At 37.1% G+C, this 72,089-nt stretch overlaps 1 protein-coding gene across 2 annotated transcripts; it reads right to left on the minus strand.

Annotated features, from left to right (window-relative positions):
* Positions 1-15,960: 15,960 nt before the first annotated feature.
* On the minus strand, positions 15,961-50,514 carry LOC149804120 (carbohydrate sulfotransferase 1-like). Of its 2 annotated transcripts, none has more exons than XM_089954087.1 (4): positions 50,383-50,514; positions 45,459-45,549; positions 41,398-41,938; positions 15,961-17,114 (listed from the first exon to the last, which is right to left on the minus strand). In XM_089954087.1, exons 1-4 carry the CDS (start codon positions 50,395-50,397, stop codon positions 16,295-16,297), a joined length of 1,467 nt encoding a protein of 488 aa, XP_089810213.1. In that variant the 5' UTR covers positions 50,398-50,514; the 3' UTR covers positions 15,961-16,294. The 2 variants fall into 2 exon arrangements, with proteins under 2 accessions (XP_089810213.1, XP_089810212.1); XM_089954086.1 differs by having other exon boundaries at positions 41,398-41,941.
* Between the last annotated feature and the right edge of the window lie 21,575 nt (positions 50,515-72,089).

A 72,089-nucleotide genomic window follows, 5' to 3' on the forward strand; every position in this document is an offset into this window, starting at 1 on the left:
TATATGTACCCAATTAAGTCATTTTATGTTTCCCATCGTGATTCGCAACAACGATATTGTAAAGGATGACACCTTTTGTAAAATCAACTTTCATTGAGCATTTAAAAACTAAATTTATAATTCCGTTATAATATAATTGATATGGCATCACGTGTAACTTAATCGCATCGTAGTACTCCGAACTATGGGAAAGACTGAACATAAAATCATGTGGTTGGGAGTTCTGTTTCATTCAAAACCAATATAAATAATTATGCAATTTTTAATTGCAATGAATATATTGGAAAAGAAATTGATGAAGGCATGGAAAATTGCACGATAAGCTAAGAATTCTTTTTTTTTTATTCAAGATTCCTCAAAATCTGTAGCGCAAGATTTCTGTTTTTGAAAACCGACACAATTTTAGTAACGGTAGTATGCTAACAATATAAATTTCAAAAACATACAATATCTTTGTCTTTTAATAAGACGAGAAAATAAACTTCAACCGATGCAAACTTGATTAAGATTAAATACTATGTGATATGCCATTTTATGTGCCATTGGTGATAGGGTTATGCCGCCTCATTCCTTTATATGAAAAGACCATTCCTTGGTGATGAACATCCCGCTTGGAATAACGGAAGAATATTCACATCAACCTTTATAGTTTGAAGTGATTTTGAGTTGCTTGGACTTTATCGTCATTTATCAATATTTAAGTTTTTAAACGTTAAATATTTCATCATTGACAGGACATCTTATGTAACACAGTTCCCCTTTACCTAGTGTTATATAATTTTCAAGCTTTATGATCGTATATTTATAAAGGATCTTAACATTGACTCAGTATCACGGAACATGTACAAACGGAAAAAGAAATAAAATATAAAGGGAGCAAATCGAAAAAATCCATTTGTATTTTGAACATGTTAAGAGGACGTAATTCAGCTCAATGTTTTGACATATTCACTGGACACTGTTGCACCAGGTCACTACTTACTCGAGTTTCAGTAACTGTTCACGATTTGTGTTGTAAATAATATAATTATGCGATTTTATAAAATTTCAATGTGACTAAATAGGAATAAAATCAAAAATATATATTAAGGCAACATGACATATTCGCTAAACAAAGGTTTGAAGAACAATGATGATCACGGTCAGCACGCTGCGTTTTCAATTATTAATGGTATTTGAAAGGTGTTACTGAAGACAATATACCCGCATTCTGACTTTGTAACAGACCGCATCGCTGACAACCTGTAGACTGGATGATGATGGCTACAATTGTATTCATTTTGCTGTTTTTGTAACTTGTCATTTTTTTCATTTCTGCCCTTAATTCAGCAGACAGACTGTATAATGACCTACTTCTAAACTACACTAAGGGAGTTCGTCCGGGGATGGATTCTAATCATTCAGTAAATGTAGAGATCCTTCTGACGGCCAGTACATTGTTTAAAAAAATGCTGTCGAAAACGTCATGTCTGTCAATTGATTCCTCAATGCGTTTCGTAGAGACGAATGTTAGGTATGGAATAAGACTGAATACGATGGACATTCATCCACTCGGAGAGATCAAAGTCTACTTTGGACACCAATAATTATGTTGGTCAGTCATGCGAAACGATATCAAGTGTTTGGTACTTATTCGTCTGAGGTACGGGTGCATTTTGACGATCTGTGTTTTTGGAACACAGGAGACTTGATTGAAACATATTGTAATATTGATATCCGACACTACGCGTTTGACTTTCAAACTTGCGACATACGTATTGCATCACTGGGGTACCTAAAGGCTGAAGTGAATCAGAGCGCGTCCTTCTCTACGCAGTTTGAGAACTTTCTTCATGGAAATGGCGAATGAGATCTTGTACAAACTTACACTTCTTACTGGTCTTTACAAAAGAAAGTATCAATTTGTGGTGACTAACAACATTGTACCTATTTTTATCTTGAAAGTAATTAGCTTAGTATTTTTTTGTTTGTTGTTGTATTCCACCTAATTGTGGTGAGCTGATTTCATTCGCCGTTACAGTGTTTCTTTCATATAACGTATTATTTACAATTATTACTGATACTATTCTCAAACCATTGAGTCCAATGTCACTTCTGAGCTTCTATCTCATCGTCAAAGTCTCCGTGAGCGCGTGTATCAGTCAAAAATCACTACGTACTCCTGTTCCAGAAAGTATTGTCTACTTCATGGCCATGTCTATAATGCTGAATCTGAAGGGTAGACACGATTGCAAAATACACTGGATAATACAACAAAAACGAGGACAAAATCAGCAGGTTCATAAATAATGACAGGATAAGAGGGAGAAACGGGGTCTTCTTTAAGTACTGAATGTAGTAACTTTGGGTCAAAAAAGCCTATCTGGGAAGAAGTTGCCCGTTTCTTTGATAGACTTATGTTCTTTTTCTTTCTCTTCCTGATGTTTCTTTTCAAAGTGTCATTATTCATTTTCATATGTGGCAATATAGGACCTGGAAAGCAATAAAATTATTTTGGATCCCATGGCAGATGACCATTCCTCGCATAGGTACATGAAATAAACGTTTTAGGATTAGACTACAATGTATGGAATGAAGGAAGTTTTCTAATGAATAAGAATAACTGGTCTAGTTTATTTGTTATTTGAATTACCAGCCATGAAATTTGCATAAATATGGTAAACATAGATTTAATTTAAAACACCTGCTGTGATTAAATGCTTAAAATCTTCACTTGGTATTAATTTATTACGGGATTAATTTCATTGAAACTACTCAACCTCATTATCTTTCAACGTATGATGAAGCACTTCTAGTTTTCTGACCTTTCCTCTTTCCGTTGTAATTGTAAAACATGGGATATAACTGAGGTTTTTATATGTGGTTGTAACAGTACAATATGTTTCTATATGCTTTCGATGTCGTTTGAGCATTAAGATTTCAGGTTATCATAGGTTTAGTTTATTTTGTTATTTTTGCGTCTTATGAAAGGTGACGGTCATAGTCAGGATTATAATATGACTGCAAAGACACGAACAAGACTTGCGACAGGACAAACTCGTAGGATCAGTGAAAAATCCGCAGAATTGTAGAATCATTCTACATCATGCAGTTGAGATAGTTGAGCACATGCATCGTGATATTTGTAATTTGGTAGATGCAAGAAAATATGATTCAACTAAACTAGATATTAATTGTCCACCTTGACTAAACTCGATTTACTATTGTTATTAGCTTTGATTAACAATAGTCTGCGTCTGAACACACTCTAATCAATGTATGTTATGATTCTTTGCTGATGGTAAACTGATATTGGGTTTTCAAATGATGATCTTCTCTACGTAAGAGTCAATACCATAGACGAATTCTGTACTCATGCATATAACTAAAATATGAATCCTTAAGTAGTTTTGATATAGTTTTCTGTTAAAATCCATCCATTGATGTGTTTTAATTGTTTTGTTGTTTTGATAAGGTATCAAAGGGAGTTGAATGTTTTTTCTAACTTGCTTTCATTTTGAGTCAAAGAGCGATGAATTCTTTCTCTCTCTCTCTCTCTCTCTCTCTCTCTCTCTCTCTCTCTCTCAATGGGTCCGAGAGTAAGGCACTTAGCTCCCTTTTCTTGGCATGACATTACCAATAGTGTTACAGAGGCTGTTGGAACCAACCAAATTCATTGACATTCAATTAGCAGAAACATTTCTTACGGATGATCTATAAAAGTCACACATTACAAGAGTAAATAGTAAATAAGTACTACGTAATTTTATCTTGCGGATGAGTATTCTCATTCAAATGTTAGACCGAAACATGCTTAGGCAAATTTTAAGATAGTATTAACAGCCTTGTGAAAAGAAGTAATACAAGACATAAATGTACAATCAGACACTGGGAAATCTATTCTGGTTTACAACCTGTTATAATTCGACCGTGGAACAACAAAATCATTCTCATAAACAATGATATACAAAATTAATAGCTAAAACAATACTCTTATCTGACTATTTCATATAACAAGAATAAAATCTTCAACATATGCAAATTTGATAAACTTTACATATTCAATAAGCTATTATTCTAAGGGTAATTATTGAAAGAGTAGTTTTTTCCATACTTTTCTTTCGAATCCCCACAACCACCAAAATATTTCTAGGTGAATATGGATTGATTAGACGCTTATCTATGCAAACATAATCGATTTTTCAAAATAATTTTCCAACAGTTGACATGCGAACATCATGAAACATAATTTCATTTATCGCTCGTTGTTTGCTATTGCAAAATCAAAAACGTTAACATTCAACTTACTTTTCACATTGAAAAGTATTTCAGTATTCACAAATATCACTCAAACCTTCAATTCAAAAGAATGTAAAAATATTTTTAACATCATCGAAACCCATTACCATATTTTAACACTTAAAAATGAAACTATTAAGGATAATGGTACAATATGTTGACATATACACTTGACGCTTTTGCAGGAAGTCAGAGGCCATTCTATTTTCGTCAATTCTTTGTAATCACAATTATGTACGTGTATTTTCGAAAACAATACAGTAGAGAGAAATTAAACAATATTTCTAAAGCTCAAATGTACCTGAACAGGAACGGATTCAAAACGATATGTTAATGTTTCATGAACGATTTGTCCCGAAAAGGATTAAAGAACAATATAGATTGCAGTAAACTCTTCCCAACCCATCTTGCTCGTCCAATCAAAAACGTAAAATAAAATATAACACGTTCGTCGCACACATTAATAAAATAAGAATTACATTGGCTCCTTGAATTATACTGCAAACGACTGCATATTGTGACCCAGACAGATGAACACTCAGTAAGCACATGGGTCGAATGATGACGGGTCAAAGAGTATTCGCATTTGCTGTTATTGTAACTTGTCATTTCTTCGTTTCCGCGCATAATTCAGCAGAACGACTATACAATGACCTACTCCTAAACTACACAAAGGGAGTTCGTCCTGGGATGGACTCTAATCATTCACTAAATGTAGAGATTTTTCTGACGGTCAGTACATTGTTAGAAATAAATGCTGTCGATGAAGTCATGTCTGTAAATGGATTCTTCAATATGCTTTGGAAAGACGAACGTTTGGTATGGAATAAGACTGAATACGATGGTCATTCATCAATTCTGATAGATCAAAGTCTTCTTTGGACACCGAGAATTCTGTTGGTAAACCCTTCTAGGCGATTTCAGGTGTTTGGTACATATTCGTCTGAGGTACGTGTGCAATTTGATGGTTCTATGTTTTGGATTGCTGGAGACTTGATTGAAACAAATTGTAATATTAATATCCGCAACTACCCATTTGACATTCAAACATGCGACGTGAGTATTGCACCATTCGGATATCTAGAGGCTGAAGTGAATCAGAGTGCGTCTTTCTTTACGCAATTCACAGACTTTCCCCTTGGAAGTGGTGAATGGGACCTTGTACAAACTAGCACTTCTGACTGGTCTTTTTCGGGTATTAAGGTTTCAAATTTTACATTGCAATATAAAAGAAAGTATCAATTTGTCTTGATGCATATCATTGCACCTATTGTTATCCTCAATGTAATTAGCTTAGTGGTGTTTTGTATTCCTCCAAATTGTGGAGAGCGAATTTCATTTGCCGTAGCAGTGTTTCTTTCATATATCGTATTTCTTACAATTATTACTGATAATATTCCCAAAACATCGAGCCCAATGTCACTTCTGAGCTTATATCTCATCGCCAAAGTCTCCGTGAGCGCGTGTATAACTGTGGCAACTGTTTTTGTTGTGCAGATCAGCCATAAATCACCAAGTACCTCAGTTCCAGGAGGAATTATCTACCTTGTGGCAAAGTCTAACAAAATTCATAACGCTGAACCTAAATGGGCTGACATGGTTGGAAATACACTAGATAATACAACAAGAACGAGGACAAAGTCAGCAGATGCAGATATAGTTACTAGAGAAGGTGGAGGAAGGAGATCTTCTTTAAGTACTCATTGTAGTAATGTTGGGTCCAAACCACCTACGTGGGAAGAGGTTGCAATTTACTTTGATAGAGTTCTGTTCTTTTTCTTTCTCTTTGTGATGCTTCTTTTCACAGTATTATTATTCACTTTCGTATGTGCCAATTTAGGACCTGGACAGATATAAGATCTGTTAGGATTCCGCAACATATTGTCATTCCACACATAGCTACTTGAAGTATGTACATGAAGTATACATTGTCTGTGAAGTATATACATGAAGTATACTTAGAAATATACGTAAATGAGATTGCAAGGGAATATATCATTGAATGTATTTGTTATTGTAATTTCAAGCTATAAAATCTGCTTCAGTATGGTGCATATACATTTAATTAATGGCAATTCATCTGATTACCTGCTTAAAACCTTAACTTAGATTTGTTGCTAATTTATTAAGGCAATAGTGGTATTTGTAACGATTCAAGATCACTATCACTTTACGAACAAGGGATATTAGCCGATTCACAATTCGTTGCACTTTGAACGCGATGTTCGACACCACAATATACGTGTTCAGCTGCCCCTGGATGTGTTGGTAATATAAAATATTTCCAGGGTGAAACAAGGTGTGATGCAGATCGTACACTTGTATACTTTGCTTACTTTTCCTCTCCACATTATAAAATTAAATACAGGGGATACGATTGGGCTTTTTGTAAGTGTTGAAAAAGTAAACCACTGTGCTATATGCTTTTAAAGTCTACTGAGCATTAAGATTTCGGTTAATGCATAGACTTTGTTTATTTTATGTTTGCGTCTTAGAAAATATTATGGTCATTGAATTCTGCCATGACTGCAAAACAACGTCATTTTGCAATAGGACAAACTCATTGGACTCGTGACAAATCTGTAGAATGTTTTATTCATTCTACACCATGCTGTTGTGTTGAATGAAGTAAATGTTTTATGAAAATTGTCATTTGGTCATGTTGGCTTTAGATTATGCACATGTCAATGTTGAAAATGGAGCATAATGCAAAATATCTGAAAATTAATAGGATATCGTAAATTATTGAAACTTGTGTTCAGTTAATGCTTTATATATATGTATCCCGATGCAACAAAATATGATTCGCCTAAACTATATGTTGATCGTTCACTTTGTATAAATTCGCGTTATTATTGATGCTAACACTTGATTAAGAATATTTGTTTGCTGAAGAAAAAATATCTTGATATTGGATTTGTGTTTACTCTTAGGAGTAAAATAACGAAATCTTTCTAGGATAATTTGGTTATATGAAGGAGTAATAATTTGATTCGTCATGTTATACATGTAGCAACACCTTCGTTCAGTCAGACTTATGTCCTGCTGGCAGTTGTAGATATAACATATCCTTAAAGCAAACATAGTCGAATACCATATTGTCTGCCTCCTTCCAGTCCTTTTTGTCAGCTTAAATTATGTAACTCTTTTCTCAAATTTCGTAACTAATTTAAAGTTTAACATTGATGGATTTTGGAGGATTTGGGTCATTTCTCGTGTGGTTTAATGACATTCCAAAATTGTTCTTTCTCCTTTTATGTAAACACATTTTAACATTAATAGTATTTATATAGGTCAGTGTGCTTTAGGTGGGAGGGGGTACTAATGAATTATGTAAATAATGATATACCATTCTGAATCTAATGGTCTAAAGTCAATTAAAATATACTGCATGGTAGAAAAATATTTGATCCATAGAGTCTAAAGTATGTCATTTTGGTTTTTAATCACTGATAGATAAATATTTCACGCGTGTCCATCTAACTTTAACTCTGACGTAACATTCATTTGGTTTATATAGACATTTCCGTCAATTTGTAAATGACACAGTTTTATTGCCAGAGTAATATAATGATTAAAATATCAAAGTTGGTACATATTAGTTCCTCTACACATTCATAAGTTTTAACGAGTTTTATTCATATTACAGTTTTTCCACATATGCGTTGCTGGTCAGAATTTGTTTAGTTTTATTTTGCTTTCCATCGCATACAGAGAAGCATACAAGATACATACTTCAATATGTGTTTGTTTCTATAGCGAGACAGTACTTTTATCTACTGTATGCAATTTCTCAGGATTATTGGTTTATTGCGATGATATAAGTATTAAAAGATAATCAAAATACCAAAACTGATTTTCCTTCTGTCTCAAGATAAAGGTAGTTCTTCCTAATCGACCTGCATTTGTTGCGGAATGAATTTTTAACAAGTTATCCTAATAAAATTTAGTTTGAGATATTTTTAACAGAACAAGGAAAGCAAAGCTTTATTGCAAAACAAAACTCGTAGGTCATGGTTGCGAAATATATTACGATGTGTCAGATACAATAATTTGATCTTGAGATGAAGATTGCGAGGCATTTGTTTCTTCTGATTGATATATAATACGTTCCTTACAAAATGCGTTGCAAATTGAACTAATTTGCGTCTTACAGACAATAACCGTGTTAGCTCGTGCGCTATTTTGCATATGAAAGCATTCTCTGAACATTGCATGTTATTCCTATGCTGTAAAGAAAGAATTTTAACTATTTGTGTGTACTCTGTGTATATTTAGTTATGTTTTGCATGAATATATTGACAAGCATCAGTGCATTGATGATTTATCAATTATTTGTTTAGACATTTAGTGGTGTTAACTCCATTGTCAGATTAACTGAGACAGACTGTTAACTGACGGAATTTACAACTGCACTTTTAGTCATATTGTTGAATCTGATGCCTAATATTTTTATGGAGAAATTGAGAAAACCGAACATGCCGTTCGTCTGAAGTTAAGATAAACTTAAAATGACAATCAATTTTATTTCATTTCCAAGATGTACGTTAATACGTGCCATGATTCGATACATGTCCCGTAAGTGTTGTCAAATTAGTTTGAAATAAAATGCTTAAGAAATAGTTCAGCCTCCTTTCATAAAAGCGGATAAAAGAAGGATAAAGAGATAGGGGGAGAGACAGTTTGACGTCAATTGCTTTTTAATACAGTATTCCTAATATATATAAAGATGGGAGAATAACTACTTGAATTTTATTTCATCGTCATTATTTTCTTTACAGATAAGTAGACTTCACTAACATATATATCTGCAAACTTTGCCGGTAAAGAATCAACATCAAAAAGGCCAACATTCTTGTATTCATATAACGATATATAACATTTTTATGGTACATATGTGTGGATGATATAAAAGAAATCACAGAGACTAATGCTATTTAGAAGGCACGTAAAGAGATCTAGCACAAAAGGAACGCCCGTCGAATTTTAAATATCCAAAACACATAACATTTTTCCTGACAAGCTCGTACGGTTTGGGCGATCGCCTGTTCATTGAAAAATAGTAGTCTAAATTATACCAAAAATGTTGAAGCCAACAACATTTCATTTAGCAAGAATGTTTAATCCTGATAGGTTCGTGAAGGAAACAAACATGGCAGTTAAATAACAATCCGATTTGCAAACAACTACAGATTTATATAACATACTGTAGGAAAACCTGCTACAAATTCAAATGATGAAAACTACACAGAATACAAAAACATTTGAAAGACAATATACCGAAAGGTTTGAAAAATACGTTTACCCAAATCAATATCTCGATGACATTTATAGGTTTACTAACCGGCTATGCCACCAATATTCAGGATGTCATACAACATTTCAACTTTGAAACATTTTTGGGGATCCCTAAGAATACATTGATGCTGTGTCCCATACTTAAACAGGTTTGCAATGTCTGTATTAGCAATCAAAAACTAAAACATGTACACCATTATAGCCCACCAGGGTTTGGTTTAGATGGTAATAAAAAGACAAAACGTTATGAATTTAAACTACCGACAGACTATAACATATTTCTAATCATAGAGAGACAAATAAGACTATGAAATGTTTCTGATCATAGAGAGACAAAAGAGAGGTGGATACAGCATGATATTACATTGATACCCCACAGCAAATCATATAAACTACTTTAACAAAGATGGTAAAATGGTAAGACATGTACTGGGCAGATGATCAACAAGTTTAACGAGTAGAGTAGAGTAAAACGTACCCGAATGAACGGAACGTGTCTTTCTTTGCATTGGCGATTTAGGTATTATATAATATCCGTACACCATCTGGAATAAGATGAAGTGGTTCCAAGCAAACCTGATTTAGGTTCATAAAAATAAAAATACAGAAAAACAGTATCAAACCATTTAAGGTACATTGAAGAATACAAAGAATAAGTAATTCACTAAGGCACTTAGAGACTAAAATACTATTGGGTTTAATCTGAAAAGGATACGTACGATTGGATTGTTTAACTAAGAACCTTGCTTCAAATGTGACACAGATTGGTTGATGTATTAATTCAATTACAAGTCGAAAACAAATACCGTGATAAAAGCAATTTTATATGGCAATTATTAAGAACCATTCATTACTGGTTTTATCAAAATTGACCCTGTCGTTTTTTAAAAGGAATCAAAAACTGGTTTTCCAGATACATGCTAATTGATCCACTCAAGTGCTAGGAAAGCCTCCCAATCACATTTTTCATAGACCATCTTCTAAGAAATATTCCTACAAGGTTTAAATTATGCTCAGCCCTTCTAGACGGAAAATAGACTTGGAATATGATAATAAAGCCTCACCATTACTAGGACAACCACAGCAGATTACAAACTTTAAAAACAACATATTATTGGAAATAATCGTATACATTTTGACGAAAATTGCATCATCTGTTCTAGATAAATGAACAATAAACTATTACGTTTACGAAGGAAATCAAGCCATTGCTGTGCAAGATAGCCAAGATAACATTCTGTGAATTTTGAAAAAGTATTTCCTAAGGGACATTTCATCCATGCTACCAGGTTTGATAAAGACCGGCTGATCCATGTTTGAGAAGATATTGTAAACATTATGTTCACTTGGTTGCTATGAAAAGTACACCATTGCCAGAAGAGCCAGAGCAAAGAAGATTCTGACAGCATTTCTTATTAAACATTCTACCATTATGCTTAAGTCAGTTATGGTCTCCTGTTTGCGAAGGAATCTACAACGTTGCTCACCAAGTAATAACGCACAAACTGGGGGTGTGGTGGGGGACAAAACTAACTCAAATACACAATACATATCCTTTGATATTATGCAACTTTACTTTATCGTGTGGAAAAACCTTATCCGTTCGATGTGGATAGATCCCCCAGAGTGGATAATTGTCAATAACATGCTCTTGCTCAGAACAGTCATTATTGTCATATTTGACGATAAGGCTAGGATATCAGAACAGGGGGTATATAAGAGGACTTTCGGCAATAGTGACTGGTAAGTATCGCATAATTAAAATTAATTATCAGAGTTACCCCCTCAAAACACACACACACACATACACACACACACGCACACATACAAGCAAAGAGGAAAAGGGTAACACTATATTATCCATCGCTTTTTGCGTAGCTGAATTTATCAGTTAGGCGGGGAGACTTACATGTTACCTGATAAAAACAGAACAAAATAAGAGAGATCATCAGAATATTGTAGTCCTTATGGCCAAATGTTGTGCCGCAATGAATGGTCCCATAGAAGAAATGCCTGATTCGTTGTGCTTACTATCGGAGGTAGAAAAAGGCAAAGGTAGTATTGGATCTTAGTTGCATAAAAAAAATTATATTGGGACTGATAAGCTCTTTTGACTGTTGAGACAATCCAAAGTATCAACGGAACCCTTAAGAGGAAGGAAAAGACGTTTCCTATCATTCGTTTTCCTTTTAGAGGCACGAAGATAGAACATGTATGCCCTAACTATGCATAAAAGCCTATCCTGAACATCAAAGCACAGATTCGACTTAGGATGGGGATGTATGTTTGTAGTGTAGCTATCAGAGGTAACTAGGTTTTTGCTTGAAATCTCGGTTCACAAAGGAGGGACACGGAATAGTAATTTCCATTAAGCCTTTGACAGCCGAAGTCGACGGACAATTCATGAAACTTGCTCCGTCCTCACGCAGACACCAAAACAGGTAAACCACAGTCTTGGGTGTGAGGTTCTGAATGGAAAGCCGCATTCAATGGGGATTTTGGCTAAAGACCATAAAACACAAAATAGATTCCGTCTGGGGGTAAGATAGCGGAAAAAAGGTCTCTGCAGCTAAGAATACTTTAAGAGATCAGCAAGGCGAGAAACTGAACCAACTGCCATGCCTTTAGATAATTTAAATTTAGTTGAAAACAGAAGTTCTGTATCTCTTGATTGTCTATTCTGAGCATCTGTTTTGTCAAAAAGGAACAGATGCAGATTAGAACGGACGGTACAGAGCGACCGCTTGGATAAACGTGTACCCAACTTCACCAATCACATATGATTCTTCGAATGGAATAGAAGACTTTGGATGTAGAAGTTGTCTTGGCTTGTTTGATGGAACTTGCAGCACAGCCTCAAGATATGTTCTGGCGAATATATTACTTGAGATGAGGCAAGGGCAAAGGTTGGAGAATGTATGGGCTGCTGTGCAGGAGAAAGTCTCCATGTTGCGACAAAAGATGCCTTCTGTGACTAAGAGACCCGGGTTGATCTAAGTGGTATAGTAGATTGTTGAACCACGATCGTTCGGACAACAGTTGGGATGTGAATATGATATGAGGAGTGAAAGGTATGACTTTTTTATAACTTGTGATATCAGTCGTAATGGTGGGAAGGCGTCGCGAGTAAAAGATCTCACTTGAAGCTGAATGAGTCCACTGCCCATGATCCCTGGTCCAGGACTGGAGAAACGTAAACGGAGAGTCTATTAGTGAGCATGGTCGCACAGAACACCACTACAAAGGGTTCCCCATGGAGACAAAATGGTTTCTGGTATGAAGTGGTGAAGACACGATTTCATGAGGAATGTTTTGCTTTACCTGCAAACAATGTCCGCTACAACATTTCTCTTCCTCGCGAACTCAGAGTTGATGTTCTCTGATCAATTACCAGAAGAGGATTTTCCAGACTTGATCGCAAAGTAGGGGCGTGGGTGCCTCCTTGATGTTGGAGATACGCTAAATCAGACGTGTTGTTTGAAGAGAATATGCCACCTCGACCTCTTCCTATGTCGATGCAGCACGAAAAATACGGCATTGATTTCAAAGTTGTTGATGCTGAGGGATGATTTGTCCTGAGTTTAATGACCCTGGAGAATTATGCCTTCCAACTCTAAATGACCGCCCAAACGGAATCTGGCGTATCGACCCTCATATAGCAGATGAGCTCTATTGCAAGCATGGAGACTCCAATCAGGAATCTGTCCCGATTAACGCATCAGTGCTAACTGAGATGAACAATCTGATCCAAGAGGACTTAAAGCTGATAGAGAATCACTTTGGAGTTGAGTTTCTACATTGCGAGAAGAGGGACTTTAGAGAGCAAATATGGAGCAGTCCTAAGTGAACCATATCCGCAGCAACGTTCAAGATTCCAAATATTGACAGGTAAAGGCTAGCGGACGAAGATGGTTTTACTGTTAGCGAGTGCCAGGATTAGATCTATCCGATCCAGTGTGACCCGGACTAAGTTCTGTTTCGTGATGAAGTTCATCCCAACATAAATGAAGTCCTGCGATGGAATGACCTCCAACTAGTCGAGCTTGGATACATACCTCAACCAAATTGCTGTTGCCCGAAACGGAGCAGACCCTGCTGAAGATACTAAATATGAAGATTGAGGATCAGCCAGTCGTCGAAATACAAGAGAATCAGAGTTCAGAGCAATTCTAAGTATTTATATACTGCTCCCATAACTTGAGCAAAGACTCTGCTGAATATGATAGATATTTCGAATGGCTAAAACCTTAATTGAAGCCCCTGGTCCAATAAGCAAAATCTAAGTTATTGGTCATACAGTAAAAATATTTCTGGATGTGTCAATACGCATCCGAAACAATGATGGAGACCGACATTCTGACGGATGATGTGCATTCTGAATTGTGGAGGTGGTCTACGTTTTGAAAAGTTTCAGAAGACATCAGTTTAAATAGATAGATCGATCATGATATGAACCATCCTGCTTTTCTTGGTGACCAGGAAAATTCGGGAATATAACGCGAGAGACTGCTCGTTCAGAATTATCTCGACTGCCTCTTTCTACAACAGAACGTGAACCGCTTCCCTTTGTTTCATCAGATTAGAGTAACCAAATTGAATTGGGTTTTAGACACAGGAGATTGTTTCCAAAACTGACGATAGTAACCCTCGCTCGTAATAGAAAAGACCCAGTCATAGTCCATTATGTTTGACCATGTCCCACAAAAGAGGCCTAAAAGAGCATCTACGATGAAATTTGGAAGATATATGCAAGGGAGGAAAAGAGGAAATGCCTTAAGACTGTTCTCAGCCCCATCCTTCCTTATGGTAGGAAGGCAAGTTAGAGAATTTCATTCCTTGCAGTTCGTTGGCGACCGCACGTTGAACCTAGCTGTCGAGGATGAGGTCTCGTATGAGGCTACGAATTGGACTTAGGCAGTGTCTGTTTAAAGAACTTTGCGGATCGCCTCTGCGAGCGATTTGCTTTAGTACGCTTTCCAGACGAATGCAGTAGGCCGTGAGCAGGTGTGAACGATCTATTTTGATGATTCTTTAGATCTTGTGATGACAATCTCGTGATGGTACCTTTCATGATGGTATCGGGTTCCAAAGCAGAAACCCTTATAAGATCTTTACTGTTTTTAAGCAAGTCTGACACAATGTCACGCCGGATGTGTTCAAGTTCTACCGATTACCATATTGGTAACAGAAAACGCACGCCGAGACGTATTGGTTAAAGTTTCCACATACGTCTTGTAATACGGTTGGGTTCAATACGACCTCTTTCAATGTACTAAATGAAGTAACCAAGAATAGGTCAGCGTGAGAAGCTTAGATGATTAGAAGCCGGACTTCTCTTGGAGCAATGTAGACATACATAAGAACAATGCAAAGCTTACAATTATGAATATACAATGGTGAAAAGCAAAAACAAAAATACCGAATAGATGTTCATCAATTATTTAAAAGAAAGGAATACCAATAATACCGAATCCTACTAAAAGTGATAGGGCCTCTGTTGCGTAATTTCTTAACACACAATACTTGCACGTAACCAGTTATACCGATAAGAAGGATGCAGCCTAACCCCTAAAGTATCGAATACAACGTCGTAACCAAAGAGGTCCCTTCCAAAACAAATTTTTAATAGGGGCATGAGTTACGCCATCTTTACTGGATAAGGAACAGATGAATGTAACACTGAGATATAGCAGTGTTCAATGTAATACTGCAATAACAACAAACAATTTTAATTTTAATTGGTCACGATCTGCGACACATCTAGTAACGTGGCCTGCTTAAAAAAGTTGACACATCGGTGCATGGACAAAGTGAGGTGCACGAGTGGACATTGTCTTATGGACAATTCTGCACGCTTTGGGAGGATGATTCACGTCGCGTTTCTCTACAAGAAAAAGTAAAATCAACGCAATAGCGACATGTAGGATATTGCTCATAATAGGATGGTTCAACTTTTCATAAGAAACATTACTGCCAATTGTAATCAAAACTGGCTCAGCAATTCTAAACAAGATGAGAACAGTTTGCTATAAAAGTGACAATCTTGCTGGGGGAGCCACACAAGAAACAGTTTTCAAGAGTATGTCCTAGTAAACATTCCTGCAAGTTTTATGGAAGTTGACTCAGCTGTTATGAGAATAAGTATAAATATTTTCTCCATATAGTTGCTATGGAAGCCACATCATTACTAAAAGATCCACCTGGACCACAAACTTAAGCAATATGCTTACTTAGGGGTAATTGAAACTGGCCCAGTGGTTTTGAGAAGTAGTTTTAAATAGCAATAGTACTGAACGTTGAACACGGATCAGTAGCTTAAATCTTGAACATTGAACATCAACACTCCTTACCCCATATATATGAACACAACATTGTACAAGGCAGTATATTCGCACAAACTCGTGTTTTATTGATAATTTTGCTGAACGTATTTGAACATATTGGCAAGTCATAATTTTGTTTCAAAACACGATTCAATACCGTGCCATTAACAATAGTTGACACAACAAAATATCGACCAATAGCCCTAGTTCCAGGCTAGTTGTGGGGATCTGGTATAAATCTGATATATAAGTAGGACAGAAGACTAACGCAATTCGGACTGATAGTTTAAACCTCAATTTCGAGAGATAATGGTAAATAGAAAAGGTTGAATGTCGCCAAATATATGAGTGTTACATTAATGCCATGAACAACAGAAGTTCAGATACATGTGGACTTATTTTAGGATATAGTCTCTCTCCTCATTACTAGGGAGAGACAGGTTTAATAAATCCGCTTTTCTTTTGAACTCCAGGTATCCTGCTGCTTCGTAAAATTTCTCACAAGCGTGGTCAATAAGTTTCATGTACCTCTGATCAATTTTAGTGCGCCACTTCGATGCAGTCTCTGAAGAGTTTGCTTTCTGGGTGCATAACATACAGTTTTTTTCTTTTCCTCCGGAAGTCTTTTCTCTGATATGTTCCTCAACAGCCTTTGGCATAGGGATTCCAGCGAATTTATACAGCTTACTGGCGATCGGAACTGGGTTTTCAGCTAGATCCTCGTACCGAAGTATGGTGACCCTTCCAGGGAATATGTTCTGGAGCTGAACGCTCGCTTTCAAATCGCTTAGCATAGTCTCACAGTACCTGATTGGCCATTCAATCTTATGCTCCTTCCGACGTTGTGACATGAGCATTCCTCTTGGGTCCCGAAGTAGGTGAATAACCTTGAGGTTGGAATCGCCTGTAAGTAAGCGACCAGCAACAGTCATAGGGAGGCGGATGAACTTAAACAGTCGAAGTTTAGATCGTAAACAGGAGTCACGTACCATATTATTGCACTTACGATGAGAACTTTTGGGCTTCACTACTAAAGGCATCAACCTTTTCACTCCATTACACAGGAGAAATTTCTTCCCAATTTCACTGCCAAACCGCCATGTAAGAGCATCAGTCAAACTTGAAGTGTCCAGTTCATCAAATCGGCAGTACAACCACTTCTTGGCCTCATTGTGAAGAAAATTCATATTCGACATATTTGCAGCGTGGTTCAACCTAGTACAAAAAAATGATAATAAAGTTAATTATTCAGTTACCGTTTATTAAATTACTTTACTCACTTGAACTAATAATAAGGAAGTGTAAATTCAGGTGCTGTCTTGCTGTAGTGTTTAATGTTTTCAGCGCGATATATTCAACTTGTGGACAAGGAATGCGAGAAACTATTTGGAGTGATATATGAGTTATACAGAACAGATGAACAGAACAGTGTTTGCCTCATCTGGGGGTGAGTCAGTCTGTTTGGGGGCAGGCTGGGCTCTGGTGACCGAAGACAGGGTGTTTCAGATTGTGAGGATGGTTTGCCTCATGCGATTGGGTCAGCAGGTGTGGTGGTTGGTACATCGGTAGGAACAAATGTTAACCGGCTGAAAGGACGGCTGACCCCCCTCCACTTGAGAATGCAGTTTTTCAAATCACTTTAGGTTGAAATGGAGGAAAGACTGCAAACGCATGTTACAAATGCATCCCTACTTTCATTTAGATATTTTATTGCAATTTGCATTATTGTATAGCTCAAGGTTTGCATACGAGTGGAAACAATGTTTGATGCAAACAATAAGTGCTTGGCCATTATGCTGACGCCCGCTTGTTGAAAAGGTTTGCGATAAAAATGCCACAGCCTTATGGATAAGCAGTATGTCGGTTTTGGTGGGTTGAGTGCAGGATCAGGCCTCTATGCACTCCATATGGAAGAATGGCTCTAGCAATACACATGGAAACAAGAGAGAGGAAGTTGTTGTTGTGGTAGTGGTGTTTAACGTCATTTTTCAGCACACGATAGGCTATACGTGGCGGCCAGTATTAATGGTGGAGGAAGAACCCTGGAAAACCCCAGAAAGAACCACCGCCCCACTAGAAGCTACTGGCAAGCTTTCTCACATACCCACATTGGCTGAATCTGAGACTCGAACCCACGCAGACAGAGGTGAGATGGCAGTAATCCATAACATAGAGCGCTTTAGACCAGTCGGCCGCGCGGGGCCCCAGGGAGAGGATGCAATTTTAGCGAGTGATAATAATGCTAAAAGGAATTAATTTTCAATATAGACATTGATAAAACCTTACGATTGGTAGATCACGAATAAGGCAGTACATGAACTTACACTATAACTACATCCACAGACCTATGCAAAGGGGCTTGCTGCTCTTCAGTTACAAGTCCCACGACTTGGTCTAGCCTATCGTCCTATTTCGGCACCAAATCCTAATACTAATAATGTGGTCTTGGTACAGCGACTAATGTTTAGAAGCTCTAAGCGCTTCACAATATTAGATAACACATACGGACATACACAACGACAATATCATACAAACACCATGAAATTACAAGACAAGAACATACTGACAATAATTAAGAAAATAAATATAAAGTCTTTAAGTCTGTTCTTTTACTCGAAACTGGTGAGCTTTAAGGGCAATCTTGAATGGGATCACACTATCCTTGTGTCTGAGATCAATGGGCTATTCATTCCACGTAGCTGGGCCCTGTTACGCAAAAGAACGTTATCCGTATGAATTCATTTTAACAGTAGGAACAACGAGAATACGAGTGTAGGAAATGATGCTTAAGTTTCTCGATGGAGTAAACACATGGATGAGGTTATCTAGGTATATTGGATGGGAACCAGTCAGCGAAATGTAGCATAGTGGAGGATTTTATGTTTGATTCTGGATCGAATTGGTGCTAGTACCCAATGGAGGTTACAGAGCTAGGGAAAGGTGTGTTCATTTCTTCGTACTCTACAGATAATCCGAACACCAGTCTTTGTAAACCTCGTAAAACAAGAAAATGAGATTGTAAAAGACTATTGCTTCACACTGCCGACAAAAATACAGGCTAGAATTCGACGCGCAAAGTTTTATGGCGCTTAGGGCACATGATATCCTATCCTAGGACCGAATGGCTATAAATTTATTATCGTGTTGATGGTACTTCTAGAGAAAGCAGAGCAAAGACAGCAAAACAGCTACGACAAAGATACTAATGCAGTAGACACCCTTAAAATGATGGTCTGCTCCTGGAACGCTGACATCGCCGCACTGTCCATTGAGGAGGTCGATCAACTAGTTGTCGAAGCTACTACCATTCTTCTAACATTGAAGAATATATCTGCAAGGAATCCGGATAGATATTTATTCACTGTCAAGTGCATGATCTCGTTATGTCGCAGTACCCCCTGTATTGCAACTACATCATTCCAGTATCAAAGTATATACCATCATCGTCTGCTGTTAAAGTGAACAAGGACAACCGCAGCTTTGAATATGCCATTATGTAGGCACTTTACACGGGGGACGATAGAAATGCTGATCGGCAAGGCACGAACAGCCAGCAAATGGGCAAGCTCGACTTTGCTGGCATATACATTTCTATAAAGGTTAGTAAAACTGACAAGTTCGAGCGGCACAACCAAACAAATACAGTTAGTGTCTTTGGAAGAAAATATGGCCTATACCAATTACGGATTAGCGAAAAAGTAAGGAAACATTCGATAGACCAGTTATTACTCTCTTGTGAAATGCCTGGCTAAAAAATACACTATATCTGAATAAAGAACAGTTTTAAGAATATAAGCACATAAAACGCAAGAAGAAAAGCACGTTTGCATTTATGTCAACGTACTGGAAGTCCTCACTAAAGATTTCCAAGGTATAAGCGAAAATCGACTAAAGGTGTCCTTACCGGAGTCAGGCAAAAATATCAATGCCTTTCAGAACCACCACCGCATGATGTTCGTCCCGTACGTTATCTATCTAAACGTGCTAGTGTAAGGTCATACTGGCAGTCCGGATAACAGATGCACACAGAAAATAGCTGTCCAGGTTCCATGTACTTTCCGCTATATAGTCTCTTGCAGCGGCGGCGTTTCCAGAGAACCGTTGTTATACCGTGGCAAGAGTGCAGATAAACGTGAGCAGGAGAAAATGTTAGCTGGTCGCGTTATTCAGCTGAGCGTTAATAGATGGAGAGGAAAAAGTGGCTTTTCAAGAAGACACAAATTGCCACAGAGCACTCCTTTTCGGAACGACATAAGAGAAGGATAGGGAATCAACTGCCATATTACCAGCAGGCCGCGCGACACCATCCACAAAGTATGTAACCGGAAGCAGAAGATTTATAAAAAAAAACATACAGGTGACAGGTGTTTTTCATAGCCTGTCACGCTAAGGAGTAGTATAGTGAAATAGCGGTTCTGGCTCACTAATGAAAACCAAACGGGGAAAAAAATAAGCAAACTGTCAGATTGAGAAACCGAGGAATTCGATTTTAAAAAATAACTTGATCCGGAAATGGGATTCTGGGGCCAAGATGAAGAAATGTGATCGGAATTGTGATCAGAAATGGAATCTGAGATCTGGAAATGAGATGAAAAATGACTTTGAAAACAAGATCGGGGAAAAATGTAAGCAAAGGTGTTAGAAATATGACAGAATAAAGTTCTATCCTGGCTCAGTATACCAACGAAAGTGACTGAAAAACCGGGCTGAAAAGCAACTATAGAAACTTCAGATTGTGATTCTGTGAGATATGATGTGAGCGAGATCCTGAACCGGAGTGCAGGAATCCGGGTTTGGAAAGGGGATGATTCTGGAATTGATGAGGAATCGTGCAATGAAGAGAAATGATGGGACTTCACAATGACGAGATGACAAAAAGACATTTTGATGGATCGGGAAAGTGGCAAAATTCTATATAATTATATGATTTGTGCCACTTTCCCGGAAGGCTTATTTTAACAAACTGAGGGGTCCTTATGGATTGATTTTAGTATTTCAGAAAAGACACAATGATATTGCCATATAAGATATTAGAGATATGACGCCACTAAATATAATATAATAATGATGCATCAATTGGAAATGAAGATGCGCGAAAATCCGCCGCGCACTAAATTTTACAAGATATACAAAACAAAACAAGAAGCCATCGATGATAACACCGTGAATGGAATTTATCGAGCAAGACCATTTATCCAATGTTTGAAAAAAGTTGATACTGAATTTCATTACTGGGACGTGGAATTTACTGATACGATCAAAGAAATATTCAATAAATACTATGCTGGGCGAACTAGCGTTAATGAAATTCTTTCAAAGTTTGTCAGGAGAAAGTTCACGGTTGATATTGATTCCAAGGAAGATCAACGTGAGATCAGGAATTATTTCGAAAAGTTATACAAGGAAATCCGGTTATCAGAAACAACTAAAGGACATCATGTAACCGCGGTTAACAAGATTGTAACGCTTGCTGAACATAAACAATTATTGTTGAAGACTGCACTGGATAATCCATGTTGGGACGTTGATGATGGAGCTTGTCTTCACGGGTTGAAGTTGCAGGGAACAAAATCAAATAAACAAGGAAGTGTGATAAAAACTTCATTAGATGGAATTTCTGTATATGATTCGCTGATGACTGTTTTCGAAGACGTTAAAGTTAATGAACAGAACGACTTCAATTTTGAGACTTCCTGGGATTTCCAAACACAAAGTGTTTCTGACAAGGATATCGCAGCGATATCTACTGCGGTGACTGGAAAACCTGATCAGATTGTTAGACAAATTTGTGCTTCTGGACGCATGATGACCTTTGAAATGAGACCCGGACACGATTGTGTCATCTGCCAACGACGACATGGTTGTGATGAAGCGCGGTGTATCATTGATAGTAAATGCGAAAATCTTCTTGTTGTTGATTATTCCGGTCACTACAAAATTATTTGTCCAAGAGGTCGTAGGTACGGAAAACGTATCTTTGTCGACAAAGATAGTTTGAAATCTCGCATAGAATATTATTTATCAGGTGGATTTGATTCTGCTATTGATGCGGTTGCAAGAAATCTACCACTGGAACAAAGAAAACCTGATTACATAAAACATTTATTATCGTTACGGCGTAATAATTATTCTGGTGATTTTTCAACGAGAACTCCTGGACTTGTCTATACTGAACCACCTGCTCACGTTAAAAACACCAACGGAATTTCAGGATGTGGTTGCCGTCGAGATGAATTACGTTTCCAAGATTATCTTGACGGGTCATATTGTGGTATGGGTAAATCAGAAGCAGCATGGGAATCAGTTCCTGAGGGTTTATCAGTGCTGTACATCAGTTACAGGAAAACATTATCTTCGAAGACTTCCGCGGATTACAAAACTAAACTGTACTCGCAGATTCCTGGAAAGATTGTTTCCAAACCCGGTGACGGACAACGAGTAGTTGTTCAGTTTGATTCACTGGAGAGAGTTAGAGGAGAACCTGATGTTGTTATCGTTGATGAGTTTCACGGAATTCTCAGGCAATGCTTCAGAAATAAACGAAGTAGACAATTATGGGAAGCTTTTGAAGGACTTATATCGGCAGCGGAATATATTAAAGTGTTAGATGCTGACGCTAACGATGATGATTTAAGATTATTCAAGATGATGAATAGAGATATAATCTTTATTGTCAATGATTACAAACCTGATACTGGAAAAGTCCTTATCATGGAAAACAGCCACCAGGACAATTATGAGAAAATGTGGAAGTATCTTAAAGATCATCCAACAGCTAAAATAGCTGTGTTTACACATTTCAAAAGACGCGGCAAGTTCTCCGTGGAAGAACTAGCAAAAGAAGCACAACGAAGAGGAATATCTGTGAAGTGGTATCACGCTGACACAAACGCGGTTAATAAACACAATGATTTCTCTAATCCAGCTGAGGCTTTCAAAGATGTTCAGATTGTGATTTATAATCTCACGTTGGAAGCTGGAGTTAGTATCGTTGATGAGAGTTTCACTGCGATGTTTGTGTTTTCACAGGAATTAGGATCAGTTGAAGGAACAAAACAAGCTCTTCAGAGATTCAGAAATATTCTTGAGTTTCATTAGTCAGTACAACGAAGTTCTAATCCAGAATGTAACTTGGAAGTAACACGTGATAGTCTGATAAAGGAAGATAATCAACGACGAGAGAAACTTTACTAACACTGAAAGGGAAAAAATGTTACCGGGTATTGCTTGATCTAAATTCGGCCTTCGGTCAAGCTTATATCAGTTATACCATTGAAAACAATCTTTCCAGGAAGCATTTCACTGCAAGGTTAATTGCGTCTTTGAAAAAAACTGGGTTTTCTATAGATGAAATTCCTCCTGACAGTTACGAGACTTTCAAAGATAAAAAAAAGAAGCTAGCATAACTAAGATAATTGGGAACTACGTTGATAATTCCAATGTTGATTTGGAACTGTTATTAACGCTGGGTGAACGAATGAAAGAAGCTGCTGAACCTTGTCAAGATGAAACCGTAGCGAACTTGAAACGGTCAAGAAAAGATCCTGATTGGGAAAACAGAGATATATGGGATGATTTGGAAAATCCAGATGATCCTGTGAAACCAGAGTTAATTCACTACAAATATAATTCCGAAGACGTTTCTGATCCATATCAGAAAAAGGTAAGTTACTTAAATAGCATTTATCAATGTGATATTAGCAAACTAATCCCTGATGAGATTGAATCCGCATACAAAGAAAGGAAAACAGCAAAACGTGAATATCGAGAAAAGATAGCTGATTACGCCGGCGACCAAATATATCAACAAAAAGAATTTAACAGTGATACAATCTCACCGAGACAACGCCGTGAATACACACAAGAAATAATTGCACAAGGAAATCTTCCATCGTATGTTTCCTACGATCAAAATACTCCAATAGACCTTAACGCGGCTGCAGAAATAATATTGAAATCCCCAGCGAATTATCAAAAACTAGTCGAACACAGAATAATCCAATCAAGAACAAGAAATCCAACACTAAGAATAATTAAAGAAGGCATCAAACAAATTTACCGATATTACGGAGCTAAAATAAAATCCAACGAAAACAAACATACCAAAGTGAGTGATTATACGTTATATTATCCGTGGCGACCAAAACCTGACTGTTTCTACAACGAAGACTGGCGAAAAACAATAGTAACAGAAAATATTGGAGTTGGCGGCAAAGATATTCTTGCAACCGACGATGCCAGTTCATGGTTGAAGTTTTATATTTGGAAAGCTAATAACTGGTTTAACCGGTATGATAAATCTTAGAACGACTACAACCTTCAGATTGTTAAATAGACCAATCGGGAAAGTGGCAAAATTCTATATAATTATATGATTTGTGCCACTTTCCCGTAAGGCTTCTTTTGATCATTGGATGGCTTCTTCTGGGTCGATTTTGTATCGCCTGAGAACATAGAAAAGTATTAGAAACACGGCAAATAACATAAATGACTCATTTTGATGCTAATGGTGTTGTCGCCGCGATACAACACCATAATACTATTCAACCTGGAACGACGTTGAAGATGAAATGTGATTCCAACGGGTTAGTTAGCGCTTTTGCTAAGTCCCCGGATGGATCAGATTAATTGGTTGTTTTCTGATATCTGTTCTCGCTAGAATTACTTGCAATTCCAGAAACGCTAGTGTCCTTCGGATTTCTCAGGTCGATAGTTCGCAATGCTGCGTTCTCATCAGTTAATCGTTGTAGTTCTTCGAAGAGATCATCGACGGATTTTAACACTTGCTCGTTGGCTTCGATTTCTTCAAGTTGTTCTTGTATTATTTTAAGAAGAGTTTCACATTTTTTACACTCATCGTTATTTTCTTTGTTAGTTCCAGAAATGCTAGCATTTCCCTTCCATATTTGATAGATTCTGTCAAAACTGATCTTGTACTTCCTGGCTATTTCAGCGACTGGAATTTTGTTTCTGCTTTCTATTATGTCTTGAATGTCATCTTCGTTAAGTAGAATCTTGCGTGGCATTGTTACAATTGTTATAACAATTGCAATTACAACAATTGCAATTATAGTAATAATTAACTGTTATCTGTGATATTTTCTGGTGATTTCAGCTTTTCTTTGATCAACTCGATTAAATCCTGAATAATAAACTCTAAGCTCTCGGTTCTGTTGGTTAAATCTTGAATATCTGCCTCAATCCTACATTGAACTGTTTCAGTCTCGCCACGGAATTCTTCGATGTCCATTTTAAAAATGTTTCACATTTTCCAATTAACTTTATTGTTGGTTTTGTTCCGCGTATATTTCATCAAGTTCAGCTTGTAGCCGCTTAATAATACCATCTTTAAATGTAATCTCTCGCTGAAGTTTCTCTACGGTATCATCGCTGATATTTATTTGATCCGTCATTCGATTGATGAGAGCCAGACGTTCTTGAGAAATACTTTTTAATTCCTCATTTGATTCCTGTAACTCTGCAAGTTGTGAACTTTGTTCTTCAAACTTCTTTTGAAGATCCATCATTGACAATGCTCCGCCAATCTTTTTTTGTCGTTCTGAAATCGCTGCTTCAAGTTCAGCTTCGTGATTCTAAACCTTCTTTTGCTCGCTTACAAGTTCTAGAAGTTTTCTATGTTGGAGTATGTTTTCTTCGTGTATCTTCTTGTTCATCGCGGTAACTTCAGCAAGTCGATCTCGTTCTTTGTCAACTTTTAGTTGTTCTCGGCGGGTCTTTTCTTTTATGTTTTCGATGTATTTTGTGAGCCTCTTTTCGCGTTCAGTTCCAGCATAACCGCCAATAAACTTCTCGTTGGGATATGCTGCTTTCCATATTTTGTATAGTCCTGGTAGTCCAATGTGATACTCTGCGGAGATCTTCGCTGGTGATTGTTTTCCTCGGAGATTTATAATGTTAAGTTATTCAGCTGCTGTTAAATATCTGGCCTTCGCGGGCATATATTAAACGTGTAAAAAATTAAGACAGAAAATAATATCAGAAAAATCCTTTAGTTAGCAAAAATAACATTTGATAATCACGCGTGAGAAAAAAATATCAAAAATAATATTCACTGAAATATTTACAAATACTAGTATTTATACTGGGTTTTTTGACCGGTTATTTTGTTATTTTTTGTCGCTGTATTTTCTGATATGATGTTTTTCGAACAATATTATCGTTGTTAGATTCTCTATCTGAGAATTGCATCGAGGATGCAAGTAAATAATAATATCGTTGTAACAATATCAATAATCATGCAGCGAGAAATATCGTCGGAAATAATATTCACTGAAATATTTTGAAATACCAGTATTTTTACTGGGTTTTTTGACTGGTTATTTTGCTATTTTTATTGTTGTAATATCTGATATGATGTTTTTTGAACAATATTTATCATTGTAAATTCTCTATCTGAGGTTTCCAGATGGATAACAATATCATTGTAGCAACATCAACAATCACGTGAAGAGAAATAATATCAATAAAATAACACAGGACATCGCCACGGAAAACCTGAAAATTACAGTTTTCACTGTTGAATACTCAGCGTTATTTGATTGTATTTTTTTCTGTCATGATTTCCCGGACATGATTATTCGTGTCAGATGATCCATTGGAAGGTTAATTTGTTGAAATTAATGTCCGGAAATAATATCAGGAAAATCGATTTACGCGATAAAGATGTCTCAGAAATCCCTGCAGAAATTGCAAATCACAGGTTTCACTTGATTCACAATTGATATTATTTGATTGTATCCTTTCCCGATATTATTTTCCTGCACGTGATTATCGATGATATTTTCTCTGGTATTTTTATTTTTTTACTGGATCAAAAAAGAATTTCAAACTATCGAAGCCAACCAGCAAATGTTAGAGACGGTCGATTGTCTGAAGAAAACGCAAATAAATCTGAAACCTAAAAATTCAATGGATCAATTAAAAATGCGAAACTTTTCAAATTTATATATTTATATTTGCATGTTACTGTTGATTGAAAACATAACAATCTGGAAAACCCTTAAACCGGAAACACTACGGATATTTCTAAGGTATCATCGAAATTCTGGGATTTCAAAATCAAATCGATACTCGGAGACTTCCATTTTACTCTGATGATGTTCTTCCTCCAGCACTCATAGAAGCTTGAATCGTCAAACAGAATTCTGAATTCTGGAAACGCTTGCAATTCTAAAGTGACCAAGAGCAAGCATGTAAATACCATCTCGAGAATATCTTTTATCGTCGAAGTTGCTTAATCCAGTCTTGCGAATCTCATCAGTAAATACTTCATGTCGGTATCATCTAAATCCTCTAGTTGTTACAGTTTGTAGTTTACAACCTGGTGTTCTGTATAACGCAGCGAGATAATCATCAAATGTTAGTTTGTTCTTCACGTAATTGTTATTAACGCCTTTGGCTTTCTTGACAGTTACATCATCTTCAGTGACCAGCGAATACATCTTAGATCGGAGTCCAACAAACTCACGTACTGGTCTGAACGCGAACTCGTCTTTGAACTTTCCAATGACTTTCTTGTTGGTGTTGTCGTGGAAAACGCTAGCGTTTTTGCCTCCAACATCTGACAGATCAAACAATTCTCGGTGATCATAAATATCTTGGTAAAAATCATCACATGGGACCTCATGAACCAGCGAATCAGTATCTGACATTAATAATTCAGCTGTTGGAAACTGTTTCTTGAAGAAACCGTAGTGAAAGTCATACATGATAGTCTTTGACAGATCCAGCACTGCAGCGCCAACATAAATAGGTTTATTCAGCTTCAACGTTGTTTGTTTCCTGGTTATCAGTACAAGGTTATCATTGATTCGTTTCTCGTTCTTGAAACAGTTTCCACGGACTAATCTATTTCTGCGACCAACATTATTTACGATGTCAACGTGAACGCGTTCACGTACGTTCTCCATGGTCTTGCCAAATACTGAATTATTCATCAACTTGAAGAAGTCCTTCTGGAAGTCTGATTTTGCTGCGGTTCTTCTTGTTGTATTCGCGCTAATATAAGTTTTCAACCAACAGCTGTGATTGAATTTCAATACTCGATGAACTTTTCTCAGTATAAGACCAGCATCAAGAGCTTGTTTGAGTAACGCGTAATGACAAATATAACCGCGTTTGTTAAATAAGTTCGGAACGAGTTTATGAAACGGACAAGGATTATTTGTTCTCAGCGATAACTGTTCCCGTGATATCATATTATCAGTTATTACGATATGTTCTGGTAGATACGGATAATCGTTATGAGAATCATGTAACTGCGCTGGATAATCAACGTCAACTTCAACAAAGTAACTAACTTCTGGATGAACTTCTCCGGTTACATTTGATGTTTCAGCGAGAAATTCTTCTGCGGAGATCCATTTGAAACCACCGTATGGCATTGGCATTGACATTGCAGCATCATAAAGATTATTAGCATCTATGTAACAGATATATTTACTGAGTTCTTCAGGATTATAATCATGAAGATATTTGTTGTTTGCTTGTGAATATTTCTTTGTTATAACGCTGATTCCACCACGGGTCCCTTTCTCGATAAACAGATACATATCAGCGTCGGTCAACAATTCCAATTTGATCTGAGAGTGTTTCAACGCTGCGTCCCAAGAAAGTCCAGGAGCACTGAAGTAATGAGCTGGATCAAGACCATATTCTGCCAACGAGGTTGTTCTGAATTCTTCGAAAACATCAGATAACATCAACACATCTAACCGTAAGTAATGATCGTGATAATCACCAAAGTTCTCACAACGAAGTGTATTCCAGTTATTGATTGCTTGCTGATATTGTTTCGCAGTGATGTCACTGTCATACAACGTTGAGTAGAATGCTTCTTTTGGTGGTAACGATGGTTCATCGAAAACTTCTGGTCCAGTGAAATACTCATAAGGAAATATTCCTTTGGAAATCTGAAAATTCATTGGATAGTATATTTTTGTCATTCGAAGATCGCTACAGTTCTTTACAAGACTGTCCAGCGAAGCACTCAGAAACTGTATGCTATCAATGAATCTCAACCGTCCGATAGTCAACGATAACAGGTTTTCTGAGTTGCTGGGAATACAATTAATATTAATTCTGTTGTCGCTGCAGTATTTGACAATTTCAGGATGACCTAACGCCTGAAGTACAAAATGACCATCATATCCTCGTAGGTTGTGAAATACAACTGGAATAAACTTCTGAAATTGTCTACAGTTTTCGTGGACTGCTCCAATATATTTATTTGCAATTGGATCGGCAAATGGAACCTTTCGAAATGCACGTCGTGATTCCGCATTGAAAATCTTCTTGCAAACATAACATTTGATAGCTGATTTATACGATGGCAAATTTGTAAACAATCTTCCATAATCTTCCAATATTTGTTGAATACGCTCTTGTTCAGCAAATAAATATTTCAACATATGAACTTCTGGCGGCAGAAACGCTAGCGTTTCCATCGAAGATGTTTGCGATTGAAAATCGCTACGATAAACCGGTGACAATTTCGAATATCTGTCGTCGACGCAGACAGTATTAAGACAATAACTAGCAGGAACATGTTTTTGAACTTTTGTTGTTTTTGAAAATCCTGAAGGATTTCTACCGCGGAAATATGATTTCACTGGGACGAAGAATGATTCAAAATCACCGTAGATGATAAATGGCATTTTACTGCTTCTTTCGTGTTTACTGAAACATAAAATATTCTTTTCAGGTGTTATCATTGCAGTGTTCTCGTAACAGTATTTGTTTTGTTCAATTTCTGCTGAGTAGTAAAACCAGTCAGACAACTGTAACAGAAGTACATTTTATGCTCATGTGCGGTTACTGATGATCTTGCAAAAGGGCTGAAATCTTTTATCCAGCAATAATGATTGTTGTACCACAACAAATTAATAACTGAATCATCTGCACAATGCTTAGACTCCGGTGAAATATGCATTGGAAAAGGTTTTAGTGAATCGTCTAACGAAAACACATTAATCCCGTTTGGAAACAATGTTGGATTTTGCTGGACAATCTGAGATATTTGCTTGACAGGAGTTGGAAATTTATTTCCAGTCAAATTCAGATATTTCTGATACTTCTCGTATTTACTGACTCGGTCAGCGTTTTTACCGGCTGGAAACAACGCAGACAATAACGCCCACATCACACATCTGTTATCGCTGTTCTTCACGTTTATACAGGATTTAGTTGCTATAACAAAGCCAGGAAGTACAACATAAGATCCACCAGAAGTCATTGTAAAGTCATGTGTGGTGATTTTAATGTGATTAATGCTTGATATTACCCAACCGGATCGAGCTGATGTGAATTTGTCAACCGCGGCAGCAATATCTTGATAAGCGCTATCAGCGACGGAATTAAGATCAGTAGTTGAATAAACAACTTTAGTCTTCGAGTTAATATCTGTTAATTGTTTCTTTGCTGGATCCGTTGCCAATTGCATATTAATGCTATAAGTGATAACTAACTTCAGTGCTGGCTGTATTCGAAGAATCGGAACAAGAACAACGTTGATTATCGATCGTAAATCTTCAGCAAGGAATCGATTATTCTTCAAATTATTTGGAGTGAATGTGATGAATTTATCACGACCAGAAAATGCTTGTTTCATTGTGAACTTACTTAAACGAGTTTCCCATCGATGTTGCAGTTGTTGCATTACTTGACGATTCTTCTTGAGAAAGTAAATCTTTGCTAACATTTCAGCGAGTTCAACATTTGATCGGGGCCATTTAGGCTTTCCAGGGATTAGTTTAGATAATTCATCAACAGCTTCACGACGTCGTTGTTGTGATGTCTTTGACAGGGACATTCTAGTATATATATTATACTATTCTTCAAATACGTTTACATCAAATTAGAAAATATTTCATATTTCCATGTAGATCGACGAACGGAGGTTTCTATCAATAACAGCACAAAGTCATCGATATGACAGTATTCAATCGGAAATGCTGTGCATTTCTAAGACTTCCACGGGGTTATTTCCACAACCAGCACTACAATATTATCTGAAGCTTTTGCCTGAGTTTTATACGATGTATTTTTTATACCATATTTCTTATTAAATATATGTAACACTTATTATAAATGATACTCTCAAACGAGTGCAATTGGTTGTTTGTGGGAACAAAAGTCACATGTGAAAAACCTTGTGTTGGAGAATACTGCGCGGTACACGCATATGCGATGAGACATCGTCCTGGAGCAGGCGCTAAACCATGTCTGCAATGTGGAATTGGAATACGCGGTAAAATACCGATTTGTAAAGATTGTGGAGGTCGTGCTTATCGAGCAATGCTTACTTATTACAATAACAGAAAAATAAGATCCCTTGGCTGGTCTACAAGAACACCAACCATCGAGGAGTTTATGGCCAATTACCAACCAAAAATAAAATAAGAAAGATTCCGTGCAATCTGAAAATTTACAAGTAAATTTGCAAACAGAGATTCAATCACAGTAAAGTAAATTCAGATATTCCAACAATTTCTCTGTCGGAGTTATTATAAAACTTTTTTTCAGACTACAAACTGTACTTCTGGTTTCTTCGGGAGCATCAACAGTGGTCAAAAATCGATCAAGAAATATAAAACATTCAGTCTCCCACGTTTCACGTAGCGACCGAGGATACCACTGCGGGTAACGATAAAGCGCGAAACGAATTGTTCCGTCGTCGAGTTCATTAACATCAAATCGGAAAAATGTCATTAACTTCTTCACGGGAAAATTGTTTCTATAATCGCTAGCGTTTCCAGCGCTGCTAGCATTTCTAAGATTTTTCACATAATTTTTCCAGGCCAGGATTTCTCTGGCTGCAGTGTTTCTGTCAGGTTGCATTGCAAATTTAAACTTGGATCCATCCGGGGACTTAGCAAAAGCGCTAACTAACCCGTTGGAATCACATTTCATCTTCAACGTCGTTCCAGGTTGAATAGTATTATGGTGTTGTATCGCGGCGACAACACCATTAGCATCAAAATGAGTCATTTATGTTATTTGCCGTGTTTCTAATACTTTTCTATGTTCTCAGGCGATACAAAATCGACCCAGAAGAAGCCATCCAATGATCAAAAGAAGCCTTACGGGAAAGTGGCACAAATCATATAATTATATAGAATTTTGCCACTTTCCCGATTGGTCTATTTAACAATCTGAAGGTTGTAGTCGTTCTAAGATTTATCATACCGGTTAAACCAGTTATTAGCTTTCCAAATATAAAACTTCAACCATGAACTGGCATCGTCGGTTGCAAGAATATCTTTGCCGCCAACTCCAATATTTTCTGTTACTATTGTTTTTCGCCAGTCTTCGTTGTAGAAACAGTCAGGTTTTGGTCGCCACGGATAATATAACGTATAATCACTCACTTTGGTATGTTTGTTTTCGTTGGATTTTATTTTAGCTCCGTAATATCGGTAAATTTGTTTGATGCCTTCTTTAATTATTCTTAGTGTTGGATTTCTTGTTCTTGATCGGATTATTCTGTGTTCGACTAGTTTTTGATAATTCGCTGGGGATTTCAATATTATTTCTGCAGCCGCGTTAAGGTCTGTTGGAGTATTTTGATCGTAGGAAACATACGATGGAAGATTTCCTTGTGCAATTATTTCTTGTGTGTATTCACGGCGTTGTCTCGGTGAGATTGTATCACTGTTAAATTCGTTTTGTTGATATATTTGGTCGCCGGCGTAATCAGCTATCTTTTCTCGATATTCACGTTTCGCTGTTTTCCTTTCTTTGCATGCGGATTCAATCTCATCAGGGGTTAGTTTGCTAATATCACATTGATAAATGCTATTTAAGTAACTTACCTTTTTCTGATATGGATCAGAAACGTCTTCGGAATTATATTTGTAGTGAATTAACTCTGGTTTCACAGGATCATCTGGATTTTCCAAATCATCCCATATATCTCTGTTTTCCCAATCAGGATCTTTTCTTGACCGTTCCAAGTTCGCTACGGTTTCATCTTGACAAGGTTCAGCAGCTTCTTTCATTCGTTCACCCAGCGTTAATAACAGTTCCAAATCAACATTGGAATTATCAACGTAGTTCCCAATTATCTTAGTTATGCTAGCTTCTTTTTTTTATCTTTGAAAGTCTCGTAACTGTCAGGAGGAATTTCATCTATAGAAAACCCAGTTTTTTTCAAAGACGCAATTAACCTTGCAGTGAAATACTTCCTGGAAAGATTGTTTTCAATGGTATAACTGATATAAGCTTGACCGAAGGCCGAATTTTGATCAGCAATACTCGGTAACATTTTTTCCCTTTCAGTGTTAGTAAAGTTTCTCTCGCTGTTGATTATCTTCCTGGTCAGACTATCACGTGTTACTTCAAAGTTACTTTCTGGATTAGAACTTCGTTGTACTGAATAATGAAACTCACGAATATTTCTGAATCTCTGAAGAGCTTGTTTTGTTGCTTCAACTGATCCTAATTCCTGTGAAAACACAAACATCGCAGTGAAACTCTCATCAACGATACTAACTCCAGCTTCCAACGTGAGATTATAAATCACAATCTGAACATCTTTGAAAGCTTCAGATGGATTAGAGAAATCATTGTGTTTATTAGCCGCGTTTGTGTCAGCGTGATACCACTTCACAGATATTCCTCTTCGTTGTGCTTCTTTTGCTAGTTCTTCCACGGAGAACTTGCCGCGTCTTTTGAAATGTGTAAACACAGCTATTTTAGCTGTTGGATGATCTTTAAGATACTTCCACATTTTCTCATAATTGTCCTGGTGGCTGTTTTCCATGATAAGGACTTTTCCAGTATCAGGTTTGTAATCATTGACAATAAAGATTATATCTCTATTCATCATCTTGAATAATCTTAAATCATCATCGTTAGCGTCAGCATCTAACACTTTAATATATTCCGCTGCCGATATAAGTCCTTCAAAAGCTTCCCATAATTGTCTACTTCGTTTATTTCTGAAGCATTGCCTGAGAATTCCGTGAAACTCATCAACGATAACAACATCAGGTTCTCCTCTAACTCTCTCCAGTGAATCAAACTGAACAACTACTCGTTGTCCGTCACCGGGTTTGAAAACAATCTTTCCAGGAATCTGCGAGTACAGTTTAGTTTTGTAATCCGCGGAAGTCTTCGAAGATAATGTTTCCCTGTAACTGATGTACAGCACTGATAAACCCTCAGGAACTGATTCCCATGCTGCTTCTGATTTACCCATACCACAATATGACCCGTCAAGATAATCTTGGAAACGTAATTCATCTCGACGGCAACCACATCCTGAAATTCCGTTGGTGTTTTTAACGTGAGCAGGTGGTTCAGTATAGACAAGTCCAGGAGTTCTCGTTGAAAAAACACCAGAATAATTATTACGCCGTAACGATAATAAATGTTTTATGTAATCAGGTTTTCTTTGTTCCAGTGGTAGATTTCTTGCAACCGCATCAATAGCAGAATCAAATCCACCTGATAAATATTATTCTATGCGAGATTTCAAACTATCTTTGTCGACAAAGATACGTTTTCCGTACCTACGACCTCTTGGACAAATAATTTTGTAGTGACCGGAATAATCAACAACAAGAAGATTTTCGCATTTACTATCAATGATACACCGCGCTTCACCACAACCATGTCGTCGTTGGCAGATGACACAATCGTGTCCGGGTCTCATTTCAAAGGTCATCATGCGTCCAGAAGCACAAATTTGTCTAACAATCTGATCAGGTTTTCCAGTCACCGCAGTAGATATCGCTGCGATATCCTTGTCAGAAATACTTTGTGTTTGGAAATCCCAGGAAGTCTCAAAATTGAAGTCGTTCTGTTCATTAACTTTGACGTCTTCGAAAACAGTCATCAGCGAATCATATACAGAAATTCCATCTAATGAAGTTTTTATCACACTTCCTTGTTTATTTGATTTTGTTCCCTGCAACTTCAACCCGTGAAGACAAGCTCCATCATCAACGTCCCAACATGGATTATCCAGTGCAGTCTTCAACAATAATTGTTTATGTTCAGCAAGCGTTACAATCTTGTTAACCGCGGTTACATGAAGTCCTTTAGTTGTTTCTGATAACCGGATTTCCTTGTTTAACTTTTCGAAATAATTCCTGATCTCACGTTGATCTTCCTTGGAATCAATATCAACCGTGAACTTTCTCCTGACAAACTTTGGAAGAATTTCATTAACGCTAGTTCGCCCAGCATAGTATTTATTGAATATTTCTTTGATCGTATCAGTAGATTCCACGTCCCAGTAGTGAAATTCAGTATCAACATTTTTCAAACATTGGATAAATGGTCTTGCTCGACAAATTCCATTCACGGTGTTATCATCGATGGCTTCTTGTTTTGTTTTGTATATCTTGTAAAATTTAGTGCGCGGCGGATTTTCACGCATCTTCATTTCCGATTGATGCATCATTCTTATATTATATTTAGTGGCGTCATATCTCTAATATCTTATATGGTAATATCATTGTGTCTTTTCTGAAATACTAAAATCAATCCATAAGGACCCCTCAGTTTGTTAAAATAAGCCTTCCGGGAAAGTGGCACAAATCATATAATTATATAGAATTTTGCCACTTTCCCGATCCATCAAAATGTCTTTTTGTCATCTCGTCATTGTGAAGTCCCATCATTTCTCTTCATTGCACGATTCCTCATCAATTCCAGAATCATCCCCTTTCCAAACCCCGATTCCTGCACTCCGGTTCAGGATCTCGCTCACATCATATCTCACAGAATCACAATCTGAAGTTTTTATAGTTGCTTTTCAGCCCGGTTTTTCAGTCACTTTCGTTGGTATACTGAGCCAGGATAGAACTTTCTTCTGTCATATTTCTAACACCTTTGCTTACATTTTTCCCCGATCTTGTTTTCAAAGTCATTTTTCATCTCATTTCCAGATCTCAGATTCCATTTCTGATCACAATTCCGATCACATTTCTTCATCTTGGCCCCAGAATCCCATTTCCGGATCAAGTTATTTTTTAAAATCGAATTCCTCGGTTTCTCAATCTGACAGTTTGCTTATTTTTTTCCCCGTTTGGTTTTCATTAGTGAGCCAGAACCGCTATTTCACTATACTACTCCTTAGCGTGACAGGCTATGAAAAACAACTGTCACCTGTATGTTTTTTTTTATAAATCTTCTGCTTCCGGTTACATACTTTGTGGATGGTGTCGCGCGGCCTGCTGGTAATATGGCAGTTGATTCCCTATCCTTCTCTTACGTCGTTCCGAAAAGGAGTGCTCTGTGGCAATTTGTGTCTTCTTGAAAAGCCACTTTTTCCTCTCCATCTATTAACGCTCAGCTGAATAACGCGACCAGCTAACATTTTCTCCTGCTCACGTTTATCTGCACTCTTGCCACGGTATAACAACGGTTGTCTGGAAACACCGCCGCTGCAAGCGACTATATAGCGGAAAGTACATGGAACCTGGACAGCTATTTTATGTGTGCATCTGTTATCCGGACTGCCAGTATGACCTTACACTAGCACGTTTAGATAGATAACGTACGGGACGAACATCATGCGGTGGTGGTTCTGAAAGGCATTGATATTTTTGCCTGACTCCGGTAAGGACACCTTTTGTCGATTTTCGCTTATACCTTGTAAATCTTTAGTGAGGACTTCCAGGACGTTGACATAAATGCAAACGTGCTTTTCTTCTTGCGTTTTATGTGCTTATATTCTTAAATCTGACAGTTTGCTTATTTTTTTCCCCGTTTGGTTTTCATTAGTGAGTCAGAACCGCTATTTCACTATACTACTTAAGGTCACCGTATTACGAAAGCAATCGGAACAGCATCGTTTGAAACAATCATCGAAATCCCAAACAACATGGAAAAGGATTGACATTCACACTAGGACGGCTATAGTTTATTGACAGTTTCTAGTTTATGAACAGTAACCTGAGCTTGTAGCGAAACTACTAAAGAAGGCATTCCATGCCACAGCAAGAGACATGGCGTATAACGCGCTCAGGGAGAAGAATATAAATCTCCTTATAAGCAAAGCCATTTAACTATACGAACACAAGAGCAGCTTAAAGCGATTCTAAGAAACAAGGGTTCCAGCGATAAAGGCCTTTTATAAACAACTTAGACATGCCAGTATATCTGAAGTATACTACGAGTATGCACAAAGCGTGTGGAAGACGTCTTGCTGCCATAACAAGGAAGTTAATATTATCTCTACCCCATAATCGATGTGCTAAGGCAATTCTTTACACCTCGCTACGAACAACGGCATCGGCATTGCCCATTACTAAAACACACCCACAGTGAGCTAGGACGCATTCCGAACGATCACATGTGCCTAATTCAAGCACATGATATAAATCATCGAGCGTCTATGACATGATTCAGCGGCATGCCAAAGCGAGGGACCCATTGGGTCGAAACTATAAGAGCGAGAAAACCAACAAGCTTGATTTCTACCTCGACGCCCTGAACATTTATGGCTCGACCATGAAGCAGAATATACAAACTTGATGCTTTAAGTTGGTCAGCCCCACTGCACCAAAACTTAAGTAATCAGCAAAACCACCAAAGTGTTACTTCCTCGAAGGTGACATCGAGAATACTGAGCTTCAAGTAGCTACTATCCGCTATCTCCGGAGATCAGAAGTACTCCAGATAATTGGTTCAGTGATTATTAGCTTGTGTAAGCATTAAACGTGGAGAGGAGGTAACTTGAATACATTCTACACAAAATAGTTCACAATCTTCAAAAGGATAGTGTTATGAAGTTCATTACCGAAACGTCCACCTTTCCATCACGATGCATGCGCATCACCAAGTTCCATTGCACGATAGAGTTTGACTAAGTGTGGGGTTGGTAAAGTGCAAACAGCTGAACAAGGTACTGTGAACTAAGAATCAGTCGTAGTTCACTAAATACTTAATTCAGCTGATAAATGTACAGGCAGCACACACACACACACACACACACACACATATATATATATATATATATATATATCATATTTAGAAAGACTATAGAACACTTAAAGCAGCGGTTAAGAATGGATCTTGTGAGGCCTAAGGGCGACGAAGAAAAGCTATTTCTTCAATCACGGGAAATATTTAATGGCAACATTTTTGCTATACATTCCACAAAGGCCAGCCAGTATCTTATCCGCTCCATCTATGTGGGGCAGGCAATCCCTGACCTCAGCAAACAACTGATGCCAAACTTCTACAATAATCATATAAAAGTTCGGTGTGGTGACAAAGCGCACCTGTTGTATAAAGACACTGGCAGTGTGATGCCGACCATTGATATATTTTATGTCTATCGCGATATGGCCGTAGAGCTTACCTCTACGACGCGAATAAATATCCTAAAGAATATATCCTTTACAGCACGGCAAATCTAATGGTTATATACAAGTTGAACGATGAGTACAAATGGACCCACATCAGGGTTTGCTGATATCCTTCTGAAGATGTGCTCGATACAGACAGCTAACAGCACATAGAAAAATAATGTCCAGGACATTTCAAGTTCAGTCGCAAGGGTCTACCTTAGGAACCGCCTCTACCTCTATTACCCCGATTACATCCACGGCGACCACCCAAATATCCTGATTTACCGAATAAAAAAGACTAACCTTAGTCTGCTAGACAAGCGTAAACATTAAATACTGTACAACACAAGATCACCAAGCCTGGGAGGAGGGGTACCTTCCCCTGGGTAGAGAGTTTGAGAAGCCCTCGATTGTCAACAAAACCTGAAGAATAAAGGGGTTGTAGAAATTTACCGCTATCAGGCTCGAACTCAGAGCAATTTGTTCCATCCTCAAAGATAAAACTGTGGCCGTCATATTCTTTTGCGGCGAGTTTAGGTCCAGTTTGACATAAGGCCAACCCTTGTTTATAACCATTCAGAAACTGCGCAACTCTCGTTGGTTAGAGATAACCACTTTTTCCATGTACGGCTATTTGATAATGTGATAACCTCTTTTCCCATGTTCGGCTGTTCGATCTATGAACGAAAGTTTTCTGAGTTGACCCAAATTTCAAAATCAGGGAATATTCCAGAGTTACTAGCCCGCTCCCCAATTCGTGTCGTGCTATGTGATTACCTTATCGTAATATCATTTCAAAGGAGAAGCAGTCCGAAAGGCCTGGCTCATAATTTGATATGTGATCGTTAGCAGCTCGATGTAAAATGTTCAGCAGCGATGGACGTATCGGGCTGGGTATCAGTGACTGTACAGGCAGCACAGACAGGTGCAGATATAGTTTTGGTGTTTGTATATACCAGGATAAGCTGACTAATCTGCTATTTGTTCCGTTAGCGAGATATGCTTGTAAGGAAAAACCTCGGCAGCTCTTAAACATGCCAATTCGACTCCCTTAAGCTCTGCTCTGTTCGTTATAAGGATAGTGCGGCAGCGATTTCTCAGAATTGTACGGATGGAGTTAGTCGGCGCTGATCCTCCGCTTAGAGCAGTTGTAAATGCCAAGCTAGTAATATCGGGCAAAATGATATTCAGTCCACTGTGCCACCCTTAGAGCAACAGCAGAAACAGACACTCCCAGATGCAGCTCGCTGTCATCGATTTCCACCTCTTTCTTGCAGCTGGCTGAGAGCAGAAATATGTATCCACAGAAATTAAACTGGATTTCAATATGTACTGCAAAATAAATGGCTTCTATGAGGAACGCATCAGAAATCTGGGGTTTAAAGCAAAAAAGTCCGACACATTCGCTGTAAAGTTCGAGCGGGACTGAATTGCGCTAACTCATACAAAGAGCTTAGAGAATCATTTGGCCCCATGTATACTACAAAAGCAGGGTATTCAGTTCCTTCAAGCAATAGTTCTTGAAGTGAACCCGCTACTTTCTCAAGCACTGCTTTAGGAACGGATGACAAGGCAATGAAAGAAGCTAAAACACAGATGGATAAACGCCTCCAAATGTCATAAACCCTAGGCCGCAACACCACGCTTGACAAGACTCGTAGCGAGATTGAAAATACCTTCTCAAAGCTGACAAAACTCGATAAACACATCGCCGTAGAAAATAAAGACGTAAAGCCCTCTTTGACAACTACCTTACTGTGTCAGTCCTTCATTCGGCCACTAACCCAAAGTGAAGTACTGGCACATTAATATCATACTTGTCATCATGGATAGTGGCTACTAAAGCACAGAGGAGCGAAGCATAACAATGTCACGACAAGGAACTACGGATCATTCACACATGTAATGGCAAGAAAACGACAAAGCAGATTTGTACTAGCTGATGTTGCTCTTGAAACTACGGATTTGTTTTGGATAGAAGCCGTGTTTGCTTTGTTATTTCTCTTTGCCTTCGTTTTAATCAGGTAATAAAAAGGTGGTGAAATTGTTAGGGCTAGTTCCTGTTTATTAATGAAATGTGTTTATAGTTTATCTTCTACTTAAATTAATGCTTGAGTATGGTTGTAGGCTACACCTACCGAGTTCTTTTGAATGAAGTGTTTTAATGGGTCTCAGAGCAACTTCAGTGGCCTATGATACAATGTCAGAAAAAGTTTAATATTTTTATTCGATTTTGTTATGTTTTTCACAGATACTCACGCGTTCCTTGTCGAAGATTACTTGCACAATGCATAAATATTTGCACTAACCAGTATCTAAAAGGGATTGTAATCTACAACGTGAGGGTTCATACGATATTTAAATGGCTGCAAATCCACTCAGCGCCTGATTCTCAAAGAGCCATATATCTTTCTATCTATCATTTGAGAATGTGCTTCCCTTCCCCCAGTATTTGCAATTACTAGCTAGTTCACAGTACCTAATGAACGTACGACATAAAGGGTGCATTTTATTTCTCCATCCATTTTACCTTTAAAATCAGCTATTTAAGTCTCCCTTTTTCAGGAAGATGCCTTTAAGTGTATGACAAATTCTTTGAGGCAAACACAAGGCACGGCCATTCAATAGCAAGATCCAAAGAAATGTGGCATGGCAATACTAGACAGTGAAAACTGATATCACCATGACCAATGTTGTAGGCTGATATTAACCAGCTGGAGCATTACACACATGAAAAACAAATATGCAGTGAATGAGCAAATATCATCGCCGAAAAAGTCAAAATAACACACAAAAAAGATGGAGGATAATACTTTTGGGGCCACTTATTACAACTGTCAAGAGAAATAATGTGTGTCTGATAACACCTAAATTGTTCTGACTGATTTGCATCTCGTTTATACAAGTATACATGAGCGGCTTTAATGTCTACAACTTATTCCTGTTGCCGACAAATAGATGAAGGCAAGGTTCAGCGTAGATTAGCTAGTCAATAAATTACAAAGAAACTTAAAACAGGAAACAATCTTGCATCATGTGTTGTGCGTTAATTTGCTACTGATCGTGTTTTATTTCCATTTCAATGTGCATCAGAGTTTAGACAACGCAATCACTGCTATACCAGATAGTAATGTTACAAGTGTAAAAGGCACAACAATTTTGAAAAAACTTACCTGGAGCTTCCATTTAAATAGAAAATTGGCGTCTTCCTTTTGATGTTGTAGTCCAGTGCATGCAAAGGCTCAAATACATAGAATACGTCTGAATAATTCTTAAAAATATCCGCCGTAAAAGTTGAGCCAGATCGGAAATACGCGACAATCAACAATCTGTGTCCTTCCCTTTCCGTTTGTATTTCACCAACTGGACTTTGGTTTGACTTCATTGTTACATGCTTTGTGGTTGCGTATAGGGTCGTCATTTGTTGCTTGTTCTCAAACAAGGTTTCGTCAGTTTCCTTTTCCTGTCGATGTTGGTAGTCTGATTGTCGGACACCAGACGATGATTTTGTGGGAAATGACGCCTTTATTTCTTCCATTTCTGTATCCTTGTTTCCAATCACGCCTTGTTCTTCCTTCATCATCATTTCCAACACGCTTGTTATGTTTGGTCTGTTTTCCATGCTACGTTCATGTCGGACATTTGGAATATTCTCGCCTCTGTCTACTGATGTCGACTCCTTGTGCAGATTGACATCAATCACATAGGCACCAGCTGCTGATGGATGTAAAATGCGAGCTTTACCATTCTATTTAAATTACATTATATGTTGTGCCAAAGAAGTAAGATGGTGATGGGGTGGGGGTTGTCCGCGTATTCGTACTTAATTTGAATTTAAATAATAATATTTCAAGGTCGATGACAAGTATAATCTCTTTCTACACCATTAAGTCACGTGATTATATGAGGCAGTCAGTTTTCCCAGAAATTTATTGAAATTTCTATATGCTATATATTTTGAAAAGGCAAAGTAAAGTTGTCTACCCATGTAATAAATTTGCTTTCGAGGAACTGACAATTCGCTGGCTGCGATTATTTTTGTCGAAGTCGTCGAATTTCGTGATTTATTTAACTTCGGACATCGGAAACCATCTAAAATGAAAATGAAAAGTGCAGACCTTTGGCACTGTACCATATTTTATGGATAGCATCTGACCGAATTCGGCCCAACATAGTCAAGATACGTGCATATCACTGGATTGCTGAAGTTGATCAATAATTTTAAAATTCTTGTTAACGAGCAAGTTTTCAAGATTCAAGTCAAAACAATATCCAGGTCAAACAATTAGTAAATAAAGGCCTTACACAAGTTGAGCAGATGCTGAGAACTTCAGATGGAATCGTATGAAAAATATCGTTTAGTAAAGTCACACGGGTCATGTATGCGTATTTAGTCATTTTAAATTAAAAATAAATTGTTCTTTTAAAATTTAACACTTGTTTTTCTTTAACCAAATTCTACTCAATCCTTATTATAAATTGCTCTGCAACCTTAACTGTCATCAAAAAACTTCCAGATGTAAATCGTCGATCTCTATAATCTTTTATAATGGTGGACAAGTACTAAACTTGGGTCAAGGAAAGAGCACGTTTTTGGAATCGTGACAATATAATAAAATCCAAATTTGTTTATTAATATGCGTAGCTATCATTGTGACTTCACGCGCGCTACATTCAATTCAGATAGTACTGGGTCATACCTTTAGGTTAATGGGTCATAACTTTAGGTTAATTTCGTCCGAAAAATGTCTACGTATATAAGCATTGATTTTGCCGTTTGCAGTTTTAGGGGCGTCTAAATAATGACCTTCAAACGAAATGTGGATGTATAAGGATCCAAATGAAGTGAATACTCGTCACTTAAAGGTATGTAGAATCAAATTTTAAAAATGATACTCATTACTGAAATAGTTGTTGTTGAATACCTACATGACCTTTGTGACTTTGGTACTATTTTATGATAGGAACCAACCGATTTACCCCACACCACCATTTCCACCACCAACAGATTGTAATGGTAATGATTTCAAGGCTGTGTATTTCTCATTCTTAGACATCTACAGATCTCACGATGCATCAACACTGAAACATTCGGACAACCGTATACAAGATATTGACAGATGTGTTACAGATAAGATTTTCCTACGAGAACTCGATCCCATAAATTGGAAGAAAAAATAATTATACACTATTTTAACTGTTGTAGTGATGCATTCATATTAAACAGAATTTTACATGTGCGTTGAAAACAATGGATTTATCACTGGAACTTCTACAAAGAAAGTCTAATAATACACTCTTTATGCACAATAGATGGTGGATGTACAAGTAATGACAATGCGAAAGAAGGACTTGCAACAGTCACGAGATCAAAATACAAAATTGCTGGTAAAAGCACTTTAAATGCATTTTACTGAAATGTTTCCTTTTTTGCCTAAAAATCTATGCAAATGTGCCATGATATTATGCGTGAATTGGTATCCTGGTCGTCTCAAATGTTTCTGAATATTAAAAATATATTGTTTATTTTTAGAAATAAAGTACAACTTACGCAACAGTTTTAGAAAAGAAAAATTAAATATACATGGGTTTGCAAATGAGGTGGTGATGAGAACTTGGATTGGTAGGCTCATCAAGTGACCTTCTCCTTCTTAAAGTCGCAATTTACGAGCGTACATCTAGTACTGATAAAAGCCAGATAGATGTACACCTTTAGTTGATGTCTGCCTTGCTAACCTGTAGAGTATCATTTAGTTCATTATTTGTACAACGCAACATACAGAAGTATTCTACTCCGATAAATGAAAAAAGCATCATTTAATGTCTTAAAGTCACATTATAAAGACACTAAATCCGATATAATTGTTAATTGTATACTTATAATATGTTATGTATATTTAATTTAATTGTTTGTTTGTTAGTTTTTATAAATTATTTCATTACATGCTATTTGCAATGTAACATTGTATGTTGGACTTGACCTTATCAAAAATTGTGTTATTTTTGCTTGACCTGATTCACTTTTTTAATTTTATTTTATTTTATGTCAACAAATAATATATAACGAAATTATTCTCTATGTGTATGAGATTAATATCAGGATTTTTATTCAGGTACATAAAGAAGGAGTAAATATTTTTATTTGGTTTTGGAATTTCCTAAGTGAATTTTACAGGTTATTGTGTTGTAAGGTAAATACAAGGCTCATTAGATCATTCTAGAAGGTTATTTTCCATTTAGTAATGTTTATGTTTAGAAAATGTTAATTGTGACCTGATAACTATATATATTGTAAATGTGAGGATTTTACCATTCGTGGTTTAACATGTATTACTTTTAAATTGTAGTATATGTTGTGACCAGGAGTTTTGGGCTGAAATCTTTTTTTGTTCAAATTATTGAATTCAAGTGTTTATTTTCTCTGGAAATACAAAAGTGCTCTGATAAAATTTTTGGATAAAGACATTCACTAGAATTTATGCTGAATTCAACATGGGATTATATTACTATGATTCAACAAAAGACTGTTAACACATCAGCAGGGACCCCGAATGGCCGAGTGGTCCGTAGCGCTCACCGTTACGGATCACTGCCATTTCTCCTCTATCTGCGTGGGTTCGAGTCTCGGGCTCAGCCAATGTGGGTATGTGAGAAAGCTTGCCGGTAGCTTCTCGTTGGTCGGTGGTTCTTTCTGGGGTTTTCCCGGGTTCTTCTTCCACCATTAATACTGGGCGTCATTTATGGCCTATCTTGTGGTAAAAAATGGCGTGAAACCCTATAACAGCAAGAACACATCAGCACTGCATAAGCTATAACAGACACGTTATCGCTCTCAGTTTTGGATCTCTTCGAATTGTAATGAGTTTTATTCAGAACTTTATATTATAAGGTTTTGTGTCTGTAATTCTTGAATTATTTGGGGATTTAATTCGCAATACCCTAAGTTCTGTTTTCTCATATTCACATTGTATTCTAGGGACATAAATTATTTGTAAAATTTTATTAAGCTTGTTGTCTTTCACTCTTTTCTGTTACTTATTTCAAATCATAGACTCGTAACAAATATAAATGTGAACATCAAATGGTACATTAGTAAAATATACAATCATTACTTATTGTGCCATTTTTGCATCTGCAAATATGTAGATTATATGCGGGCGGAGAAAGTTCATGTGTTATCGGACGACTGATTTGCAGAAAAGCGAGAGACAGAGAGAGAGAGAGAGAGTCGTACCTGCACGGTGTACCATCATGTAATTGGCAGCGGTGAAAAGCACACCCAGTACGATAGTAAAATAAAGGAACTGTTTCTGGCGTTGAAAGTTCTGCAAGATTAAATAAGTGACTTAAATTAGAATCGTTAATTATTGTTAATTATCTCACTTTTGTCGAGTTTCTTGTAAGATATATACCATACGGTGATAGGCGATCAAGTTATCATAAAATGTTCTCTACAACGATGAGGAGTTTTACTTATACGCAGACAACTGAAACTTTGGTCTTGCTTTCTTCAGAACGACATAAAAAGGAAAAGTGGTTAAAAAGAAAAAGAGAAAAGCATCAAGTTAAATCGAAGAAATATAAATCTATACCACTTGTTGTTGAAAATGTCAACAAAACATTTTTGTTTATATACTTTATTTCTCCTTGAAACTGAATGAAAAGAATCAAACAATAGATTATATCGACGCTGAATTGCATCGTTCCATGACTCAGTATCGCTTTAATTCATTCAAACAACTTGAATATTGTTTCCTTTTAGAAGCCACTAATTGCTGGAAACAAAAATATTGCATACTGACGATACACACGGCCATTTTAAAGGTTCCTGGACATGTCGTTCTTGTCGACAATTAGCAGACTTTCAAACAAACTACGTTATTTTGTTTCTGACCTGCGCCGAACTTCCCATTATTTGATTTCCGGGTCATCTGACTGTTCGCCGCACTTTAAAACTAACTTGTACTGTTACTATGACGATTTCAATGTGACGTAGCTATATTTTGCAATAGCAGTCAATGAAGATTGTGGTTGAAACAAGTTCGTAGATAGCTTTGCTTCCTATATTGCGCGTAGTAAAATATTTCAAACTGTTGGGTCTCTGAGCAATAATTTTTGACATAACTATAATACTATATTTAATTTTGCCTGTTCAATTATATATATATATATATATATATATATATATATATATATATATATATATATATATATATATATATATATATATATATATATATATATATATATATATATATATATATATATATATATATATATATACATACATACATACATACATACATATATATATATATATATATATATATATATATATATATATATATATATATATATATATATATATATATATATATATATATATATATATATATATATATATATATATATATAAGTGACTTAGGAGGACGAGGGTTTCTAGAATGATGAATAAGTTGAGTGTGCTGATATTATAAATCCTGGACATTTTTCAACGCCTTTGAAAACACATGCCAAACATACGGTACTTTAAAAAAGTTAGGTGTTCCAGAATTTTCAGTGTATTAACTACTTTTGAGAAATTCCTTAACCCTAAAAGTCAGGACTTTTTCTGATCTATCTACAACAGATAATCCTTTATTCTATTTCTGACATGCGCTGTAGATTTCTAGATGTAACTAAAAAGAAAATATCGATCTAAGAGAAATTCTCAAACATGATTTTGCTGCTTTTTAAATTGAACAACAAACAACAAACAAAACAGCAACAAAACAACAACAACAACAATAAAACCAATCCATGGGGATATATATATATATATATATATATATATATATATATATATATATATATATATATATATATACTATATCTTAATGCACAACAAAAAATCTAATTAATAGGTAAACAAGATGCTTGGTGAATATTTGATCAACCAATGGTTCTTTATTGATTATAGCAATGTGTTTTCTTCTTACTCGACCGATGATCGATGCCATTTACCGCTGGAATATGATCAAGAGGAATTAAACACGAGACTGTTAATGATCTTTGTAATCAGTACTGAAATTACAAAGACGTTAATGTAATCACTAACCGTTACATTTTGCAGAACATTTTATCAGGTATGTACAACGTTTTTCTGTTTTGCACGAATTGTGTGGATGTGACTTGATTAACTGAATGATGTGCCGGAAATTACGCCACAAGCCCCGGATCTGCAGCATTGTATTAATTGGTCAAGTCAAGGATAATTAAAATGGGGGCAGGCAAAAGTTTGACAACGGTTGAATTGACAACAATCAGCGCGCAGTAATATTGTTTTCCTGGCAACCTAAGTGAAACAAGAGCATTCCTTTAACTTCAAAATAGGTGTGACAATGACCTTGACCTGAGAAAAGCTAATGGATATTGTCGAATATCGAATAAGAATTCAGATTGCAACAAGATGCACACTTTGTGTACTCTTTGTAAATGAACAATGTACATGGTGTAGGGTTCGTTCTATGCTGAAATCCCTAAAGATTTAAAGGCAGCTTTGGATGACACGGATAAGTATATTTACTGTAAAAACCCTAAATTTTAATTGTATGTCTAAACAAGATTCTAATTTTATGAAGATATAAAACAAAAGAGAAGGTTGTACAATTGGAATATAGTAAATCACATTCTTGTAATGTTTTCTTAAACAGTGTTTTATTCCATGAAAAATCAACCCCAACGTCATTGTTATGTTCCTGGGCTTTCATCTTCACACAAATATCCTTCAGCAGTTTCAAACCATAAACGCTGAGATTTTAATTCGATCCTGTTTCTCCTGTCATACAATTTTTATATATATTCTCTGTACAACACGAGGTCAAAAATATCAGCGCGATACAACCTTATGCACTCAGGACTGGAACGGCGGGGGTGGATGGGATGGCAGGGTTTCCGGCCCCAACCCTGCTTAAAAAGCTTACACACACAAACCTACAAGCGTACATTAACTTGTCACTTAATATTTAACCATTGTATTGTTCTTGCTCATGTTATTGGGTATTATGCACACTTTGAGTAAAGAGACACAGACTTTTGATTTGGTGTCTTTCGAGAAAAGTTGCGACTCTTTTGAAATTTTGGAGAGAATAAAAAACACTTGACATAATCCGGCCTTGGCATTACTTGGAGCCCCGAGCGGTCGAGTGGTCTAAAGCTCTCACCTTTACGGATCACTGTAATCTCACCTCTATCTGCGTGGGTTCGAGTCTCTGGCTCAGACAATGTGGATACACGAGAAAGCTTGCCAGTAGCTTCTTGTGGGTCGGTGTTTCTTTCCGGAGTTTTCCAGGGTTCTTCCTCCACCATTTATACTTGCCACCATTTATAGCATATATTTTGCTGAAAAATGGCATTAATCTCTATAACAACAACATCCGACCACTTCAATGACAGGTCTGAAAATGATATTAAAGAATTTAAAACAAGCTTTTGTGTAGCGTGAGTACTAAGTCATCGTTTCTGGTCTATACAGAACCAAACTGATCACGTTTGGATTGTGGGCGTCTAATGCAAAACAATATAAAACAATCTCCTTTGGAATCGAATTTATCCGTTAGTATTTATAATAGTTTAACGTTAACCGTCTTCATCATATTCCGTTTGGCAGAGCGATAACGTTTAAATAATCCAGACCGTCAATATTTTTCACAATGTTTAATCATCTACACATTGTGCAAGCTAGAATGCAATATGCTTGGTTTTGTGTGTGATTTTAATTTTTAACGTAGATTTAACATTTTTTTCAGTCATATCGCTACTATGTCTGCAGTGTGGCAGTTTATAGTGATGTCTAGTACTGGGTCATCATGCCGCAGCCATGTAGTATGATGTCCCACCCAGCCATATTATCCTGACACCAGACTGACCAGTCCTTACACTAACCTCTTAATGCTGAGCTCTAAGCGAGACAGTTGTTAGTACCATTTTTGTAAATTTGCAATATGCTGCAAACAACCAGGGTAAGTTTTATGTAAATTAGAGAGTTTATGCAATCAAGGTTAATGGCTGGAATACACTGCAATAGCAGGGACGTTTAAGAACACCACAATTCAATAATGTATTCATTAAATATTGGTTTTACTGTCTTTGGCCCTATTAAAACAATAAATAATTCTAAGGTTATGGTAATGAAATCGAATACATATAGTTTGCCTTCCCTTTTGTAGAACATGTTATAGAAATAGACAACCAGATTTATTTTTCTTTAAACGTATATAATTGATTAAATAGTATGCATTTATCAATTAATGTACTTTAGAAATAATCTTAGAATTAAAACCAATTAGACATGGCTCAGTATTCAAACGGTGAATCCAGATGTTTCCATTAATAGACTTTCCATTTCATAATCACTGTTGAATTATGTTCCCTTTGTACAGTTATTGTGCAACGGTTTTAAGAGAAAAATTTTATAACATATATGATTACAGTGATACTTTTGGAAACTTGCGGATGATATATAAGTTTAAAGGGTAAATTTTATGTAAATTAGAGAGTTTATGCAATCAAGGTTAATGGTTGGAATACACTGCATATTTATATCAGCATGCACACAACGATCAGAGAGATCGTTAGGACTGGTCGGCTTGGTGTCAGAATAATGTGACTGGGTGGGACAACATGCTACATGTCTACGGCATGATGTCCCAGTGTTAGTCACCACTACAAACTGTCACACTGCAGACATGGTAGCGATATGACTGAAACATTATTAAAAGCTACCTTAAAAATCTAAATCACATACACACAATCATAGAGTGACTTTATTGCACGTATGCATGTTAGATTCACTGTGCAAACACGCGTCAATACCATTATCTTGGTACTTCATGGAACCTCAGATTGTCAGTGCTTCGGAACAATACTCCCACTCTAGACTGTAGCCGGCAAGTAAACACGTGTTACAAGTGCTTGGTGTGCAACCATCCTGGACCTTACATTTATTACCCACCCACCAAAACAAGTATATGATATGCAGCACACAAATAATCGTTTTATTAATTCATCCTGGTAGATGTTTCATAATCAGCTTCGATTATGAAGATGTGATTCAGAGATATATGTAAAAAAAAGTAAAAGCAGTAACATGCATATAGGTGTCGATGGTGGTAACTTACCCAGATGTCATCCATGATTTACGTTCCTTTCTATGACCCACTTACTCATGCTCGAAATGCTCATGCGCTATTCGAAACAAATGATAACCGTGTGGCACAATGCATTTGAGAAAAACATTCTCGACGATAAACTGATACATCTGCTCTTGTGATTGTTGTGATTGTCGAAACACTAAAGACTTCCGAATGATATGTATAACCGTGACATTATACTTATGTATATATCTGAAGCATTCCAGTAGATTTATACGCTTGTTTGGAAGATTTGCATACGTCTTGTGGAGGTTATCGGAATGGCATTTCGTTGTTAGCAAATTCCGGTGTTGAGAGAGAGAGAGAGAGAGAGAGAGAGAGAGAGAGAGATGGGGGGGGGGGGGGGGGGGCGGTGTAGCGCGGGGAGTGGAATAGTTGATAAATATACCGATCACTCAAACCTATCATAGAAAATGCGCGCGCACAAACTATAATATAAACGCGAAGTTCCAACACATAACTAAACACCGCGTCGCAATTAGGTGCAGTAAGGACAAATGTTAATATTAACTGATTCCGCTATTTTATGTTGAAAAAGTAGTGATTGACATAATATTCGCCGCTGCTTGGTGCATCGTGCTCGCAGTCCTTTAATGGAGGTCTTCCCTAAATGACTAGCACCCACCCCAAGAAAATGTAGCACTTACTTTATTAAATACATTGTAATGACTCGTGAGCAATTAATCCATGCCAAAATAATGTCAATACTTCCAAAAGAATACTTTCTTCGTGAACAGTGTTTGATAAATGTTCGACTAAAAAGTAAAATCGGACGGAGGACATAAAAGACCTACCCGAACACTAAGTTATACTGAGATTATACACACTGTTTTGAATATGGCCCATATAAACATGTATAGTGTAGGTAGTTTGCACTTAGCATCTTTTATTTATAAGACACGGTTTCCTCCCCGTTACTGGCATTTGCTTATGTTATTTCAGTAGTGGAAACTGTCTTCATAGACCACGCAAGGGAACTATAAAAGGATGTCTCTAAACACAGTTTCTCTATAACAGTTTTTCATCATTCAGAATATCAATAGAATCAAACTTTGGGACACGTTATATTTATTTAGGGAGCTATAAATAGTATATTCAAAGGACTGCCTAACCTTTTGGGACACACAATTGTGATTGGTTTCCATAGTTTTGTTTCCCATTCATTTCCCTCATTATTTTCGTCAGCCACGAGGGACACTAATACCAAAAACCACTGTTCACATTCAATTACAGAATTTAAGTGTTTATTGATTAAACGACGTGGATCTACGATAAGCCATGCATGATAAACATACAGTAATAGCTTACACAAAACCAATTACATGTTTCTTTTATCTTTTTATCAAGCTTCTAACGACAGTCCATCGATAGAAGCATGGGAGAATCTGTATTGAAACTTTATTTTCACGATCAGTTCTGATAGCGGAGAGAGAGAGAGAGAGAGAGAGAGAGAGAGAGAGAGAGAGAGAGAGAGATGTAGAGAGAGGGAGAGAGAGGGAGGGAAAGAGATTCAAACTTGTATAATATTATTACCCATTTAGACGGCTCCGGTGGCTTAGTGATTACATCCTCCGCCTCGGATGCTTGAGGTCGTGGGTTCAATCCCCGGCCGAGTCATACCAAAGACTTACAAAAATGGTACTAACAGCTGCCTCGCTTTTCGCTCAGCATTAAGAAGTTAGTGTTAGGACTGGTCGGCCTGATGTCAGGATAATGTGACTGGGTGGGACATCATGCTATATGTCTGAGGCATGATGCCCCAGTGCTAGGCACCACTATAAACTGCCACACTGCAGACATCGTAGCGATATGACTGAAAAATTGTTAAAGCTACGTTAAAAATCCAAATCACACACACACACACACACACACACACACACATTACCCATTTAGAATTTTATTAGCAAATCGATCAAATAAAATGTGTTTAGCTGATCCTTTCAGTGCCTCGTAAACTCCTAAAAATAGGGTTGATAAAATAATGTTGCTGCCATTTGCAACGATTCCATTTACGCAGCATAAAGTAATTTAATGAGGACCACAAAGAACATTTAGGAAAGCTTAATTTGTAGTAAATGTATGTGCCATGCAGTAAGTATGCATGTATGTATGTATGTATGTATGCATGTATGTATCTATGTATGTATCTATGAATGTATGTATGTATGTATGTATGTATGTATGTATGTATGTATGTATGTATACATGTATGTATCTATGAATGTATGTATGTATGTATGTATGAATGTATGTATGTACGTACGTATGTATGTATGTATGCATGTATGTATGTATGTATGCATGTATGTATGTATGCATGCATGCATGCATGCATGCATGCGCGTATGTATGTATGTATGTATGCATGTAGGTATGGATAAATGTATGTAGATAGGTAGGTTGTTGTTGTTGTTGTAGGGTTTAACGCCATTTTCAGCACAAGATAGGCTATACATGGCGGCCAGTATAATTGGTGGAGGAAGAACCCTGGAAAACCCAGGGAAGAACCACCGACCCACGAGAAGCTACTGGCAGGCTTTCTCACGTACCAACGTTAGCCGAGGCTGGACTCGAACTCACGCAGACAGAGGTGAGATGGCAGTGATCCGTAACGGCGAGCGCTTTAGACCACTCGGCCACTCGGGGCCCCTGATAGGTAGGTATGTAGGTATGTATGTATGTAGGTATGTAGGTATGTATGTATGTATGTATGTATGTATGTATGTATGTTACTTGAAAGCTCTTCAAGGCCATTTTGTTTTACGCGAGTGGTTCTTTGCAAATATCTCTCTCCGTTAGATTGGAACAGCTATTAATTGATAAAATCGTACGTCGGCGTCGTCGCAGTAACATGTAGCAACAACTAAGTGAACGTGACAATATTGGCAAGGGTTTTAAAAACACCAGAAAATGACCATGATACGATTAATATTGTGACGTTTATATGCCAGACGGAGGTTGACGAAACATGTGTTCTCACAGGGTTTCGAGACCTTCTTTTGAATCACACAAATGAAGCTAGACTGGGAAAGGGACCTGTTACATTAAATGATCTGAAATGGCAATAGGCTTGTCTGGAAAACTGAGAACTACGAATGACAATCATCGGTGCTTTTCAGGTCAGACTTTGCGAGAGCGCCCCAGATCATCATTTGATAATCCCATCGGAAGGATGAGTGACACGGGATCACAAAAAACCGACGTCAGAGTTCATAACGATATGATCGCTTTCTGGATGACAATTTGGTAGAAACATTTCGCCAGATCAACTTTAAATTATATCTTTCCAATTTCGGAGAGTGCACTATTATTGTTGGTATCACGAGGGCGGTATCTCGTCAAAGATGTGCACATGCATGAAGACAGACATGAAATTTCATAACGAATATAGCTTATGGAATGAACAAGACTCGGGCGCAGTATTATGATATTCTGAAAGTAAACCACTTCTAAATTTCCCTATGTACTTTAGGACTTAGCCAAAATTTATAATGATCACGAAAGCTGCTCCTGTTCTGCTTTTTCCCAGTCGAGACTAAATCATTGTTTACATTCCAAGGATAAGGGAACTCTCATTTTATCTTTATTACTGCCTCTAACGTTGACTTGGAGACAACATTCGAAAAACTTCATTGATTGCTTTTGTCAGTTATCGTTTATTATCAATTACGATAATCTGTGATTGTATCAACATGAACTCCATTGTTGTAGGAAGGATAAACCAAAGGTCATCCAACATTGCACTTTTTTCTTTGCTTCTGAAATTCCTGTATTGTGTGAACCGGTCCAATGATATCTAATGCGATAAACAAAGAAACACAGGGAACAGAAAGTTTCAGAACGGAATTGTCCAGACTCTTCTGCAGCTTGGGATGCAGAGAAAACTGCACTTGAAATCCAGACGTGCATGAATCAAAGGTCAAATCTGTGACAGGGAACGAAGAGATCAGACTTGAAAAACAAAAATGAAAAATACACATATGAGATGCTGCCAAAGCCTTTGGAGAGTTCCTACTGTAGATGTTCCTTTTTATGCGTACTGTGCATTTTATTCCACAAATGAATGAAACGGAAGGGGATACATTGAAGACAATGCAAATATTTCAAGAGTGCAGTATGACGAATGTTAGTTTAAGCGAATAAAACCTATTTGGTGAATGAAAGTCACTACTGTTGGACTAGCTGAGAACACAATGTCTTTAGAATTCTTGGCGCCCATTTTCACAACACAAATACGTAAAAACAAATTCTTGTTTGAAGCACTAAATAAACTGGTTTGGTTGAGATTTATAAACTAAGCTTGCCAGTGTTAGTTGCATGTTCCGCTCTGCTTTGATATTTTCGCAAGGGCCATAAGCTCTGCCCAACCTATTTTCAAAATGCGACAAATGTGCTGTATGGTATTGTCAAGAGATCGTTGAACAACGTAATTGCGTTTTATGGTAGTGCATCTTATCTGAACGATTCTATCGCTTCGGAAACTTACAAACCTAAAAGATCAGGAATTATGCTACATTGTCTAATACCCCGGACCTCAGGGATAATTTCGTGCCTCCAAAACAAGAGATGTAAGGATGAGATTTAGTGTTAAGGCATCTTTAGCAAGGTATCTCGTTCTGAATAATTTCAGATATGTTTTCATGCAATCATTGTGCAGATCTGCCGGCTGGCATTTTATCATTCGCAGACAGTTTTACCGATTGTGCTGGTCTTGGATTTGTTGTCCACCTTGTTAGTTATGTTGGGTACAGCCACAGCCATACTCATTGTATTTGACTGGCATCGGTGTAATGTGTTCAAGGTTTAATACAGCACACCAGTGCAGCATTTTGTAATGTGTTTTCTCCATTTGTGATTTAAGCCTACTATGCATAAAGAAAGTTGTTGCTTATCTTTATTGGACACAAAACACTTGTTTTTGACAAAGCGATCTATTTTGTGGTAATTACTGCTAAACCAGCTAACAAGAGGTAACATTGTAACAATGGCAATTATTATTGTTCATCCATATTTCGTTCATTTCTGGATATGACCGAAAAATTGTTAAAGCTACGTTAAAAATCCAAATCACACACACACACACACACACACACACACACACACGCACACACACACACACATATTCATTTCTATACGATATCTGCACTGTGGCAGTTTATAGTGGTGTCTAGCACTGGGACATCATGCCGCAGACAGGTGGCATGATGTTTTCTTCAGACAGCTGTTAGTACCATTTTTATAAGTATTTGGTATGATTCAGCCCGGGTTCGAACCCGCGACCTCACTAGACCACCGGAGCGGTAGGGATAAGGATTGAAGTAAATTCATTGAACAATGCCTGACACAGAACTTTGTTCATTAAAATAACTTTATTAATAATAATACAGTGAATCCCGTGGAAATGGTCAGTAAACATAGCTCAGATATATACACAATATATAAGACAATTTTCACATTCGGAATTAAATTACTCTCCATATCAAAAGTCCATGGAAGTTTTTCCTGTCAACAAAAAAGAAAATCTTTGGTAGTGTGTATTCGTTTTCTTATTTTCGAAATTGCCACCAATTTAGACTTCAATATCTAATTTTAATCTTCATTGACTGCAAGCAGTGCAGATATAGTCCTGTATTTCACTTAATCAAGCATATGGACAAAAGCTAAACCAAAATGCATAGTATAATACTATTAAATTTGTGTTTATAAAAGCAAGATACATACAAGGATACGTATTCCACGCCTTGTATCATATTGTACAAGTCATCAGTTTATTATTCATCATTTAAAAGCTGGATGAACAAATTAAACTTAATGACTATCCTAATTGTCTCAAATTTCGTTGCTACAATTCATTTTACTTGATACAATACCTGGCAGTATCTTGAAGTACTGAAGGGCTTTAGTTCTAATTAGATTTATCTCCCCTGCTAATAGATACTCTGCCTTCTGTTGGGTATTATTCATTTAACAATCAATAACAGAAATATGTTCAATGAAATTAGATACTTAATAGTACAGCTTGTGTCTTGGAAGAAAGGGACTATCTTGCATCGGTTTGTAAAACTTAATATATACAAAATAAGTTATATTTATATCACCCTATTTTATGATATGGAAAGTAGAACCAAAAGATGGCGGACAAGGGAAAAGAATTATAAAAGCACATGATGTCATCTACATCGAGATTAAATCGTCCAGAAATATAAATTGCATGTTATAGTCATGTAATGACAATGCTAGTAATGTCCTCATTACTATTGTCTCTCAATGACAATATGAATGCAATATGTACACTTAATTCGCGATACGTAAAATCATGCATAATTTTCAAAAGTATTGACAAAAATGAAACAGTTTACGTCTTCCGATGTGGATTTAAAAAGCTTACGAATATGAATGCGCTATAATAGATTGTTATGCATTAGTGAACAGTACGTAAGTTCGTATTCTCATTGTACTCACCATTTACGTCTACAGAAGGCTATCAGTCTGATTATACAATTATTAAATGCTATTTATTATTTACTTTTCGGCATGTTGATACGAGGGGTACTTAAAACCTTCCGAATAGTATTGCTCTTACAACGTGTTTTATTACCGAACTTTACATATGTAAATCCACCAACAAACGAACTCCCCAAATTCATCCTCTCCAAGTATTCCGCCAGTACATCCCCTCCATGTACTCCCCAGTACATCCCCTCCAAATACTCCTCCAGTCCATCCTCAGCAAGCACTCTTCCAGTACATCATCTCCAAGTACTCCCCCAGTACATCTTCTAGTATTCCCCAAGTACATTTTCTACAAGTACTCCTCCAGTACATCCACTCAAAGTACTCCCCCAGTACATCTTCTCCAAGTACTCCTCCAGTAATCCACTCCAAGTACTCCCCCAGTACATCTTCTCCAAGTACTCATCCAGTACATCCACTCCAAGTACTCCCCCAGTACATCTTCTCCAAGCACTCCTCCAGTACATATTCTCCCAGTACTCCCCCAGTATGTCTGCTCCAAATCGTACCCATACACGTCTTAACACATTTTCAGTCTGAGTATCCAATTATTTATTGCTATTTTGTATTCAATATTTAGTATGTTGTTCATAAACTTGGAAACTGCGCTTTCAAATGCACGGTTGATTTTAAATCACCTGCCCGTCAGGAAAAATGTAATATCAAGATTCAGCCTTCATCACTTGAAGCTAAATCGGGATATTTGGAGGACGTTGCCAAGTTTAGATCCTGTGGTCCTTCAGGTAGTCTTTGAAGATGGCGAAGTTTTGTGATGTTGCATTGTCAGAGAGTGGATGGATACCTCGTGCACCAGTGCACGGACAGCTAGTTCAATAGTGTTCAACAACCTTTGGCAACACTTTGGAGGCGTAAAAATGTCCAGTGACACACGCACAGTCAGGTACAAGTACCTGGACGACATGGTCTTTTGTATCGCATAATAAGGCGTTTAAAACACTATATAAAGTCCGACTACTTTTGAGTATTTGTGGCCTCTATTCGTTTTCTCCGACCCAAACACTATTATTTTCTCTTGACTCGGGTTCAGAAAAATAAATCCATGTCTCGTCACCTGTGACAATCTCATTTACTCTTTTCATATTTGATAGGTAACTATTTTGCGATTTAAACCAAATTATCTTTTTGATCAGAAGTCAACAAATGCGAGGCCCATCATGTACAATCTTTAAGAGATTCAAATGATTTTTAAACATTAATACCACCGGACGAACATAATAGAAATATCTTCCCACATTTCGGAGTATAAGCTTCAATTACCACTTCATAGCAACCACTTCCCGATCAACAATCACATATAAGTCTATCCCAGGGGTCGGCAACCTATTTTACATGGCGTGCCACTTTTTCCGAATTAATTACAAAATCAACGAGTGCGTTCCACCAGTAAGAGAGTAACATTGTTTTGCTGCCCGTCGCATGGCGTAGGTTGCCGACACCTGGTCTCTCTTAATAACAGTCAAAGAGAACTCGACGAGCATCCGTATTTTACAGCATGCTCTTTGCACAATAGCAGAATTATTCTCCTTCTCCGGCATTGTAACTTCAGGTTCATTGATCCATGTTACGTCATATGCATATATCTTAAGATAACCACCTTGCCGCACGTGCAGCTGCGTCATTTTCGATTTTACTTGGTGTTAAATTCATTAGCAGGTTTAACGAAATGCATAAAGTAAGAACAATGTATTCAGACCCTTTCACATTGCACTCGAACATTAGTGCCAATATTAGAAAACGGAACGAAATGGTACTACCATTCAGAAATTTCTGCATAATTTTACTTCCTTCTTTTTGAGAAAAAAGCCGTTGGTCGCTTGAAAAAGAACAATTACAGTTGACGATTTTATACATAAATAATAATGAAAGCGATTACCAAAATCTCAAAAAGTAACGCCACAAAAAGAAAGATTAAAAACAAAATTCTATCGAGGCAAACTGCTACCTCTTCCCACGTAAGTTGCTTGGACCTCGTATAACTACGACCTGTACAAAAACTACAAACATTATCAATGGATTCTATCCTTGCATTTCTTGACTTATTTTCAGGTGACTTGACTCTCTCCGGTACATTTTCGACTGGTTCAGCCCATGTCTGTTGTTGAGGCTCACTTTTTCTGGACTTGTGCACCAAGTAGACGATCCAATCCGAAATCGGAATACTTGGTGATCTGTCACTAACTTGTACTATGAAAATGGTTTCCATGGTTATGCACGCACTTAAGATCATTCTGACAATGAGAAATATGCTTAGAAGTGACACTGGATTTGATGTTTTAGGAATACTATCCATGACAATGGTAAGAAATACAACATATGAAAGAAGGACTGTCACAGAAAATGAAATCCGCTCTCCAGAATTTGGAGGAATCCGAAAGACTACCATATTAATGACATTCAGGACAATAATAGGAGACATAATATTTATCAGGACAAATTGGTATTTTCTTTTATAATGCAACGTAAAATTTGACGCTTTGTATCCTTCTGACACCCAGTCGACATTGGTCCGTTTTACAAGTTCCCATTCACCGTTACCAAGAGGAGAGTTCTGATATTGTGTAGAGAAGAACGTAGTCTGATTAACTTCATTCTCCAAGTATCCCCATGGTGCAATACTTATATCGCAGATTTGAATGTCAAATGGATAGTTTCTGATATTAATTTTACAATTTGTTTCCATCAAGTCTCCGGCGCTCCAAACCATGTAACCATCAAAATTCACACGTACCTCTGTGGAATAAATTCCAAACATTTGAAATCGCTTGGCAGGGTTAATCAATACGATTCTTGGTGTCCAAAGGAGATTTGGGTCAATTAATAGTGATGAAAGTCCATCGTATTCGGTTGCATTCCATTTTAACCGTTCGTCTCTCCAATACATTGTTAAATATCCCGAGACAGCCATGGTTTCTTCAACACTGTTTATATTCAACAATGCACCAACTGTCAAACTGATATTTACATTTAATGAACAGTTAGATTCGATACCTGGACGAACTCCTTTTATGTAGTTTTGGAGAAGATCACTGTACAGTCTCTCTGTTGACTTCTGCGCTGATATGAAGTATTTAAAGCTTACAAGTATCGCTATGACGAGTAATCTCTGATCCATTTTATGTTTCATCTGGCAGTATTGGGATTACTGATAAACTCACGGACAGAACCATATATACTATTCAGCAGACATTTCCAAAGCGCATGACGAGATCTGAGTTTGAATGTAGAGCAGCAAACGATATTATCTTTAGATTTTATTTCATTTTACTTGAAATGACAGAGCTTATCGTCTTATCGAATCTCTCTGTCGCAGTGATAAAATATGTAGAGTCCATTCCTATTCAGGTGCATTAAAGCTTTTTCGAGATAATTCTATTTCTATATTTCACGAATGATTGATTAAGATAGCTGCTAAACAATTTCTTGAAAGCACATTAGTGTTTGTTCACAAATATCAGGAACATTGCATGTTTCGTGGCTTTGCTCTAAAATATGCTATGCTAAAGGTGTCTGCTATGTTAACAACGAAGGGTTCTTACATTTCAAATGAATTCGCGAAATTGGACTACTGTTCAAATATCCAATTAACAGATGTAAACCTAACAGAACAAATGTTACTAGAGAAAAGCGAAATTGTTTGGTTATTATAAAGCAAATATTAGTGCGGTGTATCACGTAGGAGAATGCAATTGACATGCACTGGGATAAAGAAACGAACACTGAAAATTGAAACGAAAATCAGAATTAATCGCGCAATCTGTATTTAATCCACGAGCTGGCAGCTCTTCAGTCTGTCATAAATTAACAGTGAGGTACACTATATATTCGTCAGCTGTCATTTTCTGGACTCGTGCAATATTTATCTTATTGATCAGGTCAGAAATAGATCGTTAATTCTTGTTTTTAAATGACTGGAATCCATTAGACGAAGCTAAAATCAATATCATCATAAAAAAATCGTTCGATAGTTCATCTGACTTAAAAATAATGTACGTCCAGTTTCTTACTATTTAAACATATTATCGCTGTTTTAACATCTTTATTTTATTGTGAAAACGAAATGATCAAATACACTGGACAACAAATTTTTACAAAAGTCATGTTACTGAAATAAAATTAGTCAATTCTTATCAATTTTTATGTGCTGAACACGAATATGACAGTCAAATTGCAAAATTGGCTCTAGTTTTTTTGTAATCTGCAAGAAATTAATGCTTACATAACGAAATGCATTCCAATAGTAAAAGGTCAACTGTAATAGCCTACCTATAAAAATCAAGTCATTGACTACATCTTAGATTTCTTCGCCTGTCTCTTGTACAGCTGTTCGGGAGCATCTCTGAGGAGTGTCCAGCAGTAGTCAGCCAGCATTGTAGTGGACCATTTTCCCTGGTATCTTTGTTCCATTGTTGCGATATCTTGATGAAAACGTTCGCCGTGTTCATCACTAACAATACCACAGTTGCTAGGAAAGAAATCCAAATGGGAATGAAGGAAGTGAATCTTTAGAGACATATTGCAGCCAAGTTTCTTATACTTCATCAACATGTCTTCTACTAGTTCCTTATAGTTTTCTGCCCTAACATTTCCGAGGAAGTTTGTAGAAACTAGGCGAAAAGCATTCCATGCTTGTTTCGCGTCACCTTCCAGCAAGTTGTTGAACCGGTCATCTTTGAAAAGCTCTTGAATCTGAGGACCCACAAAAACTCCCTCTTTAATCTTTGCTTCGCTGAGTCGAGGGAATTTTTCATGCAGGTATCGGAATGCTGGCAAAGTCCGGTCAATGGCTTTCACGAAGTTCTTCATCAAACCTAGTTTGATGTGAAGGGGTGGTAGCAAGATTTTCTGAGCCTCAACCAGAGCTGGGTGTTGGATATTCTTCTCTCCAATGGCTACATTCTGCCTGTGAGTCCATTCCTTCCTCATGTAGTGCATTTCCCTTGCTCGGCTATCCCACTCGCATAAGAAACACATGTATTTTGTATATCCTTGCTGCATTCCCATTAAAAGGGCAACTACCTTCAAATCACCACAGAGGTGCCAGCTGTACTTGTTATACTCAATGGAATTCAGTAGCTGCCTTAAGTTATCGTATGTCTCTTTCATGTGGACAGCATACGCTACTGGAATAGATGGAAGAATGTTTCCATTGTGCAAAAGCACAGCCTTGAGACTCAGTTTCGAAGAGTTTACAAATAGTCTCCATTCTTGTGGGTCATGAGTGATTTTTAAAGCATTCATGAGGCCCTCAATATCGGAACAGAATATCAGATTACTTTCCTTTCTGAAGAAAGGCTCCAATTGCTGGTGGCGCTTTCGATATGCAGTAATTGTGACATCTTCTTCTAGAAGATTCCATTGTTGGAGTCTTGATCCTAGCAATTCTGCCTTGTTCTTTGATAAGTCCAAATCACGAATCAGGTCGTTTAGTTCTTCCTGTGTTATTCTGTGTGGGGTTGATGATGCACCACAGTGAAAATCTGGATCACTGCATGCTGATGGACCAGGAGAAGAACAGGTCGACTCACCTTTGTCTTCGTCAGATGAATCAAGAGAATATTCTGCTGGAGGTTCTGGAATAGGAAGTCCCTCACCATGTGGAACTGGTCTCAATGCAGACGGAATGTTTGGGTAGACTATTCTCGACTTCTTTCGCTTCGTTATTCCGCCGGAAAGAGGAGGAACCAAGCAGAAGTAACAGTCATTTAGGTGGTTGCTTGGCTCTCTCCACACCATTGGGACTGCAAACGGCATTGATGACCTTTTGCAATTCAACCACTGTGAAAGCTGTGTTGTACATGTAGCACAGCATATATGCGGAGCCCAAGGCTTGTCTTGGTCACCAACCTTGCATCCGAAGTAAAGATGATATGCCTTCTTCACTTGAGAATTGATACTTTTCTTCTGGTTGGCAAATGTCACTTCCCCACAAATATAGCAAAAATTGTCCGCGGTATTAACACACTTTCGAGGCATTACTGTTCTTTATTGTACGTAAATGGATAAAATAATAAGTTTTATGTAACAGTAGCTTGAACTGTCTCGCACAACGTCTAAAATATTTTAAATGCTGAACCTATCTGATTGGGCTTTATATAGTACACTGCTTACGTCAGCTTCAGCAGCCGCCTGGCATTAGTATAATAGGCCTACACATGTATAGTACACTGCTGACGTCAACTTACTTCAGCAGCCGCATGGCATTAGTATTGCATTGCATCAGAAAATGATGCAATCAACTGTGGATGATGTGAGCATGATGGTATTATGCAATGTTACATCATTATTCCGGATGTTGCTGCAGTCCTACTGGAGAAATTTACACAGTGAAACATAGAAAATGAGGTATATGAATATCTTCAAAACGAGAGCCAATACAAATTTTTCACGGTTATATTCGTGTTCGGCACACCAAAATACTACAGATTAGGGCCTTTTCAAGTCAGTAATGATTTCACTGTTGACCAGTGATATTTGCGAAAGAAATAAATGGAAATGCACTTTGGTTTTTCGAAAAACAGGAAGGCGACCTGACCCGAGACTTTAGTCATAGGCCTCAACCACCTTCATCAAAATGTTCGGCGTATTTAATGTGTTGATTGTAATGAATAAAGTAAAAGCGATATTTTTAAAAGCATTTTGAAACGATTCTGTTTACTCTTAGCTAACAATAACCTGAAATGATACTTCAGAATTTTGAATGTCTGTATATTAGGTACGATGTCAAAAATTTTAACAGTGCAAATGGAGGAAGGAAATTTGCCCCTCTCCCCCCCCCCCCCGCCCTCCCCCCCCCCCCCGCCCTCGTATATGAAAGACAAAGCAGATATAAAATAAGCTTTTCCAGATGTACTGGATTCTGAGAAACATTTTAAACGATTACATATCTTAAGAAAATCAACCACAGACGGTGCAAAACGAGTCCCTGTGTCAAGGGCAAACATTCACGACAATACAACAAAGAAAACAATAAAAAAAAACTCGCCAAATATGACGTGTCTTTCATGTTGTATCATTTCCAATTATTTAAGGAATTATTTCCTAATTTATGAAGTAACTACACTGTACCTGTAAAATGCATCTATCAGTCGATTTGTTTAAGTAATCAATTCGAAGCTCAGGAAAGTAATATCAACATAAATTATCAAGCACGTACATTGTTTCACAAACACACGTGTGACCCAAGTCCGCTTATATCAATGATAAGCACGAATAGTCCTTTTGTACATTTTAACTATAATAATAATAATAATAATAATAATAATAATAACATATTTGTGAAGAGTCCAGTTTTGATTCTTCCGGTTTCAATCCGCTAGGGTTGATCGTACTGATGCGGCAGTTTCAGTAGGCCCTATGTTTCTTATTCATTCCAAGTTTCTTGCCTTTCTGACGGGTTGAAGCTATTCCAGTCAAACTAATTTCGTTTAAAATTTTGGATAGGGAATGAGAAATGACCAGCCACATGACTTCTTTCCAATTCGTTGGTGATGGAATTAATCAGTGTCTTTTAGTTTTCTTTTTCTTTTACAAACTTCTTTTTTATCCAATCGATAATAAATAAATTTACAGTATTTATGTTACACATTTGGTGAAAGTTAATTTCCTATATATCATAAACATTTGTTGGGGGAAAATACTTCCAGATGTTTAAACGTTCCTTAGCTCTAATCAAGTTTTACATTTGCTCATTATCTTAAATGCGATGTTGATACTGACCTGGTGTCAGAAGCGGGGAAGATGACGTGAGATCCTCAGTTCTTATGGATTTTGGTATTCGTTATCTAGGAGATGATCGACCGCGGTGTTATTCCCCGGATCGAGGAAACAATAAAATAAGATATGCAAATAATGGACGGAATATCCGAGATTTGAGCAGTGATATAGAATAAAACAACATGAGCCCCCACCCCACCCCTTGTGAAATATAACAATTTAATCAATTACACAAACAAAATGAATTGAACTTCACACTTCAATTATTCACTTTATCTTAAAAACAGAGTTACTAAATTTATGCAGAATTAAATTAGCCAAACTTCTGTTGGTTATAGGTCTTCGTTGCAATATTTCTTATCTTCTCTCTCTTTTCCACTAGCCTCTTTGGGTCATAAGCCGTCTTGGATGTAGGCTGTGCTCTTTCCAATTTGCAGTACAGATGAATGAGCTATTTCAAATAAAAGTATAATACCCAACCTAAATATGTGGGATGTTTTTCTTGTATTGGAATCGACAACATTACAACACTTTTACGTCAGATATCGTCTATAGTAATTCAACAGAACTAAGCTATAGTCTGTTCTCAATCTAATACACACTCACAACCCTATTTCTACAAATTAATGTATTTTATATCCACTACTTACATTCCTAACTGGAACCATGACATAATTAGACCTCTTAGATAACTATTCTTGTGCCCCTGTGGTCTGTAAATCACTGTCAGTCAACACACAATCCTAATGTGTAGTTCTTTTCTCTGAGGGACCCAGAATCTGGTAGTCGTGTCTACTGTAGTGAGGCGATGTCGACCTGGAGCCTTGCAAGTTCGTCATTGATGACTGAAGTCTTACGAACATCACTGATTGTCTGGAGATCATCTGAAAGCCCAGTCAGCATGGTCCGGACATTCCAGGTACCTAGCTTGAGGATTGAAGTCTTCTTTTTTATTTTTATTTTGTTATTTCTTGGTGCAGTAGTTGCAGTCCGCTTGTCAGGTACTCGCGTACCTTAAGCCTTACGCACCCAGCAAGGCAGGCGAACTGTGGCGGGACAGCACCTTATTGGCTGGGAGCTGCCCAGTTTGAGGCGGGCGGTAGCTATCCAGTGAAACATGTTGGTCTCTCCCACCGTCGGAAGCAAACTCTGGCGTCTGGCTCTACGCCAATCGAGCGGTGACTTATAACCGGTAAACTGCTGCTTCCCGTGTTGTGTCGACGCTATGGAGCGAAGCTGGAGTGTCCTCTCCAGGGCGCAAGCCTGGGCAGGGTGATATGGAGAATCAACTGTTGCCCATGCAGTTGATCCCCCCTCTCCACGCAGCTGATGGATCCAAGGGAAAGGACAAGCCGATACGTCATGGCACCAGCTGCGTCGCAGGAGTTGCCGAGATGACACTGAAGTCAATGCCAAGTCGCCTTAGGGACTCCGACTCCGGATTTTCTGTTGGGGTTTACTCCCTTAGCCTTTCCCCTGAGAGGGTATAGTCGCAAGGCAGCGAAGGTTTGAAATCGGAGTTTACCTTCTCCTAGATGGGCGACCACCCAAGGTTAACGAGCCCCATCTGCCCGAAGCATCTGGTTTTGAGGCGCCAGAAGCTCGCCTGTCATCCCTTCTCCAGTCAGTTTAAACAGGTTCCGCCACTCGTGAAGGCCTGGAGCTGGATTTGGTTGTCAGAGGCTCTATCAGACGCAATCCATTGGGAGATTTCCAAGGGAAGTGGGTGCTTATCTCCCACAACCGCCCCCGGCGATGACAACCCTTGAAACCCACATATACATGCAAATAAAAATATACATCACAATTTTTTTCCATGTGAAGCTGTTTTGCACAATTGTGTTAACAAAACACTTCAAATGGATGATCATTCTCAACTTAAAGGTCAGTTCTAAAGATAATAACCATGCATGTGTGTTGATAGCTGCCATTTTGGGCCAACTCTGCTATTTATGAAACCACGAAGTTGTAAATGAATTGAACTATTGTATCATTAACACCGGTCAATCCAACAGGTAATCCAGTCATAGAAATAGCCATGCTGATCCATATAGATTGTAGTTTCTTTTTTGTGAAGAAATTTTGGGTGAACAAAATATATGCTTTTTCTGTAAATTAGTGTCAAACCTATTTGAGGCATATTTTTGTCTCAGAGAAATAGCAGAGGTTGTCTGAATGATGGAGGAATGCATGTATGGAAGTATGGATTGCAGACAGATCCAAATTGTGATGTCATCCCTACAGGCAGTGGATATATATATATATATATATATATATATATATATATATATATATATATATATATATATATATATATATATATATATAATTGTTTCAAATCTCTCTTTCATACTCACTACATAGTTTAGTCCAACTGCAAATTGCATAGACCCAGATCTTCCAGCACATGATGTGCTGGTATATCTGGGCCTGTGCAGTTTATTCATCAAGAATCTTGTCTAGAGAATTCAAGACATTATTTAATTTCCTGAAATCAGCTGAATCAAGATAATTAAGAAAAGACATTAAAACATCGCAATCTGAGGAAGATTTGAGAAATATAGTAAATTGGCGAAGAAGATTATGAGTTCTATTGCAGGAAATGTTCCTAATGTTGTGTGGCACTTAACTTTGATTGTTCAAGTCATCAAAAATGTATATGCATTCCAACATTGGCTTGACTGTCATACAATGGAGTGACTTCCCTTCTATAAGGCGCCATGCATTCTTAGTTACTTATAACACTGGAAATACCATGTAGTCATAAGATTAATAATAATAATAATAATAATAATAATAATAACATTTTTTAAAACAAAAACAACAACAATAAAATAATAATAATAATCAATCACACTAAAAATGTTGTACATCTGAGATGTGTTTGAAGATTGCAGTGGGTGAGCCCATTTTACTAATTTGCATAGATACACTCAGGACGTGGAACAACCCAGTAAATCGAAGAAATGCTAGATTCGTGTAGGATAACAAAAGGTATAATGTATTATTTCTTTGAATAAGAAATTTTAGGCCACATGTATTAAAGGTTTTTGACAAGTTTTTGAACAGTGGCAACATTTCGTTAATGTCGGAGTTTCCTGCATATATAAAACGCAAAGCATGATCATTTCAGTTGTTAAAATAGTGTCCAAATGTGATTCATTTTTAGTCTATTTAGGAAGCAATTAGCTTATCAAAAGCATCAGCAAAGCCCAACAAAAATAAATCGCAAAACTGGTCGACCGATTTTTACATTGTGAAACACGCCAGAAGAAAATATGATGGGAGAGAGGCCATACATTCTTTGCACATACTGCAAACAACATATTGACATACATCAACTTGGTTCTGACCACGAATGGCTCAGAGAATCCAGCAGAGAAGTTTGTACACCAGAACTATCCAGTTCTAGTTAGTGTAGTGAGGAACACTAATAACACCTTCAATGCTTTCAAATCTCCTACTGAATCTATATTTGAATTTGTAGCATTTTTAGTGTTGTGTGACAAATAATATTAAAAAAGGGAAAATTTGGGACATATGGAAATTAGAGTTCTGGATTGTGAAATTTCAATCAAAGCTTGTGACGTATTTCGTCACCAGCGTTGGGCCTGTGTCCAAAACAAATTTCACTGAGCACTGATTAGAGCTGCAAATTATTAATTAAAATAAATTAATGCATCAAAATGAGCATTAAAAGTTAATTTTATGACAAATAGTTTTTGTAAATAGACTTAACATTTTCAGTCTTGCATATTTGTTTTGTTTTCAACACACAAGAATCATTGCGTTTTCTTTTATAATGTTAGGAAAATAATGATGTAATTTATGGTGTTAATGATATCAGTCATGTGCGATAAATATATCCCATACACCTTTTCTCACATTGGCCACAAATATATAATGAGATAAGAAAAAATTAGTATCATACATAAGGTTTCAACTTTTTTCATTATTAAAACTCGTGTCATATAAGCAGAAATTTGACAATGAGTCCGGAGCCCCGAGTGGCCGAGTGGTCTAAAGCGCTCTCCATTACGGATCACTGCCATCTCACCTCTGTCTGCGTGGGTTCGAGTCTAGGATTCGACCAATGTGGGTATGTGAGAAAGCTTGCCAGTAGCTTTTCGTGGGTCGGTGGTTCTTCCCAAGGTTTTCCCGGGTTCTTCCTCCACCATTAATACTGGCCGCCATACATGGCCTATCGTGTGCTGAAAAATGGCGTTAAACCCAACAACAACAACAACAACAACGACAATGTGTCCATCTGAGGCCAAAATGAAGGATTATCCAAATAAACAACATAGATCGTATAAGGTCAGGTCAAGTCATCAAAAAAAGAAACGACATCAGTATCATTCAGAAGAGTCACGGTTGGTGTGAGGGAGAATTATTCAGAAAAGCTCCATGCAGTTCTCATGCACTGTGATGTCCAACTCTGTCTTGTGTATTGATGCACTGTCATCTAAACCTTCCTCTTTAGAAACCATAATGTACTGAAAAATGTGTACTGTTATTGCAATGTTAATATAAAAATATCATGAGATGCAATAGAGACTCCTTGGCACAAGTGATCCATTAAAAACATGGTTTCAATAATAATAATAATATTATTAATAATGATTTCATTTAAAGAATCTCATTTGGTCAACTGACCAATCTTCCATGAGGCCTTCTAGAGTGGCTTGTTTGCAAGATGCTGGTAAGTTGGCCACAAGATTTTAGAATTGTGGCGAAGCTGATATTATGAGTTCGTCCTGATTTATAAAGTAACCTTCAAATGTATAATATATGCAATAACATCCATATATACTCACATGTATATTGAATCCAACTGGCAACTGTCAACTGCATATACCCATATCTGGTGTCATGTATTGATATGACAGATCTAGGTTTGTGATGATCAATCGGTTGAACAAACAATACAGACCCTGATCTGCCAGTGCATAATGCAAAACAGATCAGGGTTTACACTTTTAATAAGCTAGACCTGACTTGCACATGAATATCTATGACAGTCTAAACTCATCTATTGCCAGACAATCTTGTCTATGGAAAAGATGATATAAATTTGTTTTTATAAGTCATCGACATTTCAAACACTGACCTTGAAAACATTCATGACTAACAATATATCATGACTTCTTCATTGTAAGTATTACTTTCAAATGGACATGTTATGCACCTTATCAGATGCTGACTCCCTCACTATAACGTAGTAGCTGGGGTCCATAAATGGCCACTACATCATATACAAAACTTTGTTATAGTGAGAACAGTGTGTGTGTGTGTGTGTGTGTGTGTGTGTGTTAGATTGCTAAAATGTCTGCAGTGTGTCCGTTTATAGAGATGTCTGGCACTGGGTCATCAAGCCGCAGACATGTAGCATGATGTCCCACACAGTCACATTATCGTAACACCAGGCTGACCAGACCTAATACTAATCTCTTAATGCCCAGTGCCAAGCGAGACAGCTGCTAGTACCATTTCTGGAATTCTTTGGTATGAATCGGCCTGGGTTTGAACCCACGACCTCCCACATCTGAGGGTTACACTCTAATTACTTAGGCCTTTGGAGCGGTCTGAGAACAGCTGTATGTACCAAACCATTGTATAAACTGAGAACAACCTTATGTACCAAACCATTGTATACACTGAGAACAACCTTATGTACCAAACCATTGTATACACTGAGAACAACCTTATGTACCAAACCATTGTATACACTGAGAACAACCTTATGTACCAAACCATTGTATACACTGAGAACAACCTTATGTACAAAACCATTGTATAAACTGAGAACAACCTTATGTACCAAACCATTGTATAAACTGAGAACAAACTTAAGTGTCAAACAATTGATAGACTGCGAACAACATTTGTAAGGATTAATTAGTTGAAACAATAATACCAATCCTGATCTATCTGCACATTATGTAGCAACAGATCGGGGTCTATGTTTTTTATCACTTGACGTTGGTGGAGGGTTACATGTACAGATGTATGGATGGTAGACAGGACCAATGTGTGATGTCACTGCTGCAGGCAGTGGGGGCATATAAGTATTTGTTTCAATCATCTCTTTTATACTCATTACTTATTATACTCACTTGTAAGTCAAGTCAAACTGCACAGACCAAGATACACCGTCACATAATGTGCTTGTAGATATGGGTCTATGCAGTTTGTTAAAGTGCATATCTGTGTGGTCATGCATATGCATTTACTCAATGTAAATATGAATTGTTGTTCTAAAATGTAATACTAAAATCTATTCAATCCAGATTGTTGAGTGTTATGCACTTTAAATCTAAATAACAACCTGACAAAAATTTGTTGATCACAGTCATTTATTTGTCTATTGTTTGAAATGTTTTGGATATATTTATTAAAAACAGATGATGCATCTGCAATATTGAATTATCACTTGGTTACATTTTTTGCACATTTTATAAGGAACTAATTTTATGAGATCTATGCGTGAACTTCCTATATATTTAAACTCTTCCAATACTCCTGTTTCTTATCCTCTGCTGCACCACACTTTTTTTCTCTTCTCTTTCCTTTCTTACATCTTACTGTGTTTTCGTTCTTCACGCTATCCCCATATCTTCTTGTACATCTCGCTGTTTTGAAACATTTATATAGAAGAAATGATATGGAGAAAAAGAATTGTAAGGTAGTCCGTCGGATGGCTCCTCTAATCATGGCTACCTATGTACGGGGAATATTAAAACAATATTCAGATCATTATTAATTGTGAACATGTTTACTTCACTTTGATTTAAACATACAGTCTTGATTCTGACCTTAGAAAGTGCCAGAAAAGAAATTTTCCATTAAGTTGATAGAGTATTTCCGTAAAATGGTAATTGCGACGTGGATCAAGTGGAGGTGTATATAAACTTGTTTACTTAAGGACTATTCAACATGCCAAGCAGAATAGGTCTTAATGTTGAATTCAGTTTTTAATTTTGGTGGAATTACTTATTCAAACTATTGTTCACTGGAATTACAAAATGCTCAATAATATTCATCGACTAAAACGTCAATTTGGATTTGTGGTAAATTAAATGAATTACACTTTGTATTATATTATTGCGATTATCAAAAGACTGTTACCACATCGCCACATCCCAGGCCATTGGCACATTCGAGAATATAGGCACGTCAACACATTCAGTATTGAAATTTATTTTGAAATACCATGGAATTCAATTGGAACTTCGTTCATCTGGACTTTTGATAGAATTTTTAGGACAATTTGTGATTTAAGTCACAATACTGTACTTTCTTTTTAAATAATCATTTTGTATTCTAGTGAAACAAATTATTTGTTGAATTTTATAAAACTTCATTGTTTTCGCTCTTTTTTATTACTTGGGCTTAAGACAACAGAATCGTAACATTAGTCGCTCTGC

Source organism: Sinohyriopsis cumingii, chromosome 3 (genome assembly GCF_028554795.1).
Source record: "Sinohyriopsis cumingii isolate HCF-2022 chromosome 3, ASM2855479v2, whole genome shotgun sequence".
NCBI classification, from domain to species: Eukaryota; Metazoa; Mollusca; class Bivalvia; order Unionida; family Unionidae; genus Sinohyriopsis; species Sinohyriopsis cumingii.

What these genes read in the sequence shown, in the direction of transcription:
- LOC149804120 (XM_089954086.1), bottom strand. An exon ending in CATGATGGTACACCGTGCAG is followed by an intron (nt 41,942 to 45,458) that starts GTACGACTCTCT and finishes TACATCCATCAG; the next exon opens with CAGCTGGTGCCTATGTGATT. An exon ending in TATTTAAATGGAAGCTCCAG is followed by an intron (nt 17,115 to 41,397) that starts GTAAGTTTTTTC and finishes TTTTTGTACTAG; the next exon opens with GTTGAACCACGCTGCAAATA.